Here is a 72,089-nt window from a genome sequence, read left to right as displayed (position 1 = left end):
TAAGGTACCTCAAACTCTTGTGATCCGTGTAGATAGTACAACGAACCCCATAAAGATAATGCCTCCAATTCTTGAGGGCAAACACAACCGCCCCCAGCTCTAAATCCTGGGTAGGATAGTTAGCCTCGTGAGGCTTCAACTGCCTCGAAGCGGAAGCTATCACATGGCCTCGCTGCATCAACACTGCTCCTATACCTGTGATTGAGGCATCACACTAGACTACGAAGTCCTCTACTCCCTCTGGCAAGGTAAGGATCGGAGCCTCGCACAATCTCTGCCTGAGGGTCTCGAACGCTGCCTGCTGCTCGGGCCCCCAACGAAATACCACCGACTTCTTGGTCAGTCGGGTGAGCGGCACTGCTATCTTGGAGAAATCCTGAATGAATCTCCGGTATTACCCTGCCAACCCTAGGAAGCTCCGAATCTCAGATGGAGACTTCGGGACCTCCCACTGCATCACGGCCTCTATCTTGGCTGGATCCACCAAAATACCCTTCTGGTTGACGAGGTGACCAAGGAACTGCACCTCGCGCAACCAGAACTCACACTTGGAGAACTTTGCGAAAAGTTTCTCCCTCCTCAAAACTTCTAGCACCTCCCTCAGGTGCTCCTCGTGCTGCTCCTGCGTCTTGGAATATACCAAGATATCATCTATGAATACTATCACTGACCGATCCAGCATCGACCTGCATACGCGATTCATGAGATCCATGAACGCGGCTGGGGCATTGGTGAGCCCAAATGGCATCACCACAAACTCATAATGACCATACCTGGTCCTGAAAGCAGTCTTCTGCACATCCTCATCCCTAACCCGCATCTGATGATACCCGGAGCGTAGATCGATCTTAGAGAACCAAGACGCTCCCTGAAGCTGGTCAAACAAATCATCTATCCTCGGAAGTGGGTATCGGTTCTTCACCGTCACCTTATTCAACTCCTGGTAATCTATACACATACGATGTGACCCATCCTTCTTCCTCACAAATAGGATCGGCGCTCCCCAAGGCGAACTGCTCGGCCGAATGAAACCCTTGTCTAGCAGCTCCTGCAGCTGCGTAGACAACTCCTGCATCTCACGGGGAGCTAGGCGATACGGTGCCTTGGCTATCGGAGCCGCACCAGGAATCAGGTCGATCCCAAACTCAACCTGCCTCTCAGGAGGTATTCCCGGTAAATCCTCGGGGAATACATCCGGAAAGTCTCGCACTATCGGAACATCGTCAACTGTCGTCTTTCCCTTCTCCCGGGCATCCAAGACATAAGCTACATAACCAGCGCATCCCTGCTGAAAATAGCGCCTCACCCTTGCGGCGGAACAAAAGGTCGGTCTGCGCTGTGACCTCTCGCCCTGAATCACTAACTCTCCCCCACTGGGAGTGCGAACCCTCACTAGCTGAAGCTCACAATCAATCACCGCCCCATTGGGGCTTAGCCAATCCATGCCTACAATAACCTTATTCCCTCGCAGGGGAATAGGAACCAAGTCCACCGAAAACTGCTCGTCGAACAACTGAAGAGAACACCCTCTATGCACTCTGGCGACCCTCACGGTCCTGTCATCTGCTATCTCAACCTCTAGTGGACAATCCAGCTCCCCTGGAGCTCTGCTAAATCTCTTGCTAAGCGTAAGCGATACAAATGACCGGGTAGCCCCCGAATCGAATAATACCATAGCAGAAATGCCGTTCACAGAGAACGACCCTATATAAAACATACAATCATAAGCAATAATTAATCAATAATAATAAACGCCCTACTCTTCGCCACTGGAGCCTCGGCTCGGCCCTGCCGGCCATCTGTAATCCTCAAAGTAGCAGGGGCAGGTGCAGCCACCTTCCCTGCTGCAGCTAAACTCGGACACTGGGACTTTTTATGTCCCCTCTGATTGCACTGAAAGCAAATCAGATCTGATGCTGCAACGGCAGTAGCAGGGGCCGTACAATCCCTGCTCAAATGCCCAGTCCGACCGCACTTGAAGCAGCCGGAACTCCCTGCCTTGCACACCCCATCGTGCATCTTCCCACACCTGCCACATCGACTGTGGCTCGGCTGAACCCTGGATCTGTGATATGAAACCTTGGGCTTTTTGTCCGAACCTCCTGAACCCAAAACCATCTCCGGTTTCCTCTTCTTCTCCATCTCGAGATCAATCTCCCTCTCTCGAGCCCTAGCAATCATTTCGTCCAACGTTTTACAGCTGGACCGACTCACAAACTGGCGAATATCGCTCCGCAACATCTCATGATAACGGGCCTTCTTCATCTCCTCATCGGATGCATACTGAGGAACAAGAAGAGCCCTCTCCCTGAACTTGGCGGTGATCTCCGCCACGGTCTCTGTAGTCTGGGTGAGGTCCTGAAACTCTCTGGCTAACTGATGCACCTCAATGACTGGTGCAAACTCCGCCCTGAACCTGGTAGAGAAATCATCCCAGGTCATGGCATCCAACGTTGCATTATCTCCAATGGTATGTCCGACATCCTCCCACCAATCCCGTGCCCTGTCCTTCAGAAGACATGACGCCAACCTGACCTTGTCCCCCTCGGGACACCTGCTAGTGCGGAACGCGTTGGCCACATCCGCCAACCATCTAGTACTCGCTATGGGGTCCCGCGCCCCATGATAGTCTGGAGCTCCACATGCCCTGAACTCCCTGAACATAAGTGTGCGCGACCCCATCATGGCCGCCACCTCGGCACGGAAGGTGCCCAATCTCTCATCCATCAGCTCTAGGATACCCTCCTTGATCGAACCGAAGATCACAGGAGTCTGCTCTAAAATGATACGAGTAATCTCTGAAGAAAGAAACTCTCTGGTCTGCTCATCCATGTGCTCGTCCCTCGAGCCTGATCCTAATCCCTCCCCGGCACCTCCACTGCCGGCTGCTGTCCTCGGACGCAAAACCACCATTCTGAAACACATCATAGCATCATTAGAAAACTGAAATATCTCAAGGGATCATTGATAGTACTACTAGCTTCCTGGTCTTGTCTCGGCCTTCCTTGATTCAAGTACGGATCCTCTGCTTTCAGTAGTACGGGCCCATACTACCTTCCACATCTATCCGTACTTTCCTCAAGAACTGCCTTGACTCCACCAAGTCACTTCTACTACTACTGATCTCTGCTACTCTCATCCTAGGCTTGCCCTAGGGAAATCTCTGACTCCACTCAAACCAGTCCTCAGCTGCTGAAGGCCTCCTTGTAATGCTAATTAGCCACCACCTGAATACCATCACATGCAATGAGGCTCGGATAATCCTTCGAGTAAAAGACTCATCCCTACAACGGTTGGACTCAGACAAGAGCTGCGCAATAGGGCCAAACCCAGCACTCTGAGATTATTCAACCCTGCTCACATGTGATGTGACGTATTCACCTAATGGCTAACTCCCACCACTCAGAGTCCCACAAAGCACAAAGCAAGCAGCGTTCAGATAAGGGAAACATACTCAGGCAAAACTATTCTCATAACGAGAACTACACTAGCATACAATGCTAAGCTCGCGCTACCAGGCATAACCTAAATAGGCTATCCTACTGCTGTCTACTCAATACTAGCATGCAATTCTCATAAAGCTGTAACACATATAGCAGCCACATAAGGCATCCTCCTAGATCCTTAGTCCTATACTAGCATGCTGTTCTACTGAAACTGGAACAATTAATCATAATAATAAAACTTGTATTGGTAATTTGGGAGTACTTACTTGAGCTCGGCTGATCGCATGCACCACACCCTTATCTTGTTTAAAAATTCTTTTCTTTCTAAGTACTTTTCAAAATTTCATTCAAAAACATTTTTTTTTCTTTTTGAAAATCTTTTTATCTTTCCCTTAGTTTGAGTTCAGATGCACCCGGAGGTGTATCCGAATCCCTCAAACCAGGGCTCTGATACCAACTTGAAACAACCCAAAAATACCACCCAAAAATTTCGATTTTTATTATAACAAAACCCATGAGACTGAGTATCACATAATAAAACCATATGCTGTGTGTTTCAAAAACCATGATAAAATACTGTAAGAAAAACTGAATCACAACTGTATCCAAACATATCAAGAAAACTAAATCAACTCCCAGGACAAAACTGAAGTTGTGGTGTGTGCGATGCCATCATCCCAAGCTCTTCCCTTTGCTTGCGGAAGTACCTGAAACCAAAACTGAAACTGTAAGCACGAAGCTTAGTGAGCTCCCCCAAACTACCACATACCACATAATAACATATAAGCACATACTGGGCCTTGCCCACTGCATCGGACCGAAGTCCGGGCTAACTGGGGCCTTGTCCCCTACATCGGACCGAAGTCCGAAGCTGACTGGGACCTCTGTCCCCTACATCGGAATGAAGTCCGAAGCTGACTGGGACCATCGTCCCCTACATCGGGCCGGAGTCCGAAGCTGACTGGGACCTCTATCCCCTACATCGGACCGAAGTCCGAAGCTGACTGGGACCTTCGTCCCCTACATCGGACCAAAGTCCGAAGCTGACTGGGACCTCTGTCCCCTACATCGGACTGAAGTCCGAAGCTGAATGAACATAGCATAAACATATCAACTAGCATAAACACATAAATCCCGTCTGAGCCACGGAGGCGTCAAACATACTAGCTACTGCATTGGACCGAAGTCCAAAAACTACGGCTAACTGAACGGGTCGGCATTGTGGCCTTAGACCCGTTCCTACTGAAGGGAAACTCACCTCGTGAACTGGCTGCTGTGTGAATGGCTCTGGAAGCTAACTGCTGCTGCTCCGGTATCTCCCCGGCTACAAGTCCATAAACACACTCAATCAAATGCTAAACACTGCACTGGGGTAAAATGACTCTTTTACCCTTGGTCAAAGTCAACTCTCTCGGTCAAAGTCAACCCACAGTTGACCTGACTCGCCGAGTTGGGCCGCCAACTCGCCGAGTCTCTAGTCTCACTTCTCAACCCTACTCGTGGCTACTCGTCGAGTATGGCATCGACTCGATGAGTACCCTCTCGATTTAAGAACTCAAACAATCTTCATCCGACTCGCCGAGTCATATGAACAACTCGACGAGTTGTTCTTGAGCTAAGAAGATTGCCTTGGACTCGCCGAGTTGTATGAAAAACTCGTCGAGTCCCTCCATTACTGAGTCTGCCCTCCAACTCACTGAGTCCACTCTACTACTCACAGGCTTCCACTCGACATCACTCAAAAAGGGGAAAAACGGGACTCACGACTTGACTCGCCGAGTCGTTCTTCCGACTCGGCGAGTCACATCCATGCAGCTACTCTAAACTCGATTCTGCTTGAATCCAGCATCTGAAACTTATAGATCTGGGCTTCCTTAACTCGATTAGCACGTAAATATTCTATCTTTACGTGCCTATAAGCGACCAAGAAGATAATAAGGCTCAAAAAGCATAATAAAGGCTAGATCTAGGGTTCTTATGCAAAGCATCATCAAAAAGGCAATAGATCCGAGCTCTACAACTACTAAATGAACAGATATAGGGATATCTCGACCTATTAAGGCATCCAAACAACTATAAGGCTTGTAAAATGCATCAAACTAGCCCTAGAAGAGTTCTAATGGAGGTCTAAAGCATAAAACAGAAGGAATCCGAGAAATACCTCAATGAACTCTGCTTTTGCCCTTGGATCTTTGCTCTACACCTCTTCTCTTTGCTCCTTTCTTCTTCTTCTTCTTCAAGCCTTCAAAATCCACACACAAAAGCACTTAAAACAATAAGGGACGGATTAGGGTTTTCTCACAGCTCTCTGAGGGTGAAGGAGGCGAGTTTGGGGCATACAGCATTGCTTAAATAGTGAGCAACCCGGGGATTTAGGGTTTCCTCCAGGCAGGCAGACTCGCCGACTCCCGAATATGGACTCGCCGAGTCGCCGACTAACACATGCACAAAACTCGACCCTACTCGACGAGTCAGGCCATAGACTCGTCGAGTCCCTCAATGAAACTTTTAAATAAATGCCACATGAACAACATACCAGAGATGGGGCATTACATAGGATGAAAAGATGACGTATGGAGTCATTATACGAGCCCTGTTTCGTTGATGATTCTGGGACGTAATCATCCTAAGGGGGAGATAATTGTAACGCCCGCAAATCCGAGCTAGTCAATTTAGAGGCAATAGGGGTCGAAAACGACTTTTCGACAAAAGATTACTTAGAATAAATAATCTTAACCAAGTTGTAGTATATGTCACGAGGTTTCCGTACATATAAAGAACGCCGAAATCCGAGTTATAACGAAGAAGTTATGACCCGTCGAAGTTTCGCGACAGAACCGGCACGGCACCGGGAAGCGTAAATAGTGAATTTATGATAGAACGAGATTTAGCCTTAGCAATCTAAACTAAAGTCGTAGAATAGGCTAAACTAAGAACATCGATGAAAAGAACGCCCAAATCTGACTTCGTATGAAGAAGTTATGATTTTTCGAAGTTTCGGACTAGCAGTGTACAACCCGAAATTCGAATATTAGATCGAGCGGTTTTTAGCCGACACGACCTAAACGAGAATCGAAGATCTCGTTGAAAGTAGCGTAACGAGAAAAAGATGGATGAAAACGGATGTCGGATGAAGAAGTTATGAGGATTTAACGGACCAATCCTGTCCCGGCCCGTTGATAATATAAAATTTAAAATCGAGCCAAAATTAGCCGACGAAGTCTAAACGAAAGTTGTAGAGTACGTTCCCACCTTTGCATGGATGTAAAGAACGTCGAAAACGGAGCTCGTACGCGAAAGTTACGAATTGTTAAAGTTTGTACTCGATTTTGCGAGATTTGATACGAATTCGCTGGCATGGCGCTTTCCCAACCATCCGATGATGATCGCTGAAGTCGCTTCGGATGGCCAACACGTCGTCCTCGCATACGCCCTGCGTCCGAGGTCAGTACGCCCCGCGTACCCTCGCCTTATCTCTTCTGATGTTGCGAGCCAGCTGGTGCGAAGCTGGCACCCTTATCCGAGACTACGCCCAGCGTAGCTGCTGGACGCACCGCGTAGTCCGAGGCTGCTTGGGCTATAAATAGCATGCGAGCCATTCCGAGTTTTTCACTCCAAATCCACTTCTTTCTCTCACTATTTTCTCTCCCTAGCTCATCTAAAGCCCCCTAAACCCTAGAAAAACCCCTTAGCACCCTAGGGAACCCCCGAGGCTCCCGGAGTCCCAAGAAAAAGGAGTTTTTTGGTTTCGAAACGTTGCTCCAATTAAGTTCCGGTTTTCGATAAAATTCGCTGTAAGTGTGCTACGCTTACACAAATTTTTATATAGCTTTCAAATAATTATTGGAATGTTATTAGGTCCTTAAAATAATTATTTGGGCTATTATTATGAGTTATATCGAGTATTATTAACGCTTAATAATACTCGGACTAATTAATTTGTCGCGGTTATCGTTAAACTAAACCCTAGTGGTATCGATACTAGGTTTTATCGAAGGAATATTGTTTTGAGAGTATCGAAGCGCTGTCCGGGTACTGAGTCACCACCTACTCAGGTGAGTGCATAGTCCCTTTCATCTTACACATAGATATGAAGTACTTTATATAAACTACGTGCTATGTGTACATATTATCTGAATACTTGTTGTCTATGTTGGATGAACGTTTTATACATATTTTAAAGGATTTAAACTGTATACGTATTTTATATATACGAATATGTTGGGTATGAGATGGGTAGATGAATGATGAGAGATAGAAGATGACGTGAGTATACGTTGGCAGGTATAGACTTAGTGCCTATGGGACAAACACTAGTAGCTATGGACTTAGTACCTGTTAGACGATGGTAGCTATGGATTTAGTACCTGTAGGAATTGGTAGCTATGGACTTAGTACCTATTAGATAAAGACTGGTAGCTATGGATTTAGTACCCGATGAATAGACTATAGCAGCTATGGAATTAGTGCTTTATGAACGAACATTGGCAGGTATGGATTTAGTGCCAGTCCTATAACCCTGGAAGTAAGGGACTTCAGAATAAACAAATGCAGGATAGACGACTCTTAGGTTAAATCCTTAAGAGTAAAGAAGATAATGGGGATGGGTAATTGGGTTGATTGTTTGATTGAACATAATAATTATATTATTGTGGGTTGAAAACCCTATGTACTCACCAGGTTTCCCAACCTGACCCACTCAGCTTATGAATATCACAGGTGACGAAGTGAAGTGACATTACACTGAGAGATTTAAAGAAATGTAGATCACTAGTGTAAATCATTGTAAGTTCTGTTTATGCTTATGTTTCGGTATTAACGATGACATCCCAAACGTTTTAAAATGAAATGAATACGTTTCTTCGAAATTGTTTTAATAACGTATTTACCATGTTTTTCTGGGAACAAATTCCGCAACCTTTTTATAAAATGAAGTACTCTGATTTTTATAAAGCATAAACAAAAATCGGTCTTTTCTGACCGTAATTTTGGGGATGTCACATCGCCCATGCTAGAATGCATACCCTCCACACCATTCGTCTAGAAGATGCTCATGAGAGATCAGAGAGAAACCATGAAACCCTGCTGCAAGCACTAGCCAAATCACGAGCCAAAGTCATGGAGCTCTGAGTACGCCTTAGGGTGTACGGAAGACACCTACTTGACGTGGAACGTCAACTAGCTGAACTGAGAGTTCACCAGAAGGATGACCGACGCCAGTAGTAGACACTTTACTTTATTTCCCTTATAAAAAGGAATCGTGTTGTTCTGTCTATGCCTGATGTGGCATTTTCTATGAAATTATCTTGTACTGTAAGTACTTTTAGTTAGGTCCTTATGCTGTCAGGAACTATCTTCTGTGGATATGATGTAAGACCTTTACAAGGTCATTTTCCTGAACCTTTACATCATGAATATCAAAAATATTGACAGCCGGCTAACTTTTGTGTCATTCTTCATTCAAGTACTCTTATCATACTTTCATTGGGGTCTATCTGAAACATGCTTTAGTCAAGTCATTGGACTATAGTGATTTATCTCCGGAGACATTTCCAAGTCTCTTTCAGTGGTTGGATCTTGCTATTCACCAAACCACGATACCTCGGCTTGAACGACAAACGTCCCGAGACCATTCCACAAACTTACTTCCATTCCGTACTAGGACTGCATCATAGGGATGTAGGTCAAACTTTCGAGAACATAGTCGTACTCTTTACATGAACAATCTAAGTACATCTAGGGTCAACCAGAATCGCTCACAAAATCCTTATCTTTCGTGTTACAGAATCATGTCGCCCAAGAAAAACGATCAACCCTTCAACCAAACACCAACTCTTCAGATTGATGCAGCTACCTTTCAAGCTGCAGTCTCGGCTGCCATGTCAGTTATTCTGACCCACTTTAATGCTAACAACGCGAATGTTAGCGGGATTGTTAACAACAATTCCAATCTGAGTAACAATCAAACACCGCAACGAGCAGCAAACTACCACGACACCCCGAGTTCTGAGACGAAGAGTAACAAACGGAAGTTTTGGGATAGAAAGAAGGACAAATCGCTTAGAGGAACGAACAAGAAACAACCACCGATAACGACCTTCACAACTACGACATCTGTACCTCCTACTACCATCCCTTCGGATATACCAGTTGTCCCTAACCCAGCCCGACAATATGCTGGAGATCTCCCAAATTGTACCAAATGTAATTATCACCACCATGGACCTTGTCGGGAGATGCAGTGCTCAAACTGCAACAAAAAGGGGCACACCAAACGTTACTGCAAGAGCCTATCAATACCGATCAACAATTCGCCCAACGCCGATGGGAACCAGACTTGCTATAGTTGTGGCAAAGTAGGGAACTACAAAAGGAATTGCCCGGAGGCAGCAAAGGCTGGTACAAATGGAATTGTACTACCGACCACCGCCGCTAGAGCCAGCCAGGGTTGCTATCATTGTGGTGAGTTTGGGCACTATAAAAGAGATTACCCGAAAAAGGAAAGAACTCGCGTCCCCATAACTCCTACTAAACACTTCATTTCCACCACCAAAGTGGGTGCTGTCCATATATGTCACCAATGCGGTGAAATTGGACACCTCAAGAAGGATTGCCCGATAACGCAGAACTCTGGCGCAGACGGGAAAATTCTCAGGATCACAGCCGCAAGAAAGCCTACTCCGGAACCATCGTTAATGTAATTTAGGCGTTTCGTTGTAACAGACTCATAAACTATCCATAACTAGTGCAACTAGAGTCTTACCTTTTTGCGAGATCCTGTCTGTATAAGGATGCTCGTGCTGCATATACTTGTCTTTTGTAGTATACCTTATTCGCAGCAATGGTCTTGATGTAAGTCTAAAGTACTGTAACTCTGTTCATGGTTGCACGGTTGTGTTTTGTCTGTAAACGTCTTATGTTCAAATCTAATGTCTTTAAGTTTCAGTATGATTCCGACATTATCATACGACTCGATTCAATTTGATCCTCACAAAAATAGCTTCATACGTACATCTTTTTCTTCTAGATCACTCTTCCAGCGAAACCGTCGCATCAAAACGCCGAAGTACTCATGCCAGGAGTACCTCTTAGTTATTTTCTTTCCGAAGAAATCCCCGAAGTACCACTCATGCAGTACGTCAAGTTCAATCCAAGGATTCATGTGATTGATCTATCACTGAGGAAGGCATACGTAAGAGTTATATATAATCAAGCTTCTACAGGTTTAGAATTGATGAATCCACTTTAACTTCTTTTTCCCTGATGGGATGTGAGCTTAAAGAAGAATCAGTTATTCGACTACCTTTTCAACCTTAATTATATGCGACTCGTATACCCGAAATTGTGATTGTGAAACCATGTATGAATTCTAATATAAACTTCAGGACGGGGAACTGCTTAAGCCTACGAGTAATCACATCATCATGTGAACAAACTTAGAACCCAGTACGACTCCCGTAATCAGATCACCCTATAGTTTAAACACCTACGGAGATACCAGAACAGTACAAACAACTTAGCGAGCTACACAGAAATAGAATTAGAAGACTAGGTTTCTCACCCTAGAGAACCCCGGTCATATTCTCCAAGAGATCAATGGATTGCATCGTATGTGCCTCGGTTATCGAGGACTCCGTCAAGATTTTTCATTAGAAATCGTTATCTCTGCCGCACATAGATGAAATGGTTGAGCAAACGCAAGGAAAGAAACTACTCCCAGGAATGGACCTAAGATCCAAATATCACCAGTTCGAGTGTTAGGGAAAGATGTCCGGAAGACTATCTCCTGAACTCGATGCGGACACCTCGAGTCCGTAGTGATACCCCTCGGGTAGGACCAATACGCCCATAGTTTTCATGAGCTAAATGAATAGGGTTACGTCTTTCTTACTTGGATCAGTTCGTCATTCCTCCACGTAATGACTTACCTATCTACCCTCATAGTAAGAAGAAAACCCATGGAAACATTTCCTACAGAGGAACTTTAGCGAAGTTCTCTAGGCACGAGTTTTGAAATTGAAGAGTCAAATTTCTATGACACACTGTTAGTAATGTGAGAAATTATGAGCACTCTTTCAATTTGTCAAAACCATTGAGCATTTATCGACACCAGAGGCGCCGACAGTCTTTCGCCAAATTCTAGGTCTTACCGACCTACCGTCTTAGTTCATTCAGAACTCCTCACAAGCTACAGAAACCCGTACGACTTTGACCCAGCAAAGGGTGGCCTTTGACTGGGAAGTTAAGCAGGAAAAGGAACCTTTGGAATTCCAAGTGAGTGACCAAGTTCTTTAGGAAGTCTCACTCTGGGAATGGCTTAATACGCTTCGTATCGCGTGGAAAGCTAAATCCAATATAGTTAGGACCTCCGAGATTCTTATCAGAATCGGTCCTGCACCTCGCACAAACTAGACCTACTTCGCGAACTCAGTAACGTACATTCTACTCTTCGCATCTCGATCGTGAAACCATGCCTTTCCGTTATAACTCTTGCAAGTCCACTCATCGAGATCCTCGCCTTTGTATTAGGACCGTCGTGACCCTCAACCGAGAGGTCAAGCGGACGAAGCAACCCCGTCGCCAGTTAGTGAAGGTTCGTTGGAATGCCAACCGAGAACCCGATTTCACTTGGGTGTGCTAGAACAAATCGATTAGGAAGTTTCCTCCTCACGACTCGATCATTCGTGCATACTTCCTTGCCTAAATTCTAATTTCGGGACGAAATTCCCTTCAACAGGGGAATGATGTGACAACCCGAAATTTCCATTCTGAACAAACCATATCAAGCCAATAGATGTAGAACAGTTACGATGTAAACTCAGATTTCGAGTATAAGTTTGGCAGTTTTCAGGATTTTACACTTAAGGAGATATTAGGAGAGTGGATGCACTAGGGTTTTGTGCAACACTGTTATTCCAAGACTCTAGGACATTAGAGTTCGTTCTAGGAATAAAAATATTTTCTGCCAAAAATATTTCAGAACTATAAATAGATTTCTGAACTAAATTCATTCATTATTCACAATTCCAACTAGAGAAAAGCCGTTTTCTCTCTCACAGATCTTCGGGTTTTCATCCCAAATCGTGAGTTCACTTCTCTAGTTGTGTTATAATGCTTGTTTTATGCTTATTAACATAGATTATATGTCAAATATATGAGATCCGGGAGTTTACCGCCCAAGAATGTTCTTGGGGAGTAAACTCCAAAATGAAGCTTAAAGGCCATCTAGTCCCATTTCCTTGTTAGGCAACTATTTTAGGATAATATGTATGATCATTAGAGGCTAGAAAACAACCAAGAACACCCCTTAAAGGGAGTTTATGGCCAAGGAAATGCTCTTGGGCCGTAAACACTAAGTAAGGGCACCAAAGTGTGCCTAGGGTCCTCCATAGCCTTAAACAAATGCCTAGAAAGTATTCTACTTGTTTTAGGGACATGAAATCAACCTAGAAACACCCAAGTTTGGGAGTTCACGGCCCAAAAATATCTTAGGCCATAAACTCCCTTGAACATGCCAAGAATGCTTTGAAACACCTCCTAAAAGCTTAGACTTCAATTAGGACAAGTACCCTAAAGTGTTTAAAGCCAAGAAAACATAAGGAATCACAAGGAAAAAGGAGTTTACGGCCAAGATAAACTCTTGGGCCGTAAACACCTATAAAGGGGTCAAATGACACCATAACTCCTTCCTTATGCCTAGAACCCAACATAGATCATTACCTAGAAATGTTTGAGACTTGAAAACACCATAAGAACCCACCCAAGGGAGTTTACGGCCGTAAACTCCAAGGGAATATGGTCTCTGGGCCGTAAACTCCCCAAAGGAGTTAATATGGTACCCAAACACTTGTTATAGCCTTGAAACAATTCACCACTAGAGTTGTAATAATTCTAAGCACCATTTAGGCACTTGGTTGAGAGTTTACGGCCAGGAGTTTACTCCCCTGGGCCGTAAACTCCAAAGAATATGGTCATTAGACCTTAAACTCCCATTAGGGGCATTGCACTCCTTTGTTGCAATCCTTTAGCCTCCTAGCACTTGACCAAAAGTGTTTTTCCTCGCGTTTAAATGTTTATACTTGTATAATTAGTGTTTTAATCACTAATTATTTATATACATATGTCTTCATATGTAATTAGGATCATTGTGTGTGTCAAAGTCTTCACTTGACACCAAGCACTTGTCCGATCCTCCCGTACGATAACAGTCCGTTCAATTCCAGTCACTTACTGCAGGTGAGTTCATACCCCTTAACTAATGTTGTAAACTATTTTTAAATGTTTTATGGGGGGAGGGGGATACAAGTAGAATCATGCTAGTTATTACATCGATCACATGTGATTAATATGCAGCATTCAAATGATTTACTACACGTTAGCCGTTTTACCAAACAGTTTTCCTTCAAATGATTTTTATAAACATTTTATATGTTTTAAACTCCTTATTACACTGTACCTTGTACTCAGTATACTACAATTCAAACTTATTTACAATTGTGTTTCAAACAAATGTTTCCTTATACTAAACTGTTTTATCAAACTTATGCCTTCAAATTGTTTTATAGATTGACATCAAGTCGATCTTTTCTTAAAATAATAATTATGTTTCAAATGTCTTACAAAACTTATTTATGCTTTTATATTATAAATTGCATGCCTCTATATGTATAGTTATATAAGAAATGTGTAAAAAAGACTTAGGAAGGCTATCCACCCTATTTCCTTTTCACGCTTGAGATGTGGTCTGGTGGGATATCGGGTACTCGTCCGAAAGTCGTTTAAATATTAGTTATATATCATGTATATATATAGTCATAAAAGGTCCTTCCAGTTCATCCTATGCCCTTGGGTAACAAGGGTATACATCCATGTCCATGCGTACCAGTTAGATTACTAGTAAGCTACCATATGGGTAGTTTAGGAAGATACTAGAACTATTACTAGAACACGAGTCAGTTCATTCATGATTCAATACTTTCTAGAACATTACAGTACATTACTATACTTGCTAGGTAGAGAGCACGTACATTACAGATAGAACAGTTCGTTACATTACACTTACATTAATACGCCAATAAAATTGTGATCCACTGTATGGAAGCATGCCTTAATTGTCATGACCCGGGTTGTAGCCAGAGTCTCTTGAAGGGAGAGCATGAGTTTGCGTATAGATCTATACTGGATTGACTATCCTACACCTTGCTGCTAGCTACAGCAGGACCGGCAGGTCTGCGGGTGCCAAACGTCATACCTTATTTTCGACTATACGTTGTCGTTGTTACCAGTCTATAGTATGGTGCAATTTATCACATAATGCCTTAATATAAATCCGATTTAAGGTAATTAGTACAGCAGTAGTTCTTATAGTGCTACGTTTTAGTACTACATTAATTTTCCCTGTACATATATTTAGTGATCTTTTCACTTAAACTCTAAATGTAAAAACTATATTTTGTTAATAGTAGTTACACTTGGGAAAATTACACCCTCTTACAAGAAACGAACATTGAGAGCAGTTAGGTCTTGGTAGAAGACTACATTCAGAACAGTTAGGTCTTGGTAGAAGACACATTCATATACTAGTAGGAATCATAGGGTTTTCTAGGGTTTTTCAAACATTTACAGTTCATATACACTTTCAATACTTACAATACATATACTTGCAAATTCTTACATACAAATTAAGACACTAAAATACTTATGATCTCACCAGCTTCAAAGCTGATACTCGCTTTCAAAATTACTTGTATCCTCAGGTCATCATAGGCAGGTACCGATGCAAGGAGAAAGGAAGATGGAGCTTGTTCAAGACTTATCTTTCATTTTGATTTATGCTTTAGTGTTTATCAAAATTTGACAGAACACATTTGTATAATAATTATATTATTAATGCAATGGATGATGTTGTTGCTTGTTTACTACTTTACATTGTTGTTGATATTATACATGACGTCCTCCGCTCCAGAACGTTTCTGTCGTTCTTGGTTTTGGGGTGTGACAATATATCCTATTTATCAGACACAAAAGATGATGAAACATTAGACTCATTACATGATTTGGGAGTGTGGACCTTTGGTACCCATATGTAGTCGGGTTTAACCCATTTCTGTTTGATCGGATGGATGCGTTATCATTTGCTTTAGAACTTGAGACCGATCACCAAGATGGCTTCGAACCAACTGATCTTCATTTAACTGAACCATCTCTTGAATTTGGCTTCTTGTCCGACATTCCCTTCTTATCCTTGGGAGTTTGATTCTTGACCTTTTTTGTATTCCAATCACCATTGCGCGATTATGACCTCGAAGGATTTCTTTTGGAGGATCTTCCTATTAACACGTTCGGCCAACCTTGTTTGTAGTAAAGAACATATGCATGATGTGGGAAATTTCTGGAAATGTGACCTGGAGTCCCACAGTTAAAGCAAGTCTGTCTTTTCATATAAATCAAATTGTGACTTGGTCCTTGTCCAGCTAAAGTTCATTTCGAAGAACTTCCACAAGCACAAGCACAAGAACATTTGCTAGACTGCTTGATAGGCTTTTGTGGCTTTGATTTTTCAATAGGGGGAGTGTCATCATCATAAGCTTTTGAAACTTTGTCAGCAGAACTAGAATTCGTTTCATTCTGCTCACTCCCATCTTGCATTTCTTCTTTCTCTGCATGTGAAGTAGAAGCATTAGAATCGTTCGCCTCATCACATGTTTTTGAATCCTTTTCAGCAGAACAATAATTATTTGTGTTCTGCTCATGCCCATCTTGCACTATAACCTGCTTTGCACTTGAGGTAAAAGTATCAGAATCGTTCACCTCAACACTTCTAGTGGGACCAGATTGTTCACCCTCAACTAAAATTGAAACAGAGGGCTGGACATATTGAGCAGATGTCTCTATCTCATTAGTTTCAAGGGGCGAGGTATAGTTATCATTGAAGGGAGGTGGAACACTGTGATACCCTAGACCCTTATTCTGATTATCTTTGAATTTTAACTGTTTCTCTATCATTGTCTCAACCTTTTTACTTGACACATCAATCTTTTTAAAATTAAAATCTTTTGTTGAGCATAATCATAATGTTCACACTTTGTGTTGTATTCTTCTTGAAGTTTTCAAAAGTCCTTATTTTTGTCATTTAATTGTTCTTTTAAGGGTTTTTGGGCCTTTCTGATAGTATATCGTTCATATTTGAGGTCCTCTATTTCCCTAATTAATAACTCATGTTGATCACGATAATGTTTAATTTTAGCTTCACAGAACTAAAATTGGATAAATTAAAATTGATAATTAAAACAAATAAAGAAAATAAACAAATCACAAATGAACAAAAATTTAGCCGAAAACAAATCAATAAACTATTACTTATATATCGATTTTCAAAAAGTGAGGACCGACATTAATCAACTTTTTTTTTATTGTAACCAAATTTGGCCGAAATCAAATTTTAAAAAATTTAAGGAAAATTTTGTGATTTAAGAAATCAAACCTAAGTTATAGGACCAAAATCTGAAAATTTTGATTTTAAGGAAAATTTGTGATTTAAGAAATCAAATTTAATTCCTTCAAATTCCTTAAAATCAATTTTTAAGGTTAACCGAAATAAATAAAAAAATAATAAAAAACAAACAAACAAACAAACATGTGATTTCGTTTATAGGATAGAAATCAATTAAAAAATATGATCGAATTCAAAGATGGAGGAATCAAAATTTGGATTAGGTAATTGACCAAAAACACAAAACAAATCAAGTGGACCGAAAACAAGGGAGTTATTTGAAACTGAAACAAATCAAATTATTTAAAATATGTGATTCACTTGATAAGGTTCCAAATTTAATCCCCACGAATCAGAAGAATATGCCAAAGATTCACGATGAACACGAAGAACACCAAAGAACAGTTTCACAAGAACAGAATATTTTATCAATTTAGCCAAAAATTTCGATTAAATCAATAATCCAAAATAGAAAAATAATGAGCCCAATGTCCTTGAATCGATTGATACCCTTTAAAGCTCTGATACCAATTGTAAGTCTCAAAACTAGGAATTTTATACGATATCAATCTTAATTGCTTAAAGAATGAGGAATGTTAATCAAGCAACGATTCAAGAACATACAAAACAACTTTAAATGCACACAATATATTGATTAATCATCTGGTACATATGAATGTTCTCTTGACAAACGAATACAATATGATCAACAACAAGAAAATGTAAACGGTTATCACATATATATGACCTAAATACAAAGCTTAATAAAAGCCCAAGCCCAGCCCATGAAACCTACTCAGACTGAAATAAAGAAGGATTTCAGTCCACTTAACGGAAAATACTACAAACCCATTTAAATAATATAAAACTAGCATAAACCACATAAATATTACCCAACAACCTTATCTAATACTTTCCTATCACCTATATAAACCCTTCTTGGGTTTGATTTTCGTCCATGCCTTCTAGAGAAGGGTTAGACCAAAATTTCCACCTCTCTCCTCTCTCTTTTCAAGTTCCTTGGTTACTAGGGTTTCAGTGTGAATCATTGGAGGCATGACACTTGTGGTACTTACTTCCAAGAGTTTTTCAAGAAGGTTTTTGATTAGTTATTTACTACAATAACTAAAAGGTATGAAAACCCTAACTTGTTTGTGATTTTTTGAAATTACCCTAGGGATCATAGGTTTCTTGTTGTTCAATAGTATGTTACTTCAATAGTGTTATGACTTTGATCTTTAGGTTGCATGCACCCTTAAGTGTTAATGATTTATCTGCGTTAATACATGTAAAACCGATCATTATTGATATTTGTACTAGATGCAATAATATGATATGTTTTTTCGTGATTAAATATTATATGTATTTTATCATACAATACAGTTGTAACATCCCGGATATTAAATAAATAAATAAATAAGGGTTAATATGAGTAGAAACCCTAAGATAATAATAATATGGCAAGGTGTTGGCCTCAAGGAGTTAATTGTCACGATTTAAGCAGTAGGGGGTTAAAAGTGTAAAATTCCGGAGTGGTTTGTAAATATTTTCAAAGGCGAGGGCTGATTGGTAAGTTATTGGGACTTAATTGAATAGATTTTGGGAAGGAAGGACTAGAGTGTAAATTTTGGATTTAATTTGTAATGATTTCTGAAGGCGGGGGTTATTATGTAAATTTTGTACTTAGTTTGAAGGAAATCGGGTAAGGAGGGGCTGAATGTGATAAAATGAATGGAAGTTTGGAGGGATGCGAGATCATCCGATGATCAATATTCCCTCCCGTGTTCATGACTCAAACCCTAATCACCATTCTGTTGAGCCGCCACCGATCGGGAGTCATCCTTCTACCGCCACTCTTCTTCTTTCCGGCGAAATCGTGATTGTTGGGTCAAAAATATGGTTTATACTTTGCTTTTCTAGGAAAATATATTTTTATGTAATGTTGTATGTGTGCGGTTGTACACATGTGTATGGCTGGAGGTCCATATAAATTGAGGAGTGCATGTGGGAGTGTACGGTTAGAAGACGAAAAAAAGAGAGAAGATAGAGAAAGTTAGAGAGAAGAAGTGTGTGTGAGAGAGAATCTATTGTGAGGAACATCATTCATATTGAATACATCTTAGATTCATCATCTTCTTCTTGTCCTTCTCTTATAAATTGATCTGACATCATCCAATTGATTGGGTTTCCGCACCATCAATTGGATCTGATTGATACACAAGCAATTTTGGGGACTTACAATTGGTATCAGAGCTTGGTTGTATCAATCAATTTTTTGAGATCTGAAGCTTATTTGATCTTATTTTGAAAAGAGAATAGCGTTTTTGGATAGATCTCGCAAAAATAAGGGGGGTTACTTCTTTGCATTTTTCATAAAAACGAGTTTTTAATCGAGTTTTAGAGCAAAAAATGGTGAAAAACGTCGTTTTTTTCGCGAATCTGTTGAAGGTGTGTGGCCCGGTTGAAGGTGTGCTGCTGGTTGAAGGAGTGCGGCTTGGTGTGTGCGGCTCAGAGTATATGGCTCGGTGTGTGCGCCTCGGTGTGCGGCTAGGGTCTCGGTGTGCTCAGTGTGTGCGGTCTCGTGTACGGTCCAGCTTCTTCCCCTCGGTCTCGCATCTTATTTTGAAAAGAGAATAGCGTTTTTGAATAGATCTCGCAAAAATAAGGGGGGTTACTTCTTTGCATTTTTCATAAAAATGAGTTTTTAATCGAGTTTTAGAGCCAAAAATGGTGAAAAACGTCGTTTTTTTTGCGAATCTGTTGAAGGTGTGTGGCCCGGTTGAAGGTGTGCTGCTGGTTGAAGGAGTGCGGCTTGGTGTGTGCGGCTCAGAGTATACGGCTCGGTGTGTGCGCCTCGGTGTGCGGCTAGGGTCTCGGTGTGCTCAGTGTGTGCGGTCTCGTGTACGGTCCAGCTTCTTCCCCTCGGTCTCGCATCTGGTTCACGGCTCAGTAGAATCGGTCTCGGCTTCGCGGCTTCGTCCTCGCTTCGCAGCTCTAGTCCTCGCAAGCAGCAACCTCGCACAGCAGCTTCGCATTAAAAATAATGAAACGGATTGGGAGGTGCCGGGAATCGAACCCGCGACCTCTAGGTCATTGCCACAGCACTTTACCAACTCAGCTAACAGACACCTTGGTTACCTCCTTCGAAATTTAATTCATATAGTGTCTCTCTCGGTTCCAAATTTCGAAAATTGACTCTTTTAACCCCAAAATTCAATTTCTTTTCATTTTAAATTCCAAATTCAACCAAAAATTTTAGTTTTTAAATTTTAACTTTTAATTTTGACTTTTTAGTTAAAATTTTAACTTTGACTTTTAAAAGTTGACCTTTGACTTTAAATTTTGACTTTCTCATTTGACTTTTAATTTTTCAAATTTGGCTTTTCGGTTTGACTTTTGAGTTTGACTTTTAAGGTTTTTAAGTCAAAGGGCAATTAAAAAATATAAAAATATATAAAAAAAAAGAAAAAAAAAAGAAAATGAGTTCCACATCAATTCCGGTAAATGAAGTTTCATGTACTCCATCTTGTAAAGCTACAATTAAATTTCTTCACGAACAAATTGATTTGCTAAAAAGGGAAAATGAGGACCTTAAATATGAAGGCTATACTCTAAGGAAAGGTCAGAAACCTTTAAAAGCACAATTAGAGGCCAAGACTAAGGACTTTAGGAAATTACAAGAAGATTACAGCAACAAGTGTGAAAATTATGATCACATTAAACGCAAACTTGCTGCTGTAACTGAAGAACTTGATGCTTTGAAAATAAAGTGTGGAAAAACAAATGTTAGTTTCAAAAATTATACTGCATCAAGTAAGATAGTCGAGTCCTTAGTAGAAAATCAATTGAGTTTTAAAGATAATTAAACCAAGGGTCTAGGGTATCACAGTGTGCCACCTCCTTTTAATCACAATTATAACCCACCCTTTGAGACCAATGAGGAAGAAATGCTTGCTCAGTATGGCCAAACCCCTGCTCCAGATTCAGTTAAGACTGAACAATCAGGGCCAACTGAGGGTGCTGAGCTGAACAATACTAATGATTATGTTACATGTGCAGGTAAAATAGTAGAGGATGAGAACAAGGAGAACACCATTGAACAAACCAACATCTCCTTGAACTCTAAATCTGTTGCTTCGAACTCAATTGCTTCTGATCAACCTGTTGTTGGTAAATATAGGCCACCATTTCAAGCTAAACAAAGTGATTGTTGCAACTGTGCGTGTGGGAAAAGCAAGAGACAAGGCAAGGGCACGCCACCAGGGGCAGGAAGAAACAACTCCACAGTGAAGAAAAAGACATGTTTTCACTGTGGAACACCTGGACACATTGCTAGAAATTGTCCAAATCGAGCATACGTTCCTTACTACGCACATGGCTGGCCGAAAACACCAAGAGGGAGATACCCCAAAAGAAACCCTTTAAGGCCACATTCAGACAATAGCGACTGGAATGCCACGAAGGCCAAAAATCAATCCTACAAGGGCAACAGTTCAACCCACAAGGCCAAGAATCTAAATCCCAATGTCAAGAAGGGAATTTCGGCCAAGAACCCAAATCCAAGAGATGCTCTCTTGAAGCCAAAATCAACGTCATCTCAACGGCCGACATCAAGATCAAAAGAAAGTACTGAGCCACCCATCAGATCGGAAAAGAAATGGGTTAAACCCAACTACAAATGGGTTCCGAAGGCTCAATCTCCCAAATCTTCAAACGATTCTAATATTTCTACATCTTCTGTTTGTGATAAGCAGGATATGTCATGGGAGAAAGTACCGTGAAAGGATGACAAAGGTCGACCCAGTTTCAAAATGGATTGGGTTCCAAAGACCAACTGATCCTGCTCGGTGTCGGAACAGCTATGGAGGCCTATCATCAAACTTCGGTTTGTTGATAGTGGCTGCTCCAGGCACTTGATAGGAGACAACTCTCAACTGTACAACATTCAGACATTGTTTCAGAGTATGTGTCCTTTGCGGGAAGGGAAGAAAGGAAGGTGTAACAGCCGGATTTCCAGGTATCTTTTATGATTCTAATTTTGATGTTTTGTGAGTGGACTCGGCGAGTTGGAGTTCAGACTTGCCGAGTAGGGTCGCGATTCTGGACGCTGGATTCGTCTGGACTCGGCGAGTCCGCGTTGTTTAATGAAACCCTAATTGCTCGGGTTTGGGACCTATTTAAAGGGCCTTATGGCCGTCATTTGTGCTCACCAGTCCCTTGAGTGAAACCCTAATCGAGTGTGAGCGCTTGGAGCAAAGAAGGAAGCCATTATTGATCTTGGAAGTGTCATCTTGCAAGGGAAAGGGAGGATCAGCTAAGGGGAAAGCAAGAGGAGCCATTTCTGAGGGTTTAGAGTCCAGAGCTTCGTTATTGTGGTAATATCTTCGAGCCATCCTCTTCTATGTTGATGTTTTCATTGATTTAGGGCTTATTGAGGCCTCATGTGGCTAGATCTAGTGCTCTCTTGGTCCCTTAATCGTTTTAGACCATAGATCTGGACCCTTGGGGGTCCAGAGTGTCCCTTTGCCCAAGCTTTCTGTGAATCAATGGAGGTTTTGGATTGGAATCCTTATGCCTTGGGCCAAAATGCCATTTATGAGTCATGGAGTGTATTGTGCACCCCAAGATGAGGGCTTTACGTGATGAATCAGTCTAGGAAGGCCAGATCTATGAATTGTTGGAGCAGATCTGACCTTAGAAGCGAGTTTGAGTGATTGCATGGCATGGACTCGCCGAGTCCGATGAGCAGACTCGGCGAGTAGCTTGAAGATTACCTTGGATCGTCCAGTGAGTGGTCCAATCTAGTCGCGGGTTGACTCAGTGAGTCAGGGCGAATTAGAGAGGGTTGTCAGGTGGACTGAGTCGAACTGGGACTCGCCGAGTTGTTCTTGAGACTCGGCGAGTTGAGTCGGGGTGGCCCCGCGATTCTTCCATATGGAACTCGTCGAGTTAGGGGGAATACTCGAAGTGTCAAGGGAATCCTAGAAAGTTGGTGAAAACGTCTAGACTCGCCGAGTCGCCCTAGTGCACTCGCCGAGTCCGGTCAAAGTTGACCGTTGACCGTTGACCAAGAGTTGACTAGTGTTGACTTAAAAAGGGTAGTCAACCTTAGTGGTAAAAGTGTTAATAAGAGATGTATGATGTTATAGGGAGAGTGTAGCTCGGAGGATCGAGCACGAGTGATTTCGGGATTTGCTAGCTATCGATATTCACGAGGTGAGTCTTCTCACTATACTGTACCCGGAAGGGTCTGATTGTGTGACCGGAAGGTCGGATATGATATGAGACATATGTGCTATATGTGATAAGTTAATTGTTATATGTGCTATGTATGATATGCTTAATATGGGCTGGAAGGCATTATGTTATGGGCCGGAAGGCGAATATGTTATGGGCCGGAAGGCGTTGTAAGGTGGACCGTAAGGTTGGCTTGGGTAGGACCGGAAGGTTTACCCAGCAGGGACGAAAGTCCCCTGAGACACAGGGACCGGAAGGTCAGGGCCTGGAAAGGCGTATGTGCGTAAGTTGTATTTTGGGGAACTCATTAAGCATTTATGCTTACAGTTGTTGTGTATGTGTTTCAGGTACTAGCGAGGACCGTGGGAAGGCGCCGGCGTGATCTGTACACACTGATTGATGATTTATGATCTTGGGATTCATATGATTTGTATTATGACTTGATACGTTGGATATTTATGTCGTGTTTTGGATGAAAATACATTTTTAGAAGTGAAAAATTAGTTTAAAAAATTTTCGTTGTTACAGAAGGGATCACATGGGTTCTGTGGTTAACGACATGAAGAATTTTCGGATCTGTTCTGAGATTACGCGTGCTGTTCTCAGATCTTCTGGATGCAAATTCAATCGGTGACTTACGGTTTGACTTTTCTTCTCTATACTCCTGAGTTTTTCTTAAGCTAATTCGCTTTAAAGACTAATTTTTGTTTTAGGATAGTTTAAATTTGCGCATTTACTTTCGCTTCTCTTTTATGCACAAATTTAGGGGGGGAAAAATAGAAAATCCAAAAACATTAAAAAAATAGAAAATCCAAAAACATTAAAAAATAGAAAATCCAAAAACATTAAAAATAGAAAATCCAAAAACATTAAAAAATAGAAAATCCAAAAACATTAAAAATTAGAAATTATGTTTGAGGGAGATGTTCTGGGAAGTGATATGATAATGCGATAACAGGCAACTTGAGTCTGCGTAACGTACCCAAATTTGAAGGGTCTATGCTCTGGTTTGATGAGTCGATAGGCACGAAAGATTCTAAATGGACATGACTAGGCAGAATTCAACTTAGGAAATCAAATGACTTGACAAATCTTGACCTAGATAGTTCCGCTTAGACTGACAATACGAGGCTTGGATAGGTTGAGCAGGGAGATATATATATATATATATATATATATATATATATATATATATATATATATATATATATATATATATATATATATATATATATATGGGAATCTACTTGTCACATTAAATGAACCCATACTTGGAACCGTGGTTTAACTTTTCCTCGATGTGTGGATTCTGTCCTTAATTTCGGTTGGATGGGGCGACTGGTAAATTCCGATAAATTAGGTCTGTAGAATATCATTTTCTTTCTTTCCGTCTGTTAGTCATATGTTGTCTCCTTTGCGTGACTTCCAATCCGACCTGGTACACAACATATGCAACTCTATTTCTCTGCAGGATATATATGTGAAAGACTTCTTATCTATTAGCCATATGTTGTCTCCTTTGCGCGACTTCTAATCCAACCTGGTACACAGCATATGCAACCTTCTACTTCTCAACCCCTCTGAAGTAATAAATAATAAGTAATAGAATTCTGAATCTATCTTCTCTCTGAATGGTTGTCTGCTCACCCGGTGTAAGGAGTACTCTGGAGTTCTTGATGGCTGGGGCATATCAAGAAGTGGGAAACACGTTCTAGTACACTTAAAATTGAACACATACAGATTGTCTATAGATCTCGCTGCTCAATTTAGGTGGATAACTGTAACGCCCGCAAATTCGGGCTAATCAAATTAGAGGCAATAGGGGTCGAAAACGACTTTTCGAGAAAAGATTATTTAGAATAAATAATCTTAACCAAGTTGTAGATTATGTCACAAGGTTTCCGTACATATAAGGAACGCCGAAATCCGAGTTATAACGAAGAAGTTATGACCCGTCGAAGTTTCGCGACAGAACCGGCAAGATACCGGGAAGCGTAAATAGTGAATTTACGATAGAGCGAGATATAGCCTTAGCGATCTAAACGAAAGTCGTAGAATATTTTAAACTAAGAACATCGATAAAAAGAACGCCCAAATCTGACTTCGTATGAAGAAGTTATGATTTTTCAAAGTTTCGGATTAGCAGTGTACAGCCCGAAATTCGGATATTAGATCGAGCGATTTTTAGCCGACACGACCTGAACGAGAATCGAAGATATCGTTAAGAGTAGCGTAACGAGAAAAAGATGGGCGAAAACGAATGTCGGATGAAGAAGTTATGAGGATTTAACGGACCAATCCTGTCCCGACCCGTTGATAATATAAAATATAAAATCGAGCCAAAATTAGCCGATAGAGTCTAAACGAAAGTTGTAGAGTATGTTCCCACCTTCGCATGGATATAAAGAACGTCAAAAACGGAGTTCGTATGAGAAAGTTACGAATTTTTAAAGTTGAAGCATGAATCTACGAAGTCTGTTGCGAGGTTGATGACGTGGCTGCATCTGGGCCGCTCATCGCTGATGAAGGAACACGCTTCGGATCTTAACACGTCGCCCTTCGCATACGCCCCGTGTCTGAAGCCTGTACGCCCCGCGTACCCTCGCCTTACCTCTTCCGATGTTGCGAGCCAGCTGGTGCGAAGCTGGCACCCTTATCCGAGACTACGCCCAGCGTAGCTGCTGGACGCACTGCGTAGTCCGAGGCTGCTGGGGCTATAAATAGCATGCGAGCCATTCCGAGTTTTTCACTCCAAATCCACTTCTTTCTCTCACTAGTTTCTCTCTCTAGCTCATCTAAAGCCCCCTAAACCCTAGAAAAACCCCTTAGCACCCTAAGGAAGCCCCGAGGCTCCCGGAGTCCCGAGAAAAAGGAGTTTTTAGATTTCGAAACGCTGCTCCAATTAAGTTCCGGTTTTCGATAAAATTCGCTGTAAGTGTGCTACGCTTACGCAATTTTTAATATAGCTTTCAAATAATTATAGGAATGTTATTAGGTCCTTAAAATAATTATTTGGGCTATTATTGTGAGTTATATTGAGCGTTATTAACGCCTAATAATAGTCAGACTAATTAATTTGTCGCGGTTATCGTTAGACTAAACCCTAGTGGTATTGGTACTAGGTTTTATCGAAGGAATATCGTTTTGAGAGTATCGAAGCGCTGTCCGAGTGCTGAATCACCACCTACTCAGGTGAGTGCATAGTTACTTTCAGCTTACACATAGATATGAAGTATTTTATATAAATTACGTGTTGTGTGTGTATATTATCTGTATACTTGCTATCTATGTTGGATGAACGTTTTATACATGTTTTCAAGGATTTAAACTGTATATGTATTTTATATCTACAAAATGTGTTGGGTAAAACATGGGTAGATGTAATAGTTGCTGTGTGACAAAATAAAATAATGAGAGGCCTCGTCATAGCTGTTCTTGATGATCTAGTCATCTAGCGGAGTATAGATGACGACCACGGACTATTCTAGACAGTCCAGTGGAACACTAGCAGGCTCGCAACCTGTAGGTGTTTATTCGAACTGTGTGTTTATTCGAACTGTGTGAACTGTGTGCTCACCAGGTATACTCCATCCCAATGATAGTCCTTTGATTAAGTCCCTTGTGTTAGATGTTTTAGGGACGTAATGTGAGGATAACGGGAATGGGTAATTGGGTTGATTGTTTGATGTTTAAAAATAATAATTATATTATTGTGGGTTGAAAACCCTATGTACTCACCAGGTTTCCCAACCTGACCCACTCAGTTTATTTATATCACAGGTGTTGATATGAAGTGACATTACACTTAGAGATTTAAAGAGATGTAGATCACTAGTGTAAATAATTGTAAGTTATGTTTATGCTTATGTTTTTGTATTAACGATGACATCCCAAACGTTTTAAAATGAAATAAATACGTTTCTTCGAAAATGTTTTAATAACGTATTTACCATGTTTTTCTGGGAACAAATTCCGCAACATTTTTATAAAATGAAGTACTCTGATTTTTATAAAGCATAAACAAAATCGGTCTTTTCTGGCCGTGATTTTGGGGATGTCACAATAACAATATCCCTGGTCATCGTCAGATGAATGGTCCTTAAGATATAGTATCTAAGAAATTAGGATCAGATATAATTTTTAGGAACTTAAGTTCACCTGTCTTGTAACAAATAGTATGTCCTAAATTTGTCACAATTTTTCGTGTTTAAGTGGACAACAATACCGACGATCGACCAGACAAAGATGTGAATATGAAAGGTACCGATAAGTGGATAAAGGCCGTCGAAAAACTTTGATCCCAAATCTCTCTTAAAGTTAGATATCATTTTTATTTTTGTTAAATTTGTCATAGTTTCTTCTAATTTAAATATTAAGGGAGAATTAAAAATTAAAAAAAATCAGAAAATCCAAAAATATTTTTATTTTTGTTTTTATTTTTCCAGAAAATATTAAAAATCCAAAAATATTTTTTTTGTGCTAATTTTTCTTTTAGTTTTGTTTTGTCTTGAAAAGTGATTTCAGGCGTAGATGAGACTCGTGGAGACTGTATTGAAGATCTTCTGAGCCAAGGCTTCATTCGTGAGCATCGAAGAATTCACATTCGAAGGAGCAAGAAATGAAGATTATTCTTTCGACATTCAATCTGTCAATCCCAGAAGCATGGTGAAGCTGTACTTGAAGATTATGTGACGGATTGCATTGAAGCCTCCTCAATCAGTCTGCTGCTATCTTAAACCTGCTGAAGTGATCCAGTAGATTATTTCTCTCCGTTGTTCTCTCTGAAGATTCTCAAGCTGAAAGCGCTATCTTTCAAGAATCTATACAAGAAGCCTCCTCACCCAATGTGCGTTCAATGTCAAATTCTGCAGAAATCCCAACTGCTCAAGATGAAGTCATTTATTGAAGATTCATATGTTCATCTTGATGCTGTGAAGCAATTTGAAGATTAATGCTGAAGCCAAGCTCCCAATGAAGATTAACAAGAAAAGCCAGCTACTTTTTAGGGGGGAGCTTGTTGGGCCAATTAGAAAAGAAAGCTATAAACCAAGTGGGAGATTATTGGGTCAAAAATATGGTTTATACTTTGATTTTCTAGGAAAATATATTTTTATGTAATGTTGTATGTGTGCGGTTGTACACATGTGTATGGCTGGAGGTCCATATAAATTGAGGAGTGCATGTGGGAGTGTACGGTTAGAAGAGCAAAGAAAGAGAGAAGAGAGAAAGTTAGAGAGAAGAAGTGTGTGTGAGAGAGAATCTACTGTAAGGAACATCATTCATATTGAATACATCTTAGATTCATCATCTTCTTCTTCTCCTTCTCTTATATATCGAACTGACATCATCCGATTGATTGGGTTTCCGCACCATCAATTGGATCTGATTGATACACAAGCAATTTTGGGGACTTACAGTGATCGGCGAGACCTTGGCTAGCCGTCGGAGAAGCTGCTGCCAGTAGCGTCGAGCAGCACAACGAAGTCAACCGCGAGTCGCCGCTGCCCTCCTCCGGTGAAGAGTGGATTGCTAAGCCCCGGATGTACATCTCTCTCTCTCTTTTGTTCCGTCTTCACGTCATCCCTCAGTCGGAGGCACCAGGTAACCTTCTCGACTCCTCCTTGGGTGTGCGATGTAGTCGTTGCCATTTTTGTCGGCTTCTGCCAGCGTTTCTGTTGACTTGAGCGACGTCAGCCACCAAGTAGGTGGCTGAAAGCTACCATTTCGGGTTGTGTAGCATGGCTGGAGTTCATGAGCATTTTGATCCAAGGTTTGGCGCACCACCATGGCAGCCAACCATGGTGGCTGCCGTTTCTATCATCTATCGCCACCACCAACCACCATGGATGGTGGCTGAGGGTGTGTTAATGGGTTGATTTTGAGTGTAAGTGTTTGTTTCAGAAATTACGTGGATTGGGTGAGTGATTGTATTGCCAGAAAACCCCCACCACCACCGTGAGGTGGTGGCTGCCGCCGTGAGCCGCCGCCGACCACCACCACTCGAGGTGGCAGTGTGCGCTGCCCGTTCTAATGAAACACTAATGGACCTAAACACTTAATCTTGGACTGGGCTACTTCATATTGGGTTAAGAACCCTAATAAGTGTTTAAAAAATCCTAATTTTTGGGTTTGTTGGTTTGGGCCTATTAGGACCCGCGCTTGGACCAATTGGTTGAAGTTATAACTCATGAAGATTTTATTGTATGATGGCTTAGTGGAATCATGGACTTAATGGGTTAAGTCCTTAATGGGTTAAGAGAGAAACACTTAACCCTAATCATCATTTTATGAGGAAACCCTAATTTTTACTTGGGCCGTATGTTGAGCCTTTCATTGGGCTTTGGTGATTAGGCCATTGATGAGCCATCCAAGAGCAATCATGTGGACTAGAATATTTAGATGGGCTCTAAGGTAAGGCCCGTGTGAGGTTTTGGGCCCAATTTTGAAAATTGGGCCATAGTTGGGCCATTAGAGGACTTTTGTGAACCCATTTGGTATTGGGCCTTGGTGGGCCCAATGGGCTTAAGTTAGTTATGGACCGGGTTGGTGGACCATATTTAGACCTAATATGTGAAGGTTGGTCTTAAATCCTAATGGGGTTAATTATGGGTTTTGACTCAGAGTTAGAGGCCGGAGTACAACAGCAATATTTATAGGATCTGTTCGCCAACCGAGGTGAGTCTTCTCACTATACTTTACCTTGAGTGGTAGTTATGTGTGACCGGAAGGTCTTATGTGCTTACATTGAGTATTATGTTATCCTGTTGTATGTGACATGCTATGCATTATGTCTTTGTGATTTATGCTATGCGGAGTTTATAGACCGGACCAGAGGGTCCAACGATTCATGAGGCCGGAAGGCTCAAGCAGACCGGACCGGAGGGTCCAACGAGCTTAGGACCAGAGGGTCCACATAGTTATGGGACTGGAGGGTCCCACTGAGACACATTGACCAGAGGGTCAACAGAGTTATAGCCTCGAGTGGCTAATATGTGTTGTATGTGGTATTTTGGGGAACTCACTAAGCTTTGTGCTTACTGTGTTATATGTTATGTGTTTCAAGTACTTCTCAGGATAACGGGAAGGCGACAGCTTGATTGTACACACGAGATGGAGTTGTGTTCGAGGATCCTGGATTTTATTTAAATAATTATGAACACGTGTTTTTGATAATTGAAATATTGAGATTTTGTGATATGTGTTGTTGATATTTATGTGATTTTAAAAATAAAAAATTTCTATGAAAATTTATGGTGTTACAACAGTGGATTGAAAAGCGTTGTGAAAAATGAAATAATAAGGATGGGAATGTGACCATTAAGGTACTATTATACCGAGGGTGACCAATCATCTAAAAGAGTATAGGTGACGAGCACAAACTATTCTAGACAGTCCAATAGAACACTGGCAGGCTAGCAACCTGTAGGTGTTAATGAACTATACCTTCATTCGGTGTACTCTATCCCCCATGGTTGTCTTGTTGACTTATATTGCTAAGGAATCCCTGAAGTAGTACTACTCGTTTCTTACAAAGATCCTTAGGATATGTCCCTTGAGATTAGTATTTTAAGATTGGAAAGTAAGAATAATGGGAATGGGTAATCGGGTTAATTGTTTGATGTGACATATACAATTAAAGGAACTTAATTATTTTGGGTTGAAAACCATATGTGCTCACCGGGCTGCCAAGCCTGACCAACTCAATTTCATTGTATCACATGTAGCGGTAAGAAAGCACATGGATGATGAATTTAAATCTACTAAGATATTTAAGGAGTTTGTAGGCTACTAGTTTATAAATTATTGTATGACCTGTAATGAACAATTTATGTTTATCTTTATGTATTAGTGATGACATCCTATGTTTTAAATATTAATTAAAAACGTTTTTTTCAAAAATTCTTTGATATTGACATTATATCACATTAATCATATTTTGGCACAAATTCCCCACAAATAAAAGAATACTTTGTTTTTAAATAAACATAAAGAAAATATATTTTTCAGGCCATGAAATTAAGGATGTCACATTACAGAAGGATTAGCACACATAATAAAGTAGTCCAAGAACATTACTTAACCTTTAAAAATCATCTAAGATGGTCGTTGGGTTAAATGGGGATCATATCGTAAATACAAACTAAGGTTTATCCATGTGGGTTGGGTGAAGTTTATGGATGAACCATGCATGGTTTTCCCTTTCGAGGGGCATGAAACATGCTTGTGAAGGATCGGTTTGCTTTGCTCCACTCCCATCTACCTTGCTTTGTACTTAACGAGTGTCGCATTGTTGTAAGCCCTTATAAGGTGTCATTCATGGTTAAATATTGATCGATGCACCTTATGCTCCCTGCAACACAACCCTAACAAGATCAATTTAGTTGCTAAAACTATGAGCATATACTAATAATCTATCACTTGTTCAAAACATAAAAATTCTAGGGTAATGTCAAAGATAATGATAGCTTACACGTACTCCACAACCCATGTCTATTGGCTGTTGTGCCTTGCATAGTCGTTCAATAAACAGAACTTTATGGTGAACCTCATCATGGTCTATCATGTTTCAATATGTCGGTGCAATGTTTTGTGCCAAACATAAGACATGTATTGCCTCAATCTTCTAAACTCGATGAATCTTTTCACAGTCAAGAACAAAACGGTTTTAAGACACTTGTGATCACTAGCTACACTTGATCATGTCCATTAATGTGTATTCATATTCAATCAACGAGAGAACCTAGAAACATCTATCCTAAATGAGAGACATGTCCCTTTTACCTGGTACACTTGCACCCGTTCACACATAATTATATCCCTTATGGTCTTGGCACCTAATCATATCCCTTCAGGATGATGTTAGAATGCATCAACGTGAATCATTTTTCATGTCTAGATAATAAAGATCTTAAGTCTAAGAAAATGCCAAGTGAATATGAATATCAATTTTTGATAAATATCCATGAAATGATTTTGACAAGTCTAATCCAACATTTTCTTATTTTTCTACGAAAAATTTTGTGAAAGTCACAAAACCATTTCCTATATCCAAACTAGGGATGGCTAAAAAAACTCCATATCCGATGGGGAACCCGAAACCCGCACCCGTTTTAACTGGGGAATCCTCGAGTTGACTGGAGATGGGGAATCCCCAAATAAAAAAGTAGGGATGGGGATACCCCTAATCCCTGACCTTGGACCCGCCCCCGATATATATTAATATATAAAAATAATACAAAACATATATTTACATTACAATTTACAATACATAAAATTTAATCCAAGTAACATAACTCATTAGCAATTAGTTGGTTGAAATTATAATTTTTCTTTTTCTTTTATATAATTTAAACTCATGTATAATTTTCTTCTATCTAGTTTATCTAGTTTACCTCAAATATCACAATAATATTTTTTTTACTTTATTTTTCATGTATTTATTTAAATTTGGTAGAAAACTAGTTTATATTTTTCATGCAATCTATGAATATTTTTATATTTCAGTACATTCTTTAAACTTATGCTGGTAAAATTAAAATTTAGAGTTTTTTCTTTATGTAAAATTTTTTATATTAAAAGAGTAAAAAAAATCTTCGATTTCCCGCTGGAGATCCCCAGTCCCCAGTGGGAGGTGGAGATAGGGGTTTATTTATATCCCTCGGGGATAGGGATGAGGATGGGTATTAGGTTCCTGTATTCTCCGCAGCTGTTGTCATCTCTAATCCAAACCGTGGACAACTTTGTAACTATACTGTAACCCTTTGATATAAAATACCTACAAGAATTAACCTAGTTTTTCTCATATAGTTTAAACATATAACGACAAATATTATACGTATTTTTATATTACTAAAAATAATTTAACATTATCAGCAATTTATGCCGTTCCATATGGGTCAAAATTAATATATAAAATTCTTGGACGAAAGACATTTCAACGAGTACTAATTTGAAGAATGAGACGACCAAAAGACTCATCTTGTGGAAATTTCGTGTTATCTGTTCGTCGAGTAAGAGTACATTGGTGCTATTAAATATAATAAGTTTTAAGCTAAATTTAAAGTGTATATATATATATATATATATATATATATATATATATATATATATATATATATATATATATATATATATATATATATATATATATATATATATATATATATATTCTTAGGTTAATGTGAGACAACCTAATTTTCTAAGACCGTGAGACGCAATATTAGCTATTCATTTGGTAGATAAAACAAAAAATATTTTTAAAATGCAAAATAACTGAAAATTTTCGAAAAAAAAAAATTCAAATACTATTTTCGGAATTTATATTTTCCAAAAATAATAATAAAAAAATATAAAAAAAAAATACATATTCTAGTATAATAAATAGAATATTCTACACATCTGAGAAATCTATTATAATATTCTAACATTCTAAAAATCACATTAGAATATTTACAATTCTATTAGAATATTTCACGTATTTAAAAAAAAACGGTAATTTTTTTATTTTTTTTTAGCTAATTAAAGTTCCGAAAATAATAATTATAAAAAAAAATTGGATTTTTCCTTTTATTTTGCATTTTAAAATTATTTTTAGATTTAGTCTCACTGTCTCACAAAATTAGCATGGTCTCAAATTAACCTGAACATATATATATATATATATATATATATATATATATATATATATATATATATATATATGAAGGTTTTTTTTGCCATATATCATACTCTCATTCAAATTCCCAAATGTCATTTTGTAGTTATTTTAAATTAATTTTTTTCAACATATTACTTTATGCGTTTTTCTATTTTATTAAACTAAATATAAGACCTATGTATTATATGAGTTAATTAAAAAAAAATTAATATAAAAATCTAAATATTTAAGAACATAGGATTTATAAGAAAATAAGAAAAATAATGAATTATTAAAATTGATTTTTTTTTATATTTTAAATTTAAATAAATAAACAAAATAAACTAATGAACTTAAGGGAGGGCCCAACGGTATCCGGTGTTGCCCTCCCTCCTTGAGGTTTAGGGTTCAAGTCTCGTTGTAGACATACGTGTATTTAAGGAGTAGTTTAAAAGTTAGTTTAGATTTGTCGTTTTAAAAAAATAACAATAATTTGCGAAAACGCGAAAACAAGAAAAACCTATGAGATTGTGTCACCTCAACCTTATATTTTAGACAATAATCTATTGAAACTTTGAATTACATGATGATAATCGATGATACCTGAGAAATTGTTTCACTTTAGCAAAACATGTTTTTTGACATTTTTATTATGAAAAATTGAATTTAAAAGTGGTTTAGGACTTGAAAAAAAAAACGATTGCTAAAACCTCATTTAAATCTATATTACAATAACATCATCCAATGTAAACTTATTATTTTTTATTTATTGAGAATAAATTTAATTTATAAAGTACACGTGTTTGATTTTTATAAATAAAATTTGTTTTCGGATTTTCGCAAAAAATTTATGCTTTTGCATAAACCTACTTGTATATATATATATATATATATATATATATATATATATATATATATATATATATATATATATATATATATATATATGAGTTAGGTTCAAATGTTTTCACTATCTATTGTGTGCATGTATGACTGATTCTGGACCAATCATTTTAGTTATTTTAAGAAAGTAATTAATGCATATTGAATGTTGAAAATGTAATTAATATCCATTATATCTTCAACATGTAATATGCATTAATTACTTTCTTAAAATAACTAAAATGATTGGTCCAGAATCAATTATATGCACACAATAGATAGTGAAAACAAAATAACCTAACCCATATATATATATATATATATATATATATATATATACACACACACACACACACAGAGAAAGAGAGAGAGAGAGAGAGAGAGAGAGAGAGAGAGAGAGAAAGATTCAATTGAGAAAATAAAAAAAATGTTGACAATGGGGGAACCATTCTCAGCCACTCATTTATTTTTGCTGCAAAATCATCCGTTGCACCAGCGGAAATAGATAAGGAATACACATGTGTTTCCAACAAAACATGTTTCCTTAAACTATACTAATCATTACCTTAGTATATATAAAAACATAGTTTTTTTTTTTTAATTTTTAAGAAGCTATTTTTATTGAAAAATGATTTAAATATACCAAAATTCATGATTTTTTATTCTCGACAAATAGACATCTATATTGATATAATTTTAAATTAAAATAATTTTTTTTATATTTTCAGCTATCGTTATTATAAGTGAATAATATAATTATTTTTTTTTACAGTTTAATTATCATTTATACTACGTATTCATATATGAATAACAAATTAACTGTAAGAAAACTTTGATAAATGTTTTATTTATATATAAATATAAAATATGATGACAACTAATACACATTTTATTCATATATAAATATAATATATAACGAAAGATGATGTAAAAATATATTTTAAGTAAGAAAAACTTTATTACGTGTCATATTCATATATGAATGACACTTCTGAATAACGAGAGCTGAAACTCTAAAAAAAATAAATTTTTTATTTTATCTTAAAACTATATCAATATGGATGTTCATTTGTAGAGAATAAAAAATTATGAGTTTTGATATATTAAAAATAATTTTTCAATAAAAATGGCTTTCTAAAAATAAAAATAAAAAGTATGTTTTTATGTATATTAAGGTAATGATTAGCATAGTTTAAGGAAACATGTTTGGTTGGAAAACACATGTTTATCCGTTATCCATTTCCGACGGTACGCCTAAGTGTTTTGCGGCAAAATAAATGTGTGGCTGAAATTGATTCCCCAATTATGAATCTTTTTTTTATCAATTGAACCCTGCTCTGTGTATGTGTGTGTGTGTGTGTGTGTATATATATATATATATATATATATATATATATATATATATATATATATATATATATATAAGGTTAGGTTCATGTGAGACGACCTAATTTTGTGAGACCGTGAGACGCAATCCTAGCCACTCATTTATTAGATAAAACAAAAACATTTTTTAAATGTAAATAATTAAAAAAATTCGAAAAAAAAATTTCCAATATTATTTTCGGAATATATATTTTCCAAAAAAATAAAAAAATACCAAAAAAATAAAAACTAAATACAAAAAATTATATTTTTTTACATATTTTAGTAGAATATTTTATATATCTGGCAAATCTAGTAGAATATTCTAAACATTCTAAAAATCATATTAGAATATGTACAGTGTAATATCTATTAGAATATTTCACGAATTTTTCAAAAAAAAAAACTGTAATTTTTTATTATTTATTATTTTTTTATTTAAATAAAGTTCCAAAAATAATAATTAAAAAAAGAATTTTTGGATTTTTCCTTTTATTTTGCATTTTAAAATTATTTTTAGATTTGGTCTCACGATCTCACAAAATTAGCATGGTCTCAAATGAACCTGAACATATATATATATATATATATATATATATATATATATATATATATATATATATATATATATATATATATATATATATATATATATATATATATATATATGACAAAATTTCACGATTGGTCCTTATGGTTTACACAATATCGCACTTTGAGGACTTTCTAGCAAAAAGTCACGCGAATGGTCCTTAAGGTTTCATTTAATTGCGCGATTGGTCCTTGACCCTAACCCCGTCATTTTTGAGCCGTTAGTGAAGGGGTAAATTTGTCTTTTCATCTTGCAGTCACTCTAATAATCGATCATTATGCACATAATATACGCATGAACTCTGTAATTAAGTACAAAGATCATCTTCCCCAGCTACCCATTACCCTTTCGCATTCATCTTCGTCTTCTCCAACAGAACACAAGGTAGAGGATCATCTACCGATTGAAAACGATAATGGTGTTAACGTTATGGTCACTTCGTTCCAAACACACTAAAGCATCAAATTATGATTTGGAAAGGATATACCGTAAGTGACTTACTAAAGTGATCTTTGATTTTCTCGATTTGATATTATGCCCAAATTGTTGAAATTTTTTTGTTATTCTTTATTTCAGAGGGAATAAGCAACTATTTCACTCTGAAAATCCATCATGGTGGGATATTCACGAAAAGCCCTGGGAGAAGGTACGTAGATGGAACAATAGACTATGTTGACTTCGTAGATATTGACGTTTTCTTTGTGCGTGAGTTGGATACAATGGTTCGAGAAATAGGGTACGTAGAAGGGCAAACTTTGTATTATCATTTTCTTATTCCAGAAGTAGAGTTGGACTTTGGTCTGTTACCTCTAGGAAATGATGGGGATGTGCATGTGTTGTCAAATTATGTGGAAAAAATAACATTTTAAGTATCTACATAGAGTATGGGCACACAAGGGTTAACAGTTATTTTTTGTCCCCCACCAAGGTTATTATTGAGGAGTTGGTTACTGATGTATCCCCTGAACTAGATAGGAACCAAAAGAAGGGAAAAGTCGTTGGATCTTCTAGGAAAAAATTAGACTACTCCCAGTCCATTGTGCCATATGGAACATTTGATGGACCTTCACAAGTGATACAGGATAGTGAGCCAGTTATGGATGATGAGCCAGTTATGACTGATGAGCCAGTTTTGAATGATGAACCAGTTTTGAATGATGTACCTGTTATGAATGATGTGCCAATCATAGATGACCAATATGATGGGCCAGTTATGAATAATGATCCAATTGTAGATGGTGAATATGATTGTGAGGATAGTGCAGATGAAAGTGATTTTGATAGTCTGCATGATGCAAAAAAAACAGTGTTTGATGAGGAACCTTTGATAGAAGATGTGGAGGTGAACATGATCAACTTCTGTAGTGTACTTGATGAAGACATTGACTTGGGCCAGCTTGATCCGACAAACAATAATACTGAGGAACATGAAGACATTGAAGATGAACCTTTAGAAGTCTTGGTAAAGGGTCAAATGAGGACCAAAAAAGGTTAAGAACCGTAAGAACCTCTAATTTTAGATGTTTATAAAGGGTTTAGGGTTTAGGGTTTACCCTATACCCTAAACCCTAAACCCTTTATAAACATTTAAAGTTAGAGGTTCTTACGGTTCTTAACATTTTTTAGTTCTCATTTGAACCACTCCCTCTCTCTCTCTCTCTCTCTCTCTATATATATATATATATATATATATATATATATATATATATATATATATATATATATATATATATATCAAGGTTGTAAAAATCGTTCGACGTAGGCTAGTCGGTGGACTGGGATCAAGGGATTAATCGGTTAGGTTGGGATTAATCGGGGGATTAATCGGGGACCATTAATTATTAAAGAAATTATTAAAAATTTAATAAATATAACATTAATCCTAAGAATATAAACAAGTTAATAAATATAACATTAATACTTCAAAAACAGTATCACCACTCATCTAAAATCACAGTATCACCACTCGTCTAAAACAAGTTAATAAATATGTTTTCTTCAAAAAAAAAAAGCAGAAATCCCATAATCACCACTCATCTAAGTAAAATCACATATAAATAACAATAATTAACACATTAAACACCAAATTTCTGATTTACACATACATTTGCTCTCCACCCCATACCAAACAACATAATATGCATGACTCCAGGAACCTAATCAACATTGATTAACATAATAAAAGAATAAATTTGCTTCTTCATAAGCAAAACATGCTATTGCAATCCCTCATGTAAGCCCGATCATAGTCCAGAAACCTATTCCAATACCCTTAAAACTTTGGAATCCCTATTTCCAGCCACGACTTCAGATTCCCATTGTAATGAATCATAGCTGTTTTTTCAATCTCCTTGTCACTCAGGTTATACACAAGCCCAACTACATACAAACAACCTAAAATCAATGAAGCTGTGAAAGCAAACAATTTCAAGGTAAATCCATTGACATTATCTTCTTAATGCTCAAGCTTAGTGTTATCAACTAACCGGAAAGGTATCAAGCTGAACCCTTGATTCACTTTTTTGGAAATATGCTTGATACCTTTTTCAGATTGCGAATCTGCACCACATTTTCATAAGCGATTACGATCTTTTATGTAATCGCTATCATCAATTTTCTAAATCACGTCTGGGATTTCCAGTTAAACAGAAAACGAATTAGGTCAAATTCATAACTTTGAATCAACTCATATCTCATTTGTAGGTCAAATCGTGTGTTAGAGTCGGATCTTACCTGAACCAGTGAACAAACTTGAAGGAATTAGGGCTCAACGAAGGATTCCCAACCTTAAAGACAATGCCTTTCTACCGCCCCCCGTGTGCTTGGAAGCTTCAGAAGGCGACGATGTGCTTGGAAGAAGAAGATGGCGACAGAGGAGGAGCATATGGCGTCGACGTTCACTCCATTCTTCCATTCATTCTTTGAGATGACTGAGCGAATTTCAAAAACGAAATCAGACTGAATGCGATGGGATGGCAAAATCGGAAGGAACCCTAGCATCAATTGACAACAACACCGAACAGAATAATCGACTAACCTTTGTAGATCACCTTTTAGGTGTCGATGGGATCCCGAGGACCAGAGACGTGATGACGAACCAGAAGTTGTCGCCGTCGAAAGAGGAGCATAAGTTGTCGCCGTCGGAAGAGAAGTTGTCGATACGATGATTGGAAGAGAAGCTAACGTCGACGAGAAGCTGTCGCCGTTTCTCTTCATTCATTGAGTCTAGAGAGGGGATGTGGATTTTGTTTGACTGCACATAAGATTGAATGAGAAATTGGAACTAACCCTAGCAGCAACTTGTTATATTTTGACAATTTTGCCCTTGAAATGTTTTTAGATTACGTTGACCTGAGTTGACCGATTTGAGCGCCTAGCTCCGCCTAGGTCCAATTATCCCCGGTTTTGACCGACTTTGACCCCTCCGATTACACAAGCCGATTACCTATAAACCTCTTCACCTAGGCGTCGATTAATCGGCCGCTTAGGCCGATTTTTGCAACACTGATATATATATATATATATATATATATATATATATATATATATATATATATATATATATATATATATATATATATATATATATATATATATATATATATATATATATATATCAAATAGCAAGCTACATAATATGTTAAACGTAATGATAAACATAATGAAATGGTAAAAATTTGTAGTTTGTTATACGAAATTAAAAATATACATATTACATTTAACTAACAAGTTATTGAAAATATTTGGCATTTGCTAACAATCAACTTACTATTTGAACATAAAATCTCGTTGACCTTTATACCTCGTGTTTTAACCATATTATTCACCCATTCGTCCAATTTTCCAAAGCGACTTGTGGCTTTTGTCCATTATATATATGGTTGATTGGATACAACGAAAAATATCAAAACCGAAGCCATGGCAACAATGCTCATAATACTCGGCTTACTTATGAGTCTTCTCGTATCCATAGGTTTTTTTTTTCGTCACATTCACGAATATGATTTACATTTTTCATATATATTTTATATATTCTGGTATATTATCTGTATTGTTTTCAAATAAATGTTATCTAGTTTTCTATGATTTTCAAAAATATCCATATATCCAAAATTTCGAATGGAATTTCTGATAGTAGTTGCTCAGATTTTTGTGTATTGGGTATTTGCACTATTCAAAGAATTCCTTTTCTTTAACAACGGATCAATCAAATGTTGAAACGTGATATTCGAATATGAGTCAACTTTTCATTTGGTAGTGTTAATTTTCGAATGATCACGTACACTATGTGAATTTAATGGAAGCTGAATATTCTAAATAAGTGTTTTTAAATTTTAATTTTATAATTTGTTAATAAATATTTATTTTGCAGAAATTCAGATAAAAGAATGTGATAATAAGAATATACAGTACATATTTCTAATGTGTATATTTTTATTTGTATGCAGTAATAGTGTTAAATAAACAAGTTATTAATACAATCTAGTTGTCTAAAACCAGTATGAATATTTAATGGTCTAAAACCAGTATGCAGTCTAACTGTATACTAGGCAAAATATTACTATAAATTTCGGTATCTAAAATTAAACTGTAGGCATCTAAAATTAACTGTGTTAAGTTGGAGATGCTCTAACTGTATAGTAGTTTATGTGTGATACAAAAAGATGAACCATGCATATTCTAATGATTTTAGTTTTACAGATGCGCAGGTCGGCGTGTGTTATGGCAGAGTCGGTGACGGTTTGCCGTCACAACAAGACGTCGTCAACCTCTACCGGCGCAACGGCATAACCAGAATGCGAATTTATGGTCCAGATCAAGCCACTCTTCAAGCCCTAAAAGGAACCAATATCGAACTCATGATCGGCGTTCCTAATGATGCTCTGCAATCCCTCAATGATCAAGGTGTCGCAAATACATGGGTCAGAAACAACATCCAAAATTACCCCGATGTCAACTTCAAATACATCGCCGTTGGAAATGAAGTCGATCCAAACAACGGGGATAGTCGATTCGTTAATTTTGTACTTCCAGCAATGCGAAATGTTCAAAACGCCATTAACGCCGCTGGCCTGCGGAACCAGATCAAGGTGTCGACGGCAACCTATACTGGTCTGTTAGGCGTCTCCTATCCACCAAGCAATGGCGCCTTTCGTAACAATGTACAAGGGTTTATGGAACCGATAATCAGATTTCTTGCCGGAAACAACTCTCCAATGCTTGCCAACATCTACCCCTACTTTGCCAACCCTATTTCCAATCTCCCGTATGCGTTGTTTACAGCGCCAGGAACAGTTGTGACAGATCCTAATAATGGTCTACAATACTCTAACATTTTTGATGCCATGTTAGATGCTCACTATGCAGCTCAAGCGCGTCTTGGTGGGGGGAATGTGCAGATTGTTGTGTCGGAGAGTGGTTGGCCGTCGGCAGGCGGGAATGCAGCGACAGTAGAGAACGCTGGAACTTACTATAGGAACTTGATTAGGCATGTCAGAGGAACAACGGGGACACCGGCGAAGCCTGGAAGGTCTATAGAGACGTATTTGTTTGCAATGTTCGATGAAAACAGGAAACCTGGTGAAGAGTCGGAAAAACATTTTGGGATTTTCTCCCCTGGTCAACAACCTAAATATCAATTGAGCTTCAATTAAGGAAAAGTAAAAAACGCCATTTCTGAAGCTATGAAGAATATTCCATACATAAAATAAAGTGGTTTTCCACTGCTTAATAAAGTGATGATGAAGTAAAGATGCTTAATTATCTTTGATGTTGTTTTTGGTATCGTTTTGATAGGGAGTTTAAATATATGTATTGAATAGGGGACCAACTTTGTTGTACTTGTATCCAATATCTAAATAAAAACTTTGTTAAATATATATTTAGCTAGAACTAAAACCTTAAACCCTCTCATCATCTACCTCATAACCAATTTGGCAAACAAAAACAGTTTGTCTAACCACCTATTCCGACATTCCCGTTTGTTTTGTTGGATTATAGGAAAGGATGATATCTTTGACGATTGTTGGGCATAAATTTTTTCATATTGTGTCACATCCCTCTCTTAGCCATCCCGATCGAAGACCTCAGGATTTAAATTGGGTCATCTATAAGGAGGTGTTTACCAAGCATGCATGAAGCATATTTATGATTTTTCATCTCTTTATCGATTAGGCAATCATGTATGATGTATCGACAACATATTAGCAAAATATAATGATTTAATATATGGTCTTTTCAAAACATGTAACTTTATTATATGAAATTGGGTTAACCACTAGTATAGAAGAGGTTTAATGATGCACTTAAAATTATTAGTTGATACGGTTATTAAACCATACCAACAAATACATCATCAGAAACTAACATTATTTGTTGATGTGGCACACAAACCGAATAAGAAAATATTGTAAACCGCTCTATAAAATAAAGTAGTGTTTTTCCATGTTTTGACAAACAAGTATAATTGGATATAAAATCATTTTGCAACAAATGATACTCTATTTCTTCAGTACAATTAAACGTTTTAAAGTTTTTACAAACGTTACAAGGACAACAAATCAATCCACTTCCATTATTCATGCGATTTGCTTTGGCAACCCTAATAAAAGTTCGAACACCCTATATATAAAATTCAGAAAAACGTAAAGTTTTGTACATCCAATAATCACAATTCATATGAAAATACAAATAAACAAACAAAGAATGCAAATATATCGATTTTAAACAAACAAGTTATGTAAATTTTAACATGTTAATAATCAACAAAAATCAATTTAAAAAATAACAATAAACACTCATTTAATAAATAAATAAATATGTAGAATAAAATCAAAAGTACATTAAAATTAAAATTACCTTTAGTGAAGACATCCAAATAATTAATAAGGATATTTTGAGATTTTATGCATTTATGTTGAAGAGAAACTCCATCAAGAAGAAGTATGTTTTTGTTTACAGAAACCCTAAACGGATATAGCTAGGTTTTAGTTGATACGCTCTTAGAAATAGCACCAAAAAATCAAAATTTAATGATGCGTTTTATAAAATAGAGCATCAAAAAAATTGTAATTTAATGATGTCATAACAACACGTCGCACCAAAAAATCATTTCTAATATTAATTCTTTGTGAACCGCACTAACAAATGTACTAGGAGTTCACTTTCCGTGTTTTTTTTTTTTGTAATGAGGTTCTATTGTTTTTTTAATGTTACAACCATTTCCTAATGCGGTTTTTCCAATAAGAAACCGCCTTAAAAAAAATAATGCTTCACACTATAAATTACCTAATATATTAGTGATCAACCCGTACATTTATTAAATACTTTCAACAAGGCCGGTCCTGTGGATTAAAATTATCCTCAAATGTTCATGAAGAGCCAGAAAAAATGTTCTTATCACTGTTATAAGTTTTTTAAACATTATATATATATATATATATATATATATATATATATATATATATATATATATATATATATATATATATATATATATATATATATATATATATATATATATTAAAATTGCGACCCAAAAATAATTAGAGCCATCCTAAATGAAGGCCGTAAGATTTGAAATTGGGTCCTCTATATGGAGTTTGCATGAAGCATATTTATCAATTTTCATATTTTTATAGATAGGACAATGCATAGACAAGATATTAGCAAAATATATTGTTTTAATATATCAGCTCTTCAAAATGGGTAATTTTTAATGTTTAAATGGGTTACTTTTACACTTATTAAAAACTCTAATACTTTGTGGTACTATCGATTATGCGAAGAGTTGGCCTCTTCGCAGTGATAAGTGGTGGTGATAGGTAATCAGAATCTTGTTGCAGGAAATGAAAAGGGTGGGGAGGGGGAGTATATTTGTTTTACTATTTGTTTTTTTATAAAATTTTAAACTAATAAAAAAATATATAAATGGAAAAAAATTATTAAAGGTAAAATAATTATTTTATGTAAATAAGGACTAACGACTAAGCGTGCAAAAAAAAAAGTTTTAATTTTTAAAAATGATTATTAAACCTGCATTTTGACACATGCACGAAGACAAATGACGTAATTTATCTAAACTTTTAATTAATTGGAACATATAGATAGAGATGATTTGATCATCTCAAATTCCGACTTCGAATCATTATCAACGATTTTGATTTTAAAAGTATATATGTTCATAACACTATTAGCGAAATGTTCGAGATAGGTTGAAATAAATACATCAATCGACTAAAAGACTTTTCTATGCGAAAGTTTATTTAAAGATAATACAAATTATCAGTGAGTTAATTTTAGTCTCTTAAGATGAACATAAAATACTTTAATCATTAATAAGATACCACATAGATAAATATATACGCATGTATCTATATATCATACAATTATACTATTCGCTAGATACATATATTATCGAATACACAGTTTAACCGGGTCTTTCCCGAATTCGAAGGAAGATATGTATTCAAATTCAAATGGATTATTCCAGTGAATCTTTATCCAAATCCGACCCGCAACTAACCAATTCGTTTCAGATTACTTGTCCTTGTGTATTAATTCCAGGAATCCGAATGTGCTAAAACTCTGGTGAAACACGTAAGAACAAATTATTTTGACACAAATTGTGGGCTTTTCTTTCTGCCCCTCAGTTACAATTTACAAACACAACAACATGAGTCGGACTCTCGGTAGTCTCCAAAGACATGGGCTCAGCGGAATGCAGCTACGTTAAATATAAGATACTAGTCTTATGTCATTTATTTTAAGAAGATGATCCAACCAACCATGATGCAGTAAGACAAGCTTAGTACAACCCCCATAGCGGCATAGTACGAGTCTATTTTGGCAACTGTAAACCTCATATTTAATTTCTTTATTGGTTAGTCAATATTGGTATTATACAGAAGGTCCTCTCAACAATTGAAACCGTTCTTTTCAGTCACATACTGCATATCTTCAATTTTGTTGTTGATTAATAGTGTTGCATATCTTCAATTATTTTTTGATTAATAGTGTCGCTTACAAATTTTACAACAAGCCGAATAAGCTCTTCGCATTATATCTACAGGTCAAAATAAAAGGGCACCTGCTGCCTCTGTCTCTTCGCTCCTGATTTATCAAACACAGCCAGTGCTAACTTTATCATCGGGGTGTACACTTGCGTTCCGACCCGAGAATACGACTAACCGATTCGTTTCAGAAGATACTTGAGCCAAGATGAGAGCTATGTTGTAGCCTCATACTACACCGTGGATCCAGGTACTCATCGATCAATCATTTTATCCATTTTATCCATTTATATAATGTACATAATATATATATATATATATATATATATATATATATATATATATATATATATATATATATATATATATATATATATATATATATATAAAGTAAATCCCAAGGGAAATAGAGAAATCAGCATTCGTGAACTACAAGAATTCAAGCCAATTTCGAATTTTTGTGTTAACAAAACAAATTATGTTTACCTGTGGACGGCGATGTGGGTGGCGACAGGAGATGGAGAAGCACCGATGTTGGTTATGGAGCAGTACCGATGGTGGTCATGAACTATAGCAGTAAGTGGATGAAGCATCGTTGGTCGACTGGTCATACGATGATCGATGAAGCATGATGAAGCCGAGATGGATCGACGATGGAGAGGAGGAGCGTCGATAGAAGGTTCGCCGCCACAGATGGAGCAGCGATGGTGAAAGCTTGCCTCGCCTGAGATGGAGCAGCATCGACGATGGAAGGAGGCAAGGGAACGGAGATGGATTTGAAGCAAGGAACGACGGTGAATAGTGCGTTCGCGAGAAGACGATAGATAGATGATGAGTTAGGTTAGGTTAGTGTCGGGTGGAAGATTGAGGAAGACACGTTTATTTATTTAGGTTAAAAGTCAATACTATGATTATAGGGATTATTTTTGAAAGTTACTAAACAAATTACTAAATTACCCTTATTTATTTATTTAATTATTTAATTTTGATTGGTCCACATTTAAGCATATAATAACACAATAACTACTTTAAATAACTGAACGTAGCTTCTCTCTCTCTCTCTCTCTCTCTCTCTCTCTCTCTCTCTCTCTCTCTATATATATATATATATATATATATATATATATATATATATATATATATATATATATATATATATATATATAGGGTAGGGTTCAATAGAGAATCATAATTAACCAAGAAACCAATTGTGAACGTCAGAAATCATAACGATCAACGGCCAAGGAAATAGATGTACACTTTTACATTGGACGCACACACCAGATTATACCAAAAAAATCCACCCTTGACAAAAAAACCACCACTTTTTTTTGTTTAAAAATTTTTTTAGGCCATGTTTTTTATCGAAAAAAAAAACGAATATACCATTGTTCACGATTTTTCGTCATTTTCCCATAGAGATCCATGATGATATATAAAAAACGAACTTTTTTTTCAAAAAAAACTCACTTCATTTTCTTTGATGAAAAAAGTTAAGGTCTATTTTTTATTGAAAAAAAATTTAATAAATATATCAAAATTCATATTTTTTGTACTTTTTAAACATAGATTCATATTCATGTTTAAAAAAATGATATTTAAGTTCAGATTCACATTGTGAACATGTTCAGATTCATATTGTAAACCTGTTCAGATTCACATTGTGAATCTCCTCGGATTCACAGTGTGCATAATAATAAGTCAGATTCACAGTGTGAATCTGAACTGATCGGAGCTTTTTCACATTGTGAATGTTAAAATTTGAAATATTTACAGTTTAGATTCACAGTGTGAATCTACACTGATCGAGGTTTTTTTTTGTGAACCTTCTCAGATTCACAATGTGCATAATAATAATTCAGATTCACAATGTGTATCTGAACTGTTCGAGATTTTTCATATTGTGAATGTTAAAAATTGAAATATTTATAGTTTAGATTCACAATGTGAATTTACACTGTTCGAGTTTTTTTTAATCGGTGTTGATATTTATTAATAGAGTACACAAAATTAATATTTTTGGCATAATTAGTTTTTTTTTTTGATAAAAATAAACTTAAATATTGAAAAAACTAAGAAAATTAAGTGGGTAATTTATAAAAAAAAAAAGTTGGTTTTTTATATCATCATGGATCTCTATGGAAAGAGGACGAAAAATCGTGAACAACGGTATATTCGGTTATTTTTTTCGATAAAAAATTTGGCCTAAAAAAATTAAAAATGAAAAAAAAAAAGTGGGTTTTGTTATAATCCGGTATATGTGCGTCCATTATAAAAGTTTACAACCCTTCCTTTTGCTTAGCATTCTAAGTTTAAGTCTAGAAATCATATAAATTCCTAGTTCGCTTAAACTTAATGGTTTGATACCAACTGTGTCATCCCCAATTTCACGGTCAGAAAAGACTGATTTCTTTATGCTTATTTAAAAATCATATTATCCTTTTTGAGGATTAACATTGCAGAATTTGTTTCCAGAAAACATGATAATGATATTATCAAATCATTTCTGATGAAATGTATTTTATTTATATTAAAACATTGAGATTTCATTGTCAATACAGAAACGTAAGCATAACGAAATATTACAAGCCTTAAAATAATTAAACAAGTGGCATAATACTCCTTGAATCTCTCAGCAGAATGTATTTTTAATATCACCACCTGTGATACAATAAACTGAGTGGGTCGGGTTGGCAAACTTGGTGAGTACATAGAGTTTTCAACTCATAATATTATAATCAATATGTTTAATCATCAACCAATTAACCCAATGTCCCATCCCCATTATCTTCTTTATTTTTAAGTATCTACCCTAAGGATCATCTATGTTGATAGTACTAGTTCATGGATTCATCCATGGTACTTGTCAGTATATATTCTTCTATATTTATTCTTAAGGATTTGTCATAAGGAATAGGCACAAAGTCCATTGCGCTATCAGGGTTTATCTAATAGACACTAAGTCCATAGTTGTCAGTGTTTATCTATGATGTGTATATAAATGCACGGGTTTTAGTCCTACTTTTGAGATGAAATTTAAACACACAAAGGCAGTAAACCTGTCTATTAGTGATATAGTTGAATAAGTAGGGTATCGAACACAGGGAACGGAAAATTAAACTAATATCTAGAATTAACTAAGCAAATAGATTAAGTAAAATGTTTTCTCTAGTTTTTCAAGACTAGAAACTTTGACAAACTATCTAACACGCAATTTAAACAACTAACAGCTAAAACAAGTAAAAACCAACTAAATTCAGTAATCAAAAGGGGTTTCTGTTTAAGTTCGATTCATTTACTCATATGGTTAATTTTATGTCAATGCAATGGATTAATTGTTATTGCTTACCGACTAAGGTGATTAGATTCACATTCGCTATTACCAATCCTTAGAAAATAAATTAATTTAAGTAGTGATCAAGTAATTAAACTAATAAATTCCCTAGTTTAATTATTCGGATAAAATAAGACTTGTAATTAGTTAATCAAATTAATAATTCAATTAACCTCTTTTTGATGGTTTATCACACAAAAGCTCACACATTAATTTACTCATTCTCTAGTTAATCCTAGTTTCACATTCATTATTCCTAGGCATATAACAATGTTTTCACATAAATCATATAAGGTAAGCAATTAAGAGATGTTCATGCAGCCAAATTACTTGACAATTAACAGAAAATAGTTATGGTTAATGCATAAGGGTCTTTAACAAGCTTAATTTAACAAAGTTCACCAAATAAAAATCAATTCAAACATAAATTAATCCATAAGAGCAAACTTATCTACCCTAAATAGAAACTAACGAAATTAGTTCATAATTACAGCAAATAAATACCTAAACACGAATTCAATCAAACCAAACATAGTTCTAATCAAGAATAAAGTGGAAAAGTAAACTTATGTTGCCTTAATCTTCTTAGAATTGAGGATTAGGTTTCTTCACGATTTCCAAGGCTCCAGATGTATTCTTGGTCACAAGGTAACTCCACTAGGATTCTCTAACCAACCTCAATTTGGGAATGTGACTTCTATTTATAATTTTCGGAAAACAGGGGCTACTCGTCGAGTAGAGAACTGACTAGCCGAGTCCCCCTTATGGAATCCGTATACGGCAAGGACTTTACGTATTGCTTCACGAACCTTCATGGGTACTCGTCGAGTAGACGTCCTTACTCGTCGAGTGGCTTCAGAATTGGACTCTTTTCTTCTCTCTTTAGTTCCCGAGCTTCCGATCGCCTCTCCTGCTTCCTTTTTACTTCCGAGCATATCTTTTGGACTGAAAATACAATTTAAACACTATTAAGTACCTTTTGTCCGTAATTTGCAAATAATTAGCTAATAAATAATAAAAATCTATACTAAATATATAGCTAAATATGCACATATTAGTATATTAGGCACTAAGTCCATAGTTGACAGTGTTTATCTATTAGGCACTATGTTCATAGCTTCCAGGCTTTATCTTCTTTATTGACGGTATTATTTTAGGGAGTCCACTTACAGTACATTTCAATCAGTTTTTAGATTATATTTGATGAACACATGGTTCACAAACACCTACAGGTTGCGAGCATGCTAGCATTCCACTAGTTTGTCTAGAATAGTTTGTGGTTGTCATCTCTGCTAAATGACATCATCTTTAAAGTCAAGGCCTCTCATTATCTATTTCATCTTTCATCTATCATCATCTATATCAGCTTTCATCTACCCATCTTTACCAAATATATTTATTGGTATAAAAATACATATAAATTTTAAATCAAGTAAAACATGTATAAATCGTTCATCTAGCATATATATCAGGAACACGGATAATAGGAACATGTAGCATGTAATTATCTTAAATTCATCATATCTATGTGTAAGATTGAAGTAAATATGCACTCACTTATTAAAGTGACGACTCGAAATTCGGATATCGCTTCGCTTCTAGCAACTGTCTTTTACTTTGACGTAACCTAGTATTATTATCACTAAGTCTTAGTCTAATATTTATCGTGACTAATTATTAGTCTAGATCCATCATTGATTCAAATTCTACGGATCTATAGCTTATAAGGGTCAACCAGGTAGGATCATATCGGAGGTAGGGTCCGTTTGGTATACAAAGTATACTGTTTGGAAATCTCACTTTAAACACCTCACTAAATCCAGCCTAGACATCCTCCATGTAAGTAGATAAATCAATATAATGACTTGGAATCATTGATAAATCTTTTTATATGTTCATAATAATTATAATGAATTTAAACATAAGTTATACTTAAAGCACGGTAAGCATAACTCAACTTACAAGTGGTTTAGTGAGAAACCAGACTCTGCCCGGACAGAACTTCTAAACCAAAAGCTCTATTTCTCAAGGCTTTCTGGCACTCTGCAGCTTCGCTACTAACACTTAGGAAGTGCTAGAGAAAGGAATTGAGGCCATTGGGGTAGGGGGCTTGTGAGAGAATAGAATGGAGATGTGTAAGGAAAAGAGTGAAATTCGCTTCTATTTATAGGTTGAAATATGCCCAGTATGTTGGGTGTACACAACATTATGCTGGACGTAATGGGTTAAATAGGGTTATGTTGGGCATACATAAGAATTATGTTGGGCGTAATTGCCACATGCCATCTTCTAGTGACAAGCCGTGGGAAGGAAGTGAGTGCACCAAATCGCGATACGTGTCACACCGAGGTTAATCCAAAAATTAATTATCTTGTAAAATTCATAACTTCGTATACGAGCTCCATTTTTAGATGTTTTTATATCCACACATAGCTATCGACAAGATATACAACTTTAGTTTAGACTCCGTCGGCTAATTTTGACTTTATTTTTAAAGTTATATTTTAACAGTCCTAGACAGTTGAAGTCCGTTAAAAATCCATAACTTTGTCATCCGACGTCCGTTTTCGACTGTCTATATATCATTCATCTCTTATTGACGAAATCTTCAATTCTCATTTAGATTGTGTTAGCTAATAATTGATCGATCTAAAATTCGATTTCCGAGTTGTACACTGTTACGCTGAATCTTAGAAAAATCATAACTTCCTCAAATGAAGTCAGATTTGGACATTCTCTATATGCACGCTCTCGGTTTAATGACTTCTATGAATTTTATTTTATATTACTAAGGCTAAAAAGTAATTTATCAAAAATTTACTTTTTACGATATGCATATATGTTCCGGTTTATTCGTGAAACTTCAATGGGTCATAACTTCTTCGTTATAAGTTAGATTTCAGTGTTCTTTATATGTATGGAATCCTTGTGACATATATCATAACTTTGTTTGAGATTATTTATCCTAAATAATATTCTATCAAAAAATAATTTTTAACATTTTTTATCTCTAAATTGGCTAACCCGAATCTATGGGCGTTACATCATACTAATGTGAACTCATTATTTCATGAATATGTTAACTTGCATGCTGCAAAGGTTAAATAATCTCATAGTGATTTATTTGACCCTATTGTGCAGCTCTTGTCTGAGTCCAACCGTTGTAGGGTTGAGTATTTTACTTGAAGGATTATCTAAGCTTTGTTGCACATGATTGTATTCATGAAGTATTTAGATGGAATTAGTGGGAGTCTTTAGGAACTGATGGTAGGGTGAGGACAAGGAACCAAGAAGAGCCTAAGAGGTGTCTTAGTAGGTATGGATGCGCTGTTCAGCAAGTATTTAGAGTACCTGATTGAGAGGGTGACTAGAGGATTCAGGATAATTCTTGAGGAAAGTATGGATAGGTGTAGAAGTTAGTATTGGGCCCGTACTACTGGAAGCACAGAATCCATACATGAATCAAGGATGATCACAGTAATCTAGGAAGCATGTAGGATTAGGACTCTTTGAGTGTGTTCTGATTATTGTTTGGTTGCTTTTGAGAATGGTGATGAGCACTCGTGGAGGAGGTTTGGGTTCTGATTCAGGCTCATGTGTTGGCGTTGAACCGATTGATGAGTGGATGTAGGAGTTCATCTTGTCGGAGATCACCCACGGTATTTTGGAACAAATTATTATGATCTTTAGTACAATCAAGGAGGGGATCATGGAGATTATGCAAGAGCGTCTGATCGCATATCGCACTAAGGTTATGGAGTTGTTGGATGAGCGACTCAAGGCTTTTCGGGCTGAGATTGCGGCATTATAGTTGGGAGCACGGACTCCCTCATTTCGAGAGTTCACGACTTGTAGAGCTCTAGAGTTCCTTGGGTCGAAGGACCCCATTGCTAGCCACCGATGGATCGTTGACATATAGAATGCTCAGTGGGCAAGTTTCTGCCCTGAGGAGGCAAAATTGGGATTTGCATCTTGTCTTTTAAGGGACCAAGCCCATGATTAGTAAAAGGAGATCGGTAGTGCATTGGGATCTGTAGCCGTTGTGGCCATGTCTTCGGAGGATCTTGCACCAAAAATTAAGGTGCAGCAGCTGGTAAGGGAAGTTTCAAGACCTTCTTCAGACTACTAAGACTGTGGCAGATATCACTGCCAAGTTTTGGGAGAGGGCTTGTTGGTTCTGCAGTATATGGTGGACGAGGAGATGAAGAAGGTGAGGTATTATGATATGCTGAGAGATAACATCAAGGAGTTTATGAGCTTGTCAAGGTGCAAGACCCTTAATGATATGATTGCTAGAGCCCAAGAGCAGGAGATTGAATTGGAGCACCTTGTGAAGAGGAATTCAGAGCAGATTCAGATTGCAGTGGGCCAAGCGAAGAGGCCCAGGACTCAGGATTCATGTCTATGAAGCCATAAGGTTTGTGGCCATTGTGCCAAGTGTGGGAGGACCCATGAGGGAGACTTACAGAAGACAAGGAGTGGATGTTTTAATTATGGTCAGATGGGTCATTTCAGTAGGGATTTCCCTTAAGGATCCATTTCGATGTGGTTTCATTCCAATCAGGTGGGACACAAAAAGACCGATTGTCTAAGGTTATTGAGTGGAGCAGCAAGGGCACTTGCTCCAGCTACTTTGAGGATCACTGGTGGTCGTGAGGGCAGATCAGAAGCCCCATCAGTGAGGAGCTGAGCATTGCAACCTTAATTGGGAGAGGCTAGAGTTTCATCAGGTGCTATCATGGGTATGTTATCTTTTGTTTTCCCATGCCTTATTATTTTTATATATGTGCTTTTGAATCATGTGCTTGTATGTGTAAGGCATTATCTTCGGCTTAGTTTCTATGTAATTACCTGGTTAACATTATCAAAGGTCGTTATATGTCAATCTGCATGTCGAGAGTTATGAATGGGGCATGTCTTTTTGAGCTAGATTTATATTATCGAGCACCTTGTTGTGGGCATCGATGGAAGCAGTTTAGGGGTACCACTTAGAAGATCGGTATTTAGATTAGCGTGTTAGTTCAGCATCGGGGTAGAGGGAGTTATAGAACAAGTATGTTGGCTTTTGGAAATTCAAGATAGATTTGGGTTGCAGTCGATTGATTAGGATTTAAGTGCAAGAGGGTTGATGTCGGATCATTGTTCTCAGAACGTGAGGGTGGTCCTTACATCAGAAGCTTGAGGCAAAGATCTCTTGGAAATTGGTTGTGCCCCTATTCGAATAACATAGTCAAAGTTCAGAAGTGCTTGCGTCACTCAGTATGGATGGAAGTGGTTTATTGATGGACTCTCGGGTGTGATCGTTACCATTACTAGGAAAGGAGAAGTGACGAGTGGGTAATGATGATGGTCGTGTGGGCTAGAATTGGCAAGGGAATTTTGAATTGTAATGGTTGAAGATGTTTAGAATGCATAAATCCTTCAATAAGTGGGATGTTGGGATGGTGATCCATCAGCTTCGGTATAGGGGTTTGTATTTGTTGTCTTTACTAAGGTTGGCAGGGTGTAGTTAAATCCAAGTGGAGGAGAACCATTTGGATTTCGGGGATATAATCAAGTGCGGAACCAGGAAGAGTTCCATATCTTATTCGAGATGGAAGCTAGTTCATGTGGCAATCTGGATAGAGGTTGCACAAGGTTGGGGGTTTAGAAACTCTCAACGATAGGGTGACACATTCGTAGTGATTCATAGTAGATATGTGGTTTGATCCAGGTTGAGGGTTGTGTTAGAGCATCTCTAAATGTTCTTATCTGGTGAGGGCATTTGGGTTTGAAGCATGAACCGAACACCTAATTGGGATGCAGTCAATGTAGTTCGACCCATGTTTGATTGTGGGTTGGTATGGTAGATGGAGAGCAAGACCATGAGTTGGCTCATGGATAATATGGGAGTGTTGTAAGACTACAGGGTAACCGTAGCATACACAAGGATGAGAGGTTGACAGGGAAGTGTTATAAGTTTGCGATGTAGTCACGACAATCACCAGAATGAGATAGGTCATTATAGGAGTGGTCATTGGGCAGATAAAGGATCAGAGCATGCGTTGGTTGAGATGGACAGTATTGTAAGAGGATTTATCTTGTTTTGGTATGAGGATCATTAGATCCAAGGCAAGGTTAGGCCTGTGTAGCACTCGTTCGGGTGAGACTCGTGGGTGAGGCCCATTCAATTGTGCAGGCTAGGTGAGACCCGTAGGTGAGGCCCATAGGGTTATGATATAGTGGGTGAGACCTGGTGGAAATTGGCTTGAGCAAGGTACTAGACCACATCTATAGTGGGATGACTCTGTGTTTATTGGTTGTTATCAGTGTGATGGTTAGGCTACGGTATCCCTTATCAGTTAGATTCTTAGTCGGAGCCTTGTGGTGGGACCAAGTGTGAGATTGTTAGTCTCTGCGATTGATTAAGGAGTTTATATCTCAATTCAGTAGGACGTCATCATGGAATTAGAAGATTTTGGATAGAAGCAAGTACGAGTCTTTGAATTTTGGAATATGAGTCATGTTCTTGGTTGGCACAAAGGGTTAGGAGTAACCTTTTCTTTTATGAAAGATCTTTTCAATAACAAGGTAAGGTAAAGGATTCTACCTGCTAAGGGTATCGGTTGGACAATTTAGGATCAGTTCAGATTGCAGAGAGAGGATCTATTGATTGTGTTTTGGAATGGTTCTGCTTGTGAGGAGGTCAGGTAAATTTTTGGGGGTTTCGAACTTATAACAGTGAAATGTCGGTTTTTCCGCATTGAATAAATTAGTGGATCAATAATTCGTTCTACATCAAGATGTATGAGTGTTGATATGATTGGGTTTCGATGGTAGCAATGAAAGGTCGCTATGAGTATGAGCCAACTTTTCATCAAAGCAAGGTTCAAGAGGAATTGGACAGATCGTCTAATCTCCAAGAAGGTAGTAAGGGAGAGTTGTAACATCCTATTTCAAGTCGTTTGTGACATCCCCATTTTCACGGCCAGAAAAGACCGATTTTGTTTATGCTTTATAAAAATCAGAGTATCTCTTTTAAGAAATATGTTGCAGAATTTGTTCCCAGAAAAACATAATAAACACGTTATCAAAGCATTTCCGAGGAAATGTATTTTTATTCATTTTAAAACATTTAGGATGTCATCGTCGATACAAAAACATAAGAATAAACAGAACTTACGTTCGTTATCACTAGTGATTTATATCTCATTAATCTCTCAGTGTAATGTGACTTCATATCAACACCTGTGATATAAATAAACTGAGTGGGTCAGGTTGGAAACCTGGTGAATACATAGGGATTTCAATCCCACAACGTTATATCATATATATAATTTAGAACTCACACAATATACAATTTCACCATATATGTACAAGCAACTCTTATCCCACCCCGTCGATCCTCACAACGAGACTATCCATACTCTCAAACCTAAGATTATCCGTTTTACCTAATCCATACTCCTGGATCAGAAATGAACGACTTTACCTAATCCATACTCTCAGATTAACGACGAATGGTTATGCCTAGTCCATACTCTCGGACTAGGGAAGAATGACTAATCCATACTCTCGGATTAATGACGAATGATTGTGCCTAATCCATACTCTCGGACTAGGGACGGATGACTGATCCATGCTCTCGGATTAATGGCGAATGACTATGCCTAATCCATACTCTCGGACTAGGGACGAATGACTATGTCTAATCCATGCTCACGGATCGATGACATATTCAAAAGTTCTATTCTTAGAGTATAACTCACTTGTACTCGTAAGAAAATACTACCCAATATTCCTCATAATTAATTTATGTTTACTCTTTATCCTAAATCAACATATATAATCAGGTATGTTCTTTAACACGTATTTCAGGCAACATCAATTCACCTGCACATAAACATATAATTAATATTTCAATCAATACTTGTATTAAAATCATGTTCATGAAAGGGACTATGCACTCACTTGAAAGGTGGTGACTCAGCACTCGGACAGCGCTTCGATACTCTCAAAACAATTTTCCTGCGATAAAACCTAGTATCAATGACACTGGGGTTTAGTCTAACGATAAAAGCGACAAATAAATAGTCTGACTATTATTACTATTATGTAAGCGTTAAACAATACTTATATAACTCATAATAATAGCCCAAATAATTATTTTAAGGTCCTAATAAAGTTACTATAATTAATTAGAAGTTATATTAAAAATTGTGTAAGCGTAGCTCACTTACAGCGGATTTTAAAGAAAACCGGGCTTTGCTTGGAGCAGCGTTTCGAAACCGAAAGACAATTTTTCTTGGGACTCCGGGAGCCTCGAGGCTTCCTTCGGGTGTTAGTGGGGTTTCCTAGGGTTTTGGGGGGTTAAAATGGGTTAGAGAGAGAAAGATTGTAGAGAGAGTGAATTTTTGGTGTGAAAAATCGGATGCCCTCGCACCCCTTTTATAGGTGCGAGGCTTCGCACTACGCGGGGCGTTCAGCAGGTTAAGCGGGGCGTAACTTCGGATAAGGTCAGCATGTGGCAAGCTCCGGATGGTGCGACGTGGCTTAAGCCGGACCGAGGGAAGGCTTGCGTACACGGCACATTCCGAGCTCGGACGTTGGGCGTAGCGAGGGGCGACGCGTCCTTCATCCGAAGCAAGGCGTGATCAGCAAGCAACGGCTAGGATCTTGCCACGTCATCAGTCGAGCAACTGGCTTCGCAAATTCGAGTCTAAACTTGGAAAATTCGTAACTTTTGTGTACGAGCTCCATTATCGACGTTCTTTATATCCACGCGAAGGAGGGAACGTACTCTACAACTTTCGATCAGACTCTGTCGGCTAATTTTGACTTTATTTTAAAAGTTATACTATTTAACAGATCGGGACACGATTGGTCCATTAAAAATTCATAACTTCTTCATCCGACGTCCGTTTTCGTCTGTCTTTTTATCGTTACGCTACAATTAACGAGATCTTCGATTCTCGCTTACGTTGTGTCGGCTAAAAACCGCTCGATCTAATATTCGGATTTCGGGTTGTACACTACTAAACCGAAACTTCGAAAAATCATAACTTCCTCATACGAAGTCAGATTTGGGCGTTCTTTTTATGAACGCTCTCGGTTTAACGAATTCTACGACTTTCGTTTAGATCTCTAAGGCTGAATATTGTTTCATCGCAAATTCACTATTTACGCTTCCCAGTGTCGTGCCAGTTCCGTCGCGAAACTTCGACGGGTCATAACTTCTTCGTTATAACTCGGATTTCAGCGTTCTTTATATGTACAAAAACCTCATGACATATTCTACAACTTGGTTAAGATTATTTATTCTAAATAATTTTTTTTCGAAAAGTCGTTTTCGACACTTATTGCCTCTAAATTGTCTAGCCCGGATCTGCGGGCGTCACAATTATCTCCCCCTTAGGATGATTACATCCCGGAATCATCAACGAAACAGGTCAGTATAATGACTCCATACGTCACCTCTTCATCCTAGGTAATAATCGTAACTTCTATGTTTCTTCGAACGAGTATCTAACTCTAAGACTTCCTGACTGCAGGCGGTGCTTGATCTTGCACCTGCTCCCTATCTCATGTTAGACTCCAAATTATGACCTTCAAGTCATAATCTCGATCCTTACTAGGGACTCCTTCTTATTCTTAACAACTTAAGATAATTTGTTTGATTTCCACAATAGACCGATGGATCATATTCCAATGACTTCTCATCGTGTGTCGCAACGCTTAGACTTAGGTCTCTTAGAGTCAAATTCTGGAATGGAATACACTTTCCTTCATGTTCTAATGTGATATAATCACATTCTAGCATGTAGTATTTCTAGTTACAAGCTTCTTACTTTAACGACGATTCGCAATAATCCTATTGGTTGCTTCGATTATCTTTTATTTCAATCTTCCGACTTAAGTCAGATGTTACATCAAACTTTGTTCTCTACACCACGTAGCATATGCATCTTAGTCGGACTCGATTTGATATGACCACTAGGTTCGGAATAACAATCATCTTCTTAGTCATTTCTGAAACGATGGTAACGACATACTTGAATAAAACAGTATCATTTACTAGCTTCTTGGTAACCTTGTGACTTTCCCTAATCCAAGTGCGAGTCATGTGCTTCCGGTAGTATAGGCCTCTACTACCATTCACACCTACTCATACTCGTCTCAAGTATTGTCTCACAGTTTTTCCAAGTCACCATAAAATAAAATCACACAACAGCTTAACACATTGGATAGCAAAATGAAGGTTTTTATATTATTCCTTGAAACGATTACATAGGTGTTCAAGTTCAACCTAGACTATGCCTTTAATAGGCTACACCATAACAGACTATCTACATGGCTTCTTCATAACTTGATCTTCATATATCCATCCTCACTCATGATTTCTTGCATCGTCTGCTGCTTCGTCTAGGATGATATGGAATGCTCTTGCCTTCGGTTTTGGCGGCACATTTGGTTTTGCTGCTTCTTATCTCCTTGGGCAATCTTGCTTGAAGTGTCCCTCTTCACCACACTTAAAGCAGACTTCTCTCTTGGTTGTGCATTCGTTGGCATAATGACCAGTCTTCCCGCATTTAAAGCAGGTCATCTCTTTAGAGCATTTCCTAATGTGCTTCTTTCTGTACTTGTCACACCATTGCGTTCCTTCTTCGAACTTCTTTGAACCAGTCTTCAAGAATTTTCTCTTTTCGTCGGACCTTGAGGATCCTTCAAACTTTCTCTTCTCGCCAACCTCCATCGTGTTGGCGGCTCTTCCCTTGATCATATCTTCAACATACTTGGCAACCCAGATAGCTGCTTCCAGAGTAGGTTCCTGACGTACTGGCACCGCATACTCCCATGGAAGTCCCTTTGCGTACTTGTCAATTTTTGTCAGCTCGTCTGGGACAAGGCACAAAGCAAACTCCATCTTGTCCGTGAAGTTGTTGGTGTATTCATCGATGGTCATGCTTCTTTTCTTCAAGGTTAGGAATTGGTTCTCCAACTCAAGAAGGTTGTGGGCTAAACAGTACTTATGTTTGAATTGCACCAAAAGCTCTGCCCAAGTCAATTGCAGGGGCTCACTGGGGCTTAGAGTCTTCCCCAGGGTGTTCCACCAGCGAACAGCGCCTCCTCTGAATTGACGTACTACAAATGTGGTTTGTAGCTTGCTTGTGTAACCACATGTCATGAAGGCTAATTCCATTTCTGAGATCCAATCCATGACTCCGATCGGATCTTCCTTCCCAATGAAAGTCAATGGCTTGCAAGTTAGAAAATCTTTGTACTTGCATCCATTCCTCTCGACTCTGTCATCTTGATTGTTCCTCCTAATCATCGGTGGATCAGCCTAACCAACGGTCCTGCTGTCGTTCCCTTCCTCAGACTGTTTTTCATTCAACTCGGGTTGTTCAATAGGCATCGTAAGTTCCTCTCGAGTTTGTTGAAGTAAACGCCTTGTTTCCTCCATTTGACGATCCAACATCATCTGGATCAACGCTTGAACTCCAGCCATCAGTTTGGCTCAGGAGCGGCTACTACAACAGGTATTTGTGTTGGATTAGTGTCTAAGTCCATAACTATTTTGGTATGTACTTGACCCGATGGTGCATGGTCCTTTTGGGTTGCCTTCACCAAAGCAACTTGATAGGATGAATTATGGAGAGAAAGGATTAAATATGATTTATTAATATATTATGGGAATAATATATTAAAGGAGAAATCATATTGTTTAATTAATATTAGTCAATAATTAATTGGTAATTAGTTTTGTGACTAAAAGAGATTAATTAAACTTAAGGGACTGGAATTGTAATTATAAGATAATTGCAATTTGGGCCATGGATTGTCTTAAATCAAGAGCTGGACGAATTCTTATGGGAAGCCCGTAAGGAGATCGTCCAAGGGCTTGATTAAAGGAGTCTATGGGTTGCTTAGGGCTTAAGCAACCAAATTAGGGTTTCCTTGTTAGATAACCCTAATAGCCTCACTATATATAGAACCCTTAAGGCTCAAAAACGTGGGGAACTTCTTTTCTAGGGTTTCACACGAGTTTTGGCAGCCTCTAACCTTTCTCCTCTTCATCCTCTTGCTTATGGTGTTTATGAGCCATTAGAGGAGTGACACTTGTGACTCTAAGCCTTCCAAAGTCAATACAAGGAGATTTGGGATTGTTATTGCTACATAACAATCAAGGTAACATTATAAACCTATTCTAATATCTAATATGATTACTTGTATGCTAGAATTAGGGTTTATAGTCTTGGATAACATGTATGTACAATAAAGAAACCTAGATCCAAGCATTAGGGTTTGTATGAGCACATAGGATGTTCTTATGTCCAAAATCCATCAGTGGTATCAGAGCCTAGACTGATTTCAATTGTATTGATGCATTATATGTTCAAAAAATTCGATTTTTTGGTTTCTGGAGGCTGGACTCGCCGAGTCCATGCAGACTCGACGAGTCCATGCTTGACTCGACGAGTCAACTCGTCAGATGGGGATATCTTCGCGATTTCTTGCTGTTTTTGCTTATGGAAAGTTGCCTTATCACATTAGATCAATATAAATCTGTTTTTTTGATATATATGAGTATATTCTTGATCTAATTGAAGATATTTATCAATTAATAAGATAATTGTTTCCTTATGTGATAATTGATAAATTATTTTGACTAAATTGATAAATTGTTTTGCAAGAAATCATTAAATAAATCAAATATGGATAATTATGTGATTAATTGTTAATTTAGATTATTTGTTATTTGATCCTTGTTGTTATGAAAAGTTTCATATTTTCCCTTTTAGGTTTTATAGTTTAAATTTGAACCCAAAAAGTTTTGTTGTTTTGAAATTTAAATAGTTGAAACCCTAATGTTTTGAAAAAACGTTTCAAAACTTGCCCTCAAGTGTTGGAATTTAAAAGTTGATTAAAAGTTTAATTAGGAATCTTAAATTCTAAAAACCCTAGTATTGTTTTGAAAAGATTCAAATCACACCCTTATGGTTTTATTAATTAATTAAGGTGTATAATCAAAAGAGGTTTAATAAATCCATAAAGTTTAGGTTTACAATTTAATTGAATTAAAAGTACAATTGTTAAATTTGACCACCTAATATTTTAAAAGTGTAAAATACACCCTATATTATATATATATATATATATATATATATATATATATATATATATATATATATATATATATATATATGTTTGAGTAAAAGTCAGTCTTACCGTCAGTAGGCCTCATTCACGAAGCTGGTCTATAAGGGGTGTTTAAGGAAATTGCCTATAAAATGGCGATTGAATGGGTATCCACTCTTACCCACCGCACTCTTGACTAGTGGAGGGTCGTTAGCCGAATGGGTAGGATAGGACAAAACCTTCCGTTATAAGTATAATGAATTATAAAAGTAACTAAATGTTTTCATAAAACTCCCAATCTTAGTTACTTAGGCAAAAGTGAATTGATGCAATTCCATGAAATTACACTTTGTTCCCTTGCAAAGACGTTAGTGGAGCGTGTGTGGTTTACCGGCACACTAAATGGTTCGAAGCAAAGGTAGCAAAGGGTGACTCAATGTTTGTCATAGTTCGGTGGAGCGTGTGTGGTTTACCGGCACATCGAATAGGTGACTGTAACATGTGAGGGCACCATGTAGTTTGCATGGTTATTCACACCCGCTTTGTGATCCTCGGCATCCCAGTCACAAACAAGAGGGGAATATCGAGATTTAAACATGCCATTGAAAGTTCAATGTATCTCAAAGGATCTAGGAGTTTTCATAGATTTAAAACTTAAATTCTTTTTCGTTTTTCGTGGTGGAAATTAGTGAATCGTCATTCACTTACCTTCAAATATTCTGCAATTAGGGTTACGGCATCCCTCTCCCGAGTTGTAGAATATTGTGTTGGGTCCTAGCCTTAGTATCTCATTTGGGTGATTTACTAAGGACTCAATCAATCAACTAACTTGAATTCGTTTTCTCCCGTTTTTTAGATGTCAAAGTTCGACAACTATGGTCTTCCCAAATCCCGTGGAACAAGCTTTCCACATGAAGATGATATTCCACGATTTGATCGAGGAACAAGAAATCATGCTTCACTTCCTCCACCTCCTCCAATTATTCTCCCTAACCCACAAGTTCGAAGGCTTGAAAAGTTCAAACTCACTCAAGCCCTTTTGGCAAGTAAACATAAAGAAGGAAAGTCGGTGTGTGCACACGTCCTAGGGATGAAGTCACACATTGATAGGTTAAGAATGTTAGGGTCCGTCATCTGTGAGGAAATGGCTGTTGATTGGGTTCTTCAGTCACTTCCTAACTCATATAGTGAGTTCGTAAGAGAGTACTATATGATGAACCGCGACGTGACCCTTATAGACCTCACATATATGCTTATTACTGCTGAATCAGCAATGGTTTGGCGCAATAGAAAAGCAAAGTTGATTGGTGAATCTGCCTTCAAGACCTCTATGGATATGGACAACGGCAACGAAAGACATGCTATGATCGAAAAGTTTGATCATAAGAGAAAGGCAATGTCTGAAGTAGTTCCATGTCATGTTCCAAAAGAGTCAATTTGCTTTTATTGCCAAGAGAAAGGGCATTAGAGACGAAGCTGCCCTATTTACCTAAGAGATCTAAGAGATGGGAGAGTCAAAACGTATGGCTTTGTTTTAGGTAAAATCCATTGACTAACTCTTTTAAGCTTCTATTCTAGATTCTTAATACATAATGTGATAAGATTACAATTGATGTTTTGTAGGATCGAAGAAAAGAAAGGAAGCTTAAGGGAAGAAGTGAGCAAAATCTAACCGTGAAAGAATGGGTTTTGATCGCATTTCTCGAAGATTAGATTCTTGAGCTACTACTTAGAGTTAGAATTAGATTGCTAAGAAAGATGTATTAGCATAAGTTTTTCAATGAGTTGCATTGTAAGGACAAATTTTTCCGCAATAAAATAAATTTTGATTTTAAATTTTATTTATTTATCCTTGCAATGGCGTGTATGAAAAAAAATTGATGTTAAAATGTTTCTATGGATTTGGTTCTTATTATGTTATTTATAGAAAGTCGAGAGTTTACCAAATAGGGAGAGTTTCTCATCGCCCAAGTTTCAATTGGACAGAAATTTGGAATCACGCAACTTGGTTGCATGATGAATGAGAAATTTCATATTTTGGAAATTAGACTAATTCATTGACAAAGTGTCAAGTGAAGGACTAGGAGATCGAGCACACAAAGTTTTGCGTTGATCAAAGTCCACCATAAGAGTAACAAAGATATTCGTCATGATTTACTAAAGGTTTAGTAAATATGATTATACGTATAAGATTAAGTGTAATTCTGAATTGATTGAAAAAGTTTAAATCAATAGCAGAACGAATAAGAAGAATCAAGTAGGCAGAAAGATAAAAGTTTCTCCATTCTAAGAAGAAGGGAGAGTACCTTTTATGCTTTATGATAGGTCTCAATGATTAAGAACCATATCTCAATTGATCCTCTAAGTGAGTCTTAGTACAATTGTATGTTTAAGAAGAGGAATCAAGGATTGAAGAAATGGTTATATCAAGAAGTCAATCATACTTCGTTCCAATAACAAGTCTTAAAGCTAAGATTGTGACATTGAGTGAAAAGTATTAAGAAGGTTTGTAACATTCATCAAATGTGGAAAGTTGTGATGTCTTGGATAAGACAAAGACCAACTAGAACCAATTTATGAAGAGTCTTGATAAAAGCTACACTAACTCTTGAATATTTGTTTGTCAAGAAATGTTTATTGACAAAAGGATCTTATATGTCAAGGAGTCAGTGGGAGTCTTAATTGTCTTGAAAAGTTTCAAGAACAAATCATATAGACCTTATCAATCATCACTAGCACACGAGTTGAGGTTTACAACCTATCGTGTTGACATCATTTTGTTTCTGTGTTGTTCCAATTGAGTTAATTATGAGTTCTATGAATTCTTATTTTGAACGCATAAAAGGCAAGGCACCTTAATCAATGAAAGATACATTGATAGGAAAAGGTGAGCTGCTTAACTACTTGGAAGACATGGTGGGCAGTTGTGCTACCATAAAGGCAAGAAATCGAGATCAAGAAAGTTTGATCCATATAAGTTTGAATTTGTCGTAAACTTTGGTTTTGACAAATTCACATGGATAGGAACAAATACACCGTTTAAATCTAAGTGTCATAAGATTTCCTCCTTCATGAAAATGATTTTGAGGAAATGCTTTCACTAAGAAAGATATTAAGAAGATAGTGATTGCAAAATTGCATTCTCGAATTCGATTATGGTTACGGGATCCCTTTCCATAATTTGAATTGTGAGGTTTGGAAATTAGTCTTAAGTGTTTAGATACACATATGAATTATCTAAGGCAAAGGTGTATAAGTTCAAGAAGCCTTGATAAAAGATTATCAAAGCATTAAGTATTAGAAACATGGACTTAAGAAATTCATTAGGTATTGTTTTTCTAAAAGTTAAGATGTTTATGAATACATGTCGAAGCTAGTGGGAGCATAAGTGTTATGTTTTATAGTAATCATCATGATAGTGGGAGTATAAAAGTTATGATTGTATAATTATTATGGAAAGTATTGCAAGTTGGCAATATTAATTATAGAAAACAAGAGTTATACCTTGCAAAGTTGTAAGGGTTGTAAAGTTGTTTTGCTATAATTAAGGGAGAGAATATTATGCCTCATTTCAAATCTAAAGGCTTAGGTTGAGAAATGTTAATAAATTTAGTCAAAGGTACATAGTGTGTTCTTAAAATTTCGATTATGATTACGGCATTCCTCTTTACAATTCGAATTTTGAGAACATAGCAAATAAAACATTATACGTCGTGTCCCATATGCTTCGGGTATATGATCGATTGCAAATGCTTTAATGTTTGACCATTCTAAAATTTTCCAAATGTCTAGCGTATTTAGAAGGAAAAAGGACAAGAATTGGTTTTGGCTAAAATAATTAAACAACTATCAAAGGACAATCCAAGTTCGACGAGGATTGGTCGCTTGTGAGTAAGCATGGTATTGGATGGACCATATCGACATTATTATGAATAGAAAAGATTCTATTAAGGATGAGTTGTCATATGGAAATTATGGAAATGTTTCCATATCGGATGGACCATATTGACATCATTACGAATAGATAAGATTCTATTAAGAATGAGTTGTCATATGGAAAATATGGAAGCGTGTCCATATTGGGAATTGAATATTGAAAAATCTATGTCTAAGATTAGAAATTTTTATGCAAAAGGATGTTCAAAGGAAAGTACTTTGAGTGAGAGACATCATATATAAGGAATTGTCTTGTAACATTGTCCGATAGAAGACTTTGTAATATCATTGGCAATAGTCTTTGTGACTTTGGTGCAGTCACATTACAAAAGAGATCATTGCATTAAATGTTAGAATCTAGCATATTCTATAAGTAGCAAGAATTTGATATTCTTTCACTTATGAAAAGGATTTGGAGTTGTGAAATAAGAATGATTGGAAATGTGTTCAATGTTATCTATTTCACAAAGTAATAACCATAGGTAAACATTGTGTGCATGCTAGGAGCATGGGACAAGTGTTGTAATTCAAGTAAGAAGTTGATTACCCGAAACGACAAATAATGAGTAATCAATATGGTGATAAATAAAAGGGGTTTTATTTATGCTCAAAGGGTTGAGGCCATATGGGATTAGTATTATTCTTGTGTTTCACATTTGCATGTTTTGACTTCCAGAATAATTGAGTTTATTAAGAATAATCGAATTATTCAAACGGGCCACAGTCGCTCATATGTTGGAAGTAGATATGAATGAAGACTGTCGTGAATTGGTGTGTGGATTGTCTAAAAGAGTATTAGACATAAGCAAATGTTTACTGCAACATTCATGAGTGCTTATGAATATGATTTGAGCATTGGATTAAACCCACGCTCACTTGGATCACTCCATGAAATTGTATCATGAGTGATTGGTGAGACGATAACATCTTATATTCTTGAAACCGAGATGTGTGAGTTGTATCTTGCAAATCGGTTGCACATTGATAATATGTAAACGCACTAGTAACTTGGTGTTATAAAACATATTGTTGTGTGTGATTCGGTGAGTAAGTGCAAGCAAGCATTGTATCAAAGTTTATCCGTTCCTTTTATCCAAGGTAGGATAAAAGCGGTATCTTTGGGCCCCTTGATGATTTAGTGATGACAAACGTAAATGCTCGGCCGGGCTAGGGCTAATTTGATTTGTTCAATTAGTCAGTCATCATAAATCGGGAATCGAGATATAGTACAAAGAGAATGATTAGTATCATGTCTTACGATATCTAGAATGGAGGAATATATGATCCCTTATCTAAGGACACGCGTATCTGATAGGATCAGAGTTGACAGTGGCTTTGGAAAGCTACGATTGCAGATCAGGATCTGAAGTCATACGCAGAATAGTTGTTAGACTTATCCAAGTGGGAGACTGTTGGATTAGTGTCTAAGTCCATAACTATTTTGGTATGTACTTGACCCGATGGTGCATGGTCCTTTTGGGTTGCCTTCACCAAAGCAACTTGATAGGATGAATTATGGAGAGAAATGATTAAATATGATTTATTAATATATTATGGGAATAATATATTAAAGGAGAAATCGTATTGTTTAATTAATATTAGTCAATAATTAATTGGTAATTAGTTTTGTGACTAAAAGAGATTAATTAAACTTAAGGGACTGGAATTGTAATTATAAGATAATTGCAATTTGGGCCATGGATTGTCTTAAATCAAGAGGTGGACGAATTCTTATGGGAAGCCCATAAGGAGATCGTCCAAGGGCTTGATTAAAGGAGTCTATGGGTTGCTTAGGGCTTAAGCAACCAAATTAGGGTTTCCTTGTTAGATAACCCTAATAGCCTCACTATATATAGAACCCTTAAGGCTCAAAAACGTGGGGAACTTCTTTTCTAGGGTTTCACACGAGTTTTGGCAGCCTCTAACCTTTCTCCTCTTCATCCTCTTGCTTATGGTGTTTATGAGCCATTAGAGGAGTGACACTTGTGACTCTAAGCCTTCCAAAGTCAATACAAGGAGATTTGGGATTGTTATTGCTACATAACAATCAAGGTAACATTATAAACCTATTCTAATATCTAATATGATTACTTGTATGCTAGAATTAGGGTTTATAGTCTTGGATAACATGTATGTACAATAGAGAAACCTAGATCCAAGCATTAGGGTTTGTATGAGCACATAGGATGTTCTTATGTCCAAAATCCATCAATTTGCTCAATCACTGGTGGTTGATTCCTATTTCCATTCACATTCCCAGCTCCACTGTGGGTTCTTTCCATTTTGATCTATTCACCAATTTAAACGTTCGGTGTGTAGCGATGAGAATTTAGATAAGAAATATTTTATTTATGATCGACTTGCAAATCTCCTTATCACTTCGAAAAGTTACATGCCAGTTCTAATACCGTAATTAAACGTTTAGAAATCTGAACACATAAAGTTTCCAGATCCGGTCAGCAACAGACCATAGATCCGACCAAACATTTAGCATCATAACTCATTTAGCACATAAAAGCATGTTAGGCATTTTCCCTAAATAAGCTAGTGCTTGTGTCTATTCAGGTGTATTATCTAAGACACTCCTCACAATCATTGCTTAGCATTCTAAGTTTAAGTCTAGAAATAAATCCATATTCCTAGTTCGCTTAAACTAATGCTCTGATACCAACTGTGACATCCCCATTTTCATGGCCAGAAAAGACCGATTTTGTTTATGCTTTATAAAAATCAGAGTATCTCTTTTAAGAAAAATGTTGCGGAATTTGTTCCCAGAAAAACATAATAAATACGTTATCAAATCATTTCCGAGGAAATGTATTTTTATTCATTTTAAAACATTTAGGATGTCATCGTCGATACAGAAACATAAGAATAAACAGAACTTACGTTCGTTATCACTAGTGATTTATATCTCCTTAATCTCTCAGTGTAATGTGACTTCATATCAACACCTGTGATATAAATAAACTGAGTGGGTCAGGTTGGGAAACCTGGTGAATACATAGGGATTTCAATCCCACAATGTTATATCATATATATAATTTAGAACTCACACAATATACAATTTCACCATATATGTACAAGCAACTCTTATCCCACCCCGTCGATCCTCACAACGAGACTATCCATACTCTCAAACCTAAGATTATCCGTTTTACTTAATCCATACTCCTAGATCAGAAATGAACGACTTTACCTAATCCATACTCTTAGATTAACGACGAATGGTTATGCCTAGTCCATACTCTCGGACTAGGGAAGAATGACTAATCCATACTCTTGGATTAATGACGAATGATTGTGCCTAATCCATACTCTCGGACTAGGGACGGATGACTGATCCATGCTCTTGGATTAATGGCGAATGACTATACCTAATCCATACTCTCAGACTAGGGACGAATGACTATGTCTAATCCATGCTCACGGATCGATGACATATTCAAAAGTTCTATTCTCTGAGTATAACTCACTTGTACTCGTAAGAATATACTACCCAATATTCCTCATAATTAATTTAGGTTTACTCTTTATCCTAAATCATCATATATAATCAGGTATGTTCTTTAACACGTATTTCAGGCAACATCAATTAACCCGCACATAAACATATAATTAATACTTTAATCAATACTTGAATTAAAATCATGTTCATGAAAGGGACTATGCACTCACTTGAAAGGTGGTGACTCAGCACTCGGACAGCGCTTCGATACTCTCAAAACAATTTTCCTGCGATAAAACCTAGTATCAATGACACTGGGGTTTAGTCTAACGATAACCGCGACAAATTAATAGTCTGACTATTATTACTATTATATAAGTGTTAAACGATACTTATATAACTCATAATAATAGCCCAAATAATTATTTTAAGATCCTAATAATGTTACTATAATTAATTAGAAGCTATATTAAAAATTGCGTAAGCGTAGCTCACTTACAGCGGATTTTAAAGAAAACCGGGCTTTGCTTGGAGCAGCGTTTCGAAACCGAAAGAGAATTTTTCTCGGGACTCCGGGAGCCTCGGGGCTTCCTTCGGGTGTCTTCCAAGGGGACTTTGAGTTTGGATGTTTTGGTCTTAAGCATTAAGTCCTAAAATGATAAATTGTCACCAAGGGGGTACGTTGGGCGTACATATGTGTACGCTCAGCGTAATGCATGTCTTCCCGATTTCATATTGTGGAAAGTTGTACCTTAAGCATCAATGAGCAGTACGTAGGGTGTACGAATGTGGTACGTGGGTTATACTAAAAGGGTTCTCGTTTTGGGCCTTGGGTCTTTTGGAAGTTGGGCCATGAGTTATTGGGTCAAATACGGGAAGCGTAAAATGGTCTTTTACCCATGGTAATGATAGAGAATGAATTAGACCTTGGATTATGGGGAATTATCTCAATTTTTGACTACGAATAATTTGGTTGTGTTTAGCATGAGGAATCTGGTAGCAGCAGCGCGTATGTTTCGGTTATTGCGGTTTGAGGAGAGCCTCCTCCTAGTGTTTGGCGGCTCGAAGGCACCAATGTCGACCCATGGATTATTGTTATTTGTATACTAATTGTCTGTATGACTCTTACATGTGTTGTATGTGTTGTATGTATCTCGAGTGGGGCCCGATGTGTGTATTGGACGGGGCCCATCGCATGTTACTGACAGATCTATACTGGCGTAGGGATATCAACGGAACCAAATGGGAGCGGAAATAGTTGCCCCCTCCCCCGCCCCCGAAATCAATTGTTGCCCCCGCCCCCGGATCCCCCATTTATATAGCCCTCAGTCCCGCCCCCGGTTACCTCCATCGCCCTCAGTCCCGCCCCCGTTCCACCGGCTCCCTCAGTTTATAGGCTTAAAATTCGATTTTTTTTGCTAAAAAACTACTTTGTTTTAGGCTAAAGAAAACTATTTTTAATAACTTTAAAAGCTTAAAACCTAATCTTTTAGAAACTAAAAAATAAAAAATCCAACATTAAAATAGGACAATTCCAACAATCTTACAAATATAAAATACGACAAATCCAACATTACAAATATAAAATACTTACATGTCCAAAAATATATGATCAATTCGCTACATCTTCAACATCCATTAATTGGAAACGGGAAAATGAAACTTACACTAAACCTAAAATTAGAACATCTCTTCTGTATATGTATTTTATATTAAATATATACTTTTTACATAAATATACAACCGGGGCCCGCGTGGGAGTACGAGACGGAAATACCGACTCCCGACCCCGGTCCCGAAAATAAACGGGGTTTAATTCTGCCCCCGCCCCCGCTCCTGCTCTCGATTTTTTTTTAAAATTTAGTCTTGTACGGTATCGGGGTTCCACAGGGGTTTTTGACATCCCTATACCAGGGGGCCCGATGAATATCGGGCGAGGCCCAATGCTGGGAAGGACCTGATGGATGTATGTATGTATGGTATGTGGTATTTTGGGGAACTCATTATATTTTGTGCGTACAATTTATGATTATGGTTTCAGGTACTTTTGGTTCGAAAGGGAAAGATCCGCTTGATCGCAGCGTATCCACCTATGTTTCCGCATTTTATGATTTTGGGATTGTACTCTGATAACTATTTATACTTTGATATGCTTTTGAATAGTTGAAAAGGATAAATGGTGTTTAAGGTTGAATTAAAAATGAAATTTTATACCTTATAATTTTTATGATTTTACATTGAAGGTTACAAATCCATATTTGTACAAAAGGCTACAATCATGTGTATGGAATTGATTATGTTGATTGTTTTTCTTCGGTAGCAAAGGTTGTCACAATAAGGATTTTACTTGCTATATCTACATCAAAAGGTTGGTTTTTACACCAACTAGACATCAATAATGCATTTCTGAATGGTTTTCTTGAAGAAGAGGTGTACTTACTTCCTCCACAAGGTTATGACAAGGAAAAAAAAGGAAGAAGTATGCAAATTAAAAAAATCACTATATGGATTAGAGCAAGCTAGTATACAATGACAAATTGAATTTTAAAACAAATTATTGAATTTTGGATCTCAACAATCTCCACATAATT

At 37.3% G+C, this 72,089-nt stretch overlaps 1 protein-coding gene and 1 long non-coding RNA gene across 2 annotated transcripts; both read left to right on the top strand.

Moving 5' to 3' along the window:
- The first annotated feature begins 40,464 nt into the window (after positions 1–40,464).
- On the top strand, positions 40,465–42,529 carry LOC111889594 (glucan endo-1,3-beta-glucosidase). Its single transcript, XM_023885737.3, has 2 exons — positions 40,465–40,623; positions 41,352–42,529. Exons 1-2 carry the CDS (start codon positions 40,569–40,571, stop codon positions 42,302–42,304), a joined length of 1,008 nt encoding a protein of 335 aa, XP_023741505.1. The 5' UTR covers positions 40,465–40,568; the 3' UTR covers positions 42,305–42,529.
- A 2,447-nt stretch (positions 42,530–44,976) lies between these two features.
- Positions 44,977–46,658, top strand: LOC111889611 (uncharacterized). Its single transcript, XR_002849596.2, has 2 exons — positions 44,977–45,911; positions 46,176–46,658. It is a non-coding gene; the product is annotated as an uncharacterized LOC111889611 (long non-coding RNA).
- The last annotated feature ends 25,431 nt before the right edge of the window (positions 46,659–72,089 follow it).

This window comes from Lactuca sativa, chromosome 1, assembly GCF_002870075.4.
Source record: "Lactuca sativa cultivar Salinas chromosome 1, Lsat_Salinas_v11, whole genome shotgun sequence".
NCBI classification, from domain to species: Eukaryota; Viridiplantae; Streptophyta; class Magnoliopsida; order Asterales; family Asteraceae; genus Lactuca; species Lactuca sativa.
Note: the sequence above shows the minus strand (reverse complement) of the source record. Positions and strands in the feature narration are given on the sequence as shown.

What these genes read in the sequence shown, in the direction of transcription:
- LOC111889594 (XM_023885737.3), top strand. Translation starts at nt 40,569, where the DNA reads ATGGCAACAATGCTCATAATACTCGGCTTACTTATGAGTCTTCTCGTA. An exon ending in GAGTCTTCTCGTATCCATAG is followed by an intron (nt 40,624 to 41,351) that starts GTTTTTTTTTTC and finishes TTAGTTTTACAG; the next exon opens with ATGCGCAGGTCGGCGTGTGT.